Source organism: Juglans regia, chromosome 5 (genome assembly GCF_001411555.2).
Source record: "Juglans regia cultivar Chandler chromosome 5, Walnut 2.0, whole genome shotgun sequence".
Classification (NCBI taxonomy): domain Eukaryota; kingdom Viridiplantae; phylum Streptophyta; class Magnoliopsida; order Fagales; family Juglandaceae; genus Juglans; species Juglans regia.
The window spans coordinates 17,278,160-17,350,248 of record NC_049905.1 but is presented as its reverse complement, the minus strand read 5'-3'; the positions used below and the strand labels follow the sequence as shown (position 1 = coordinate 17,350,248).

Genomic DNA, 72,089 nt, shown 5'->3' with positions numbered 1-72,089 from the left:
AAGGGGGAGAAGAGCAAGAAAAAGAGATTCAAAAGAGTGGGAAGAAATTAAAAAACATATAGACTCAAAGCCAAAAAGAGACTTAGGGTTAAATAGACTTTCGTGACCTTTGAAGTTCCACATATAGCAAGAGAGCACGTGCTGCAGAGGGGAGAGTGGGCGAACACGTATCCTGCGTTGCGCGCGGCACGAAGCAATGTGGGAGAGAAACTGTCAAACGTTACCCAAGGAGAGTGAGCCAAATGGGCGCATTCCAAAGCAACATGGCCTGTCAAAGGCACGCCATCAAGACACCTCACGAATGAAGAAATTCCCACTAAACTTGTTTAGTAGGAATTGGCGGGGTAACTAAAATGGGGAATTTCCCCTCGAACCCACGAGTTGGCCTGCGCAAAATACCAAGGCCCTTTTCGGTCCAGGCCCTATCCTCCTACGACCCTAGGGTTAAAGAAGGAATTTGGCCCATGCGGTTTGCCAGCCATGGATTGGCACATCATGCGGGAAATCACATTGATAGGGATAGAGAAGATACGTCGACCATGACATCCCCCAGTGACATTCAACATTTAAGGATCTACGCCAGCAAAAGAATGGGAAGCATGGACAGCCCTCCATCCCCTGACTTCAAACATGAAAAGCGGCAGCTTCGATCATCCACTTTCAAGGCTTTGTCCAAGGAACTATGCTACATTAATGGAACCACCCAGATCCTACATCACATTAAAGGCCCCGACATGTGGTACAAAATGTTCTCCAAAGACCACGTATAAAAGCTGGCCCCCAAATACGAGAAACTCTCTCTTGATTACGTGATGCTCTAGCCATTACTATACACATGAAAATACTAACTTAGGCATCAGAGGTTCTCCACGCTTCCCAGAAGCCATTTTCTCTCTTGTGTTCGCAGTTGAAGACCCCGACTCGAGTTGTTAGGACCTTGTCTAAGCATACAAAACATGACGTTAACAACAACGTTAATGCTTTGGTCAATGGAATCTATTTTAGTACTATATATCATGACCATTTGTAAAATATCTTGTTATGAATGGATGAGTGAATGAAACAATAATAAACCTTCTACGAGGAAATGAAAGAATCCTAGTAGAATTCTTCCGACCATTTCTAGAGCGAGCAAAATTGGAAATGACAATCCACAGCTAAGAAAGTTAAGAATCCTCGCAAGACTTCTTGATCAACACGCGGGTGGCTTGATCTTGGTCACCCGCTAATTAATAAACTACTTACATAATATAATTTGATTTGGAAAAAGAATTTCAAAATTTGAATCTTACCAATCAAATCTTACCGTTTAAGAGATGTGGGTGGTGTTTTTCTACATACCGACTTGAGAATAGAATAACTCTTATTATTTATGATAATTATAGACCAAAGTTGTGCCAGAATGGAGTATTACTGAAGAAAACTCAAAGCACAAGCGATCTATTACTTACAAAATTGCACAAGGTCCTAAATCCAAATATCACATAGCATAAGAGGTGTCCAAGCAAAATTTCCTTGAAAGTATGAATCATAAGTATCTATAAGGGAAAACATTTCCAAACTATAGTGAGAATCATTTTTGTATTAAAGTTCATTACATTATGTTTATTAATTAGTTTCATCTAAAGTATGACCAATTAATTATTATGAAAACTTTCTGTAAAGCATGCATAATATGCATGTTAAGGAACATAGTAGAGAAATCGATCAAAGTTAATACTCATGACGGATCATTACGTAGTTCAAACATATTACACCACCATTTCAAAATAAAAGTGACCCAAAATTTGAGAAAAACTAAAATTTATTGAGGTTGAATTATATTAGAATATCTTGTAATTTGAGAGAAGGAACTAAGGGGATAAATTAGTATACATGAGACTTGAGAGGAAGAAATGATTGAGAAAGTGAAATAATATCTTAAGAAGGTTTAAACTGCAAAATTCCCATCATAATTATTAATATCATTAAAGAAAAACTACCAAATCTCCATGATCAAGATTCAATAATTTTAGGATCCAAATGAACAAAATGGAATATATGAGGACGTAAAATATATATATATATATATATATAAATCTATTATCAAGTCAGCGTGGATAATACACTTAATAAAGTGCTTGTATGACATAATTTGATTTAGAAAATAAATTTTAAAATCTAAATTTTACAAATCAAATCTTACCATTTAAATGATGTGAATAGTATCCTCTATTATATTGTAAATTCTAGGGCAAAAAAGGAAAATTAGTGAACCGGACCGAATTGGTATGTTCCATTCGGTGTAAAACCAATTCCAATTTTGCAAAACCGATTCAAAATTGGTCTAATTCCAATTTTGTTTTTTATAACATCGAATCGAACCGGTTCATATATGTATTACGTTTTGCATTGGTATCTGTATATATGTACGGATTTCCTTTAATATATTATTATTATTAGTATTATTAACTATTTAAAGATGCATTAATTCTTAGAGGGACCTAGAGAAACTGCATTCAATTGACTATTCCTATAACTTTTTATCGATAAAGAAAAAAGGGTACGTAAAAGATGTATAGTTAATTTGGAACAGACGTAAAAGATGTATAGTTAATTTGGAACAGACACCGCTCATATTGCTTGATATTTTAACGAATATCATTGGCTTTCCAAATACTGTGCATGTAGATGTATATCATGCACTGCTTAATTAGCTGGTTATTTGTACAAAGTTTTTCAACGTCTTCTTGCAGCTGTCTCCCTTTGGGCATTGAAGAAGAGTGCAGCCACAGGAAGGCCAAGTTCATTCTCTTCTGCAAACTTTCGAGTGTTGAAGAGGTCCCTTGGAGGTGGGACTGTGATCTTGACTGTCTCTCTGCGTTTCTGCTTGAATAGGAGGAACACAAACCTGTGGATCCCTATATTTGGCCTTGGCATTTCATAGTCCACCACCTCCCTTCCTGTTTATGAAATAAAACGCAAAAACAAATCATTTATTCATATTATATATAGTATTAATTATTAATTATTAATTATATGCTCTCTCTCTCCCTCTCTCTCTCTCTCTCACTAAAAAATGAGGAGATCAAATATTACCAAATGTTGCATTTGTTGTGCCTGGGATGTTCGTCACTATCCTGCAACATAATTAATCAAGTTAAAATAATAGTATTAAAATGCATGAAAAATCAAAGAATTCTGAAATCTTTGGTTGTGAAGATGGTTATGGTGGATATTTCCAAACTGACAAATTAAATAACACTTTTCCTAATAACTTAGCCTCGGATTCTTCTTTTCAAGCTAGGGGTCTTTTTCTTTTCATTAAAACCCAAAAAACAGCTAGCTAGAGTACTTTTGCTTTTCATATCTCTGGAGAGGAGGTGTAATTTGTAGGATAATACCAGTGTAAGTGCTCCCTCAGGTATGGATCGCTGGGACCAGGAACATCTGGGTCTGTCATGATCTGCATGCAGCCATAGAAAGGAAAACTCAATATCCATAGAACAGACAGATATCAGTGAGAAGAAGAAGGAAACATCCAAGTTAGGGTATATATCTATATATATATATATATATACACATATACACACATGTACGTACACAACCATACCAGCGTGAAAAATGATCTCAAATCACCTCCATCAACCTCAACCAAAGGTTTCATGGATACTGTCGAAGGAAAGAGCTCGTGCCCATTATATACTTGCTTGTTTCTGTTGTACGTTACAGTCATTCTCACACTTGGAGAGAAAGAGTCAACAACATCTCCGATAATCCCTCCTATTACAAGAGGATCTGACATATTTGCCATATCAATGAAAGAGAAGCTTGGGCCGGAAAGACAGATCAGAGAGAGTGGCCGTCAAGGGTTCTGTTCAGATGCGCGCAACATGAGTACTCGAGCTTTTTCTGTAAAAGTTTCTCGTGGGGCTTTGAAATGGAAACCTCATATTTATAATGGAAAGTCCAATGATCAAGTTGAGTAGAGTAGTTCAGAGAAGTCAAGGTAGCTAGCGTGGCTAGCTTAAAAAGACCTTTATAATTAGGCCAGATTGCTCTACGGCCGGCTACCGCTGGTTGCTACAGTTAATTATAGGATTTTTTTTTTATATATATATCTTTTAATATTTTTAAATATTTTTAAAAAAATAAAAAAAATTAAAATATTATTAAAAAATATATTCTAAATCACTAAATAAAAATAAAAAATAAAAAATTACAGCAATAGAATTGAGCGATAGAATAGAACGATGAAAATAATATTTTTCTTGTAATTAATTTGTTCAAGAATTAATTAATGGCCATCCTCTCATTTCTTGATCATTTAAATGATTGGTCGTTAACAAAAATTAATAAATATTTTTTACTAATTTAATATTGCATAAATAATGATGAAAAATGATAATTCAATTTATTTCAAGTATAAACATAGAGTATTTTCATCATTTTATTAATCAAATTATCGTGAAATGATTAAAATATCTCATATTTTGTAAGAAATTGATACTATTCATTTCAAATAAAACGGAGAATATCTTTTCCAATAAAAACGATAATGAGTCTCTTTTAATTTTTAAATTATGAAAATATATATATAATGTACATTGTGATTTATCACTAATTAAAAGTTTAAATACAATTAGTACTGGTTGATAATAGAAGTAGTACACAACAAGAAAAATGAATATTTATGACAGATTATTTACAACGATAATAATTATTTACGATAAAAATAAATTTATTTTGATAAAAAAATAATAATTTTTATCAAAAATAATTGACTATAATTAAATAGTTTTGGTATAATTATACGAAGGGGACATCTATAGTGCAGATAAATTAAATTATTGCTAATAATTTAAGAGTAAGTGATTAATTCAGAGATAGTTAAAAAGCTGAACAATTTTTTTAAAAGGTAAAAGCATAATGGGCAAAGCGTTTCAGCTAAAGTACTTGTTTGACAGATGTCCAGTCATCACAGTACTAAATAGGAGGGCACGAGTTTGAGATTGAAAATAATCAACATTTGTCAATCGAGGGTGACAGCCGATACCTGGGCCTGAAAATGTGACAAACTTTAAAGTAAAAATATAGTGCATCTCCATATATAATTTGAGCATGCATTCGATTACTAACATGATTTGGCCTTGAACTTTGAGCAATGAATCATTTATATAAATATATATATATATATATAATATGAGAAGTAGTATAGACGTCATGAATGGATTCCACAAAAATATATTAACAAATTGATATGATTTTATATGATACGATATATCTATTTTATAATAAAAATAACTTTATAATATATCAAATGATGTATCCGTATATCATGGCATATCAGTTTATAATATTAGTTTTGTGAAATTTTTTTGTGGCAAAAGTAATTGAGAAATATATTATTATTGGGTAAATGGCTATTTAAAAAAAAAAATTAATTAGTCACTAGCTAGGTTTTCTGATTATTTTTGTTTAAAATTATCTTATAAAAAGACTGCCACATATAAAAAAAAAAAAAAACAAGTTACAAATAAAACATAATAAAATATACAAAAATAAATTTAAGAAAAATTAAAAATCATATTATTAATTTTAGGGTAATTAGGATGGTTGGTGATACTCATCCCCTCAAAAGGATCCCTCCATCTGCATGCATGCTATCCATGGAAGTGGGAGCTAGGGTTTCTGATTTTCTCTTAACCTATATATATACAGTGAAGCCATGGGATGGAGGGAACCTAGCTAACAATTTTTCTCTTAAAAATAACTATAAACCCGTCTTAAATCACAATAAAATATATATATATATATATTCATTTAAGAGATATAATATTTACAGTTTTAAAATATATAAATCTCATATTTTTCTTTTAAAAAAATGATTAAGTCTGAGACTTACATGAAAAAAAATTAATAATAGGCTCTATTATTTTTAAAAAGTGTGCATGAATCTAAAATTATATCTAAAATTATTTTTAATTAATTAATATCCAATATTTTGTATATATAAAAAACCAAAGAATAATATGAATTCTTCAAGTATATTTTTATTTGAGTTTTACTAAACAACTTCCACCACACTCCACATTCTATATTTTTTAAAAATTTTTAAAATTTTAATATATTTTTTTAGTTTATTAATTTTAAATTATTTCAACTTTTTTATTTATTATTTATATAATAAATATTTGATAAAAGAAAAAATATAAAATAAAATAAAATATAAAATGTGGAGTATTTAAAAATTGTGAAGATTTTTTTTATTTATTTTGTACCCTGTGACCAATACCAGTCTCCCAATGTCATCCTGCACGAGGATTAATGCCTTGTGCAGTCGACACGTTTAACCAACTATATATGTGAAAGAGTGCCTGAGTTGTCATTTGGTATTTATTATTATTATTATTTTATTTTATAATTTTATATATATTTTTTAAAAATATATAATATTATTTAAAAATATTTTTTTAATAATTTAATAAATAAATAAAAATTTATATAAGATTGTGGGGGGAGAAGTATCATTATTCTATCCGAAAAGAGAGGAATTCAAAGGCAAAATATTAAAAGAATAAAGAAAAGATGGATTTGATGTACAGAATTGATTGGATACTGTGTCTCTCTCTCTCTCCAGGTACATTATGTGTCGTCGTTATATTGCTAAACTCAAAGTAGAAAGACTGACTTCTTCGAATCCAGCGGTAAAAGGGAAACCATAAAGCAACCATGCAGAACAAAAAGCTGAGAGAATTCGAGTCGAGGGATTTTCTCTCTCTCTCTCTATATTCTCTCTCGCATGTGATCGGTGTGCTGTTTGGGCCAGTGCTTGAAAATGATGAACATCGACGTGAGATTCCACTAACCAATGAGTTCTCATTTTCTGGAGATCTCTTTTTTTTCTTTTTACAAGAACAGACAGACAGGCAGAGGTGCATGTCCGTCACAGCTATGAGTCTATGGCATGCATTCCCAAGCTAAAAAAGACTCATGGGACGTTTATATTTCAGGTAAAGGTCGAATAAATTCCTGAGATAGATGACGATGGGGTACAATAGAAGCAGCTATCTAATACGTATATACCTAATTACCATTTCAGCACTACTGATCATGATCAAGTTATTGGCATTAGGAGTGATGTTTTGTAGAGAGGATGGGGTATTAATTTAGGAAACTCTTCCAAATTTGACTTATTTTACTTAAAAGCTATTTACTTTGGTCGTTTAAATTCTTGAATTAGAGGATCAGAGGCGAGAGAGATCAATGCATGCATGCATGGGTTTCTATATTTTGAACTGCCAAACTACATCCTTTTTCCCCCCAGCCCCAGGCCAGATTCCAGTGCTCTTAATGAACTAATATATGAGAAAGTAGCTTAATTGAATGCAAAAGCCAGAAAATAAATTATATTATATTGTTGTATTAAATGTACAAGAGAAGCTGTCTTTTTTCTGTTTTGAGTGTACAAGAGAAACTCATGTCCTTAATTAATACCAAATTGGCGCAAAATCTGCTAAGCTATTGACAAGTTTTTTCTTATTGCATTGACTGCAGAGAATCCATGATTTGAGCTGTCCTTCCATCTTATATAGCTTGATCTTCCAATAAAGGATATTTGAGACTGTTGCTATAGGTGTCAAATCGTGTTAACGGGTCGTATTTGTGTCGTATCAAGTTATGTATATTATACTATATAAGTTAATCCGAACACAGCCCATTAAGCTCATCATGTCAAAATCTCAAACCCTAATACGACCCATTAACATAATAGGTTGACACGATACGACCCGTTTTGACCTGTTAGTGAATACTACAAAATAGGTTAACACGACACAACTTGATCCGTTTATGCAAATGGGTTGAACAAATCCGAAATTAACCAATTTGATCTGATTAAGTTTAGCATAATTTTATATAAATGTTAAAATTACAATATCAATAAAAGATATAAAACTAACTACAAATCCAAAATTACAATCCAAATAATAAAAATATCGAAATTAAAATTCCAATAATTTTACTTTTAGGTATAAGGGTATAATTGTAACTTTAACTTTCTTAACGAGTCACGTTAAGCAATCGTGTCGAACGGGTTAGCTTGTTTTGACCCGAATCCGTTAAGACTAAATTCAAACCCGTTATTATCGTGTCGTGTTGGTGTTGGGTTAACAAGTCGTACCACATATTGCCACCCCTAACTGCTACTAGCTAGCCTTCCATTTTGTGTGATTCTTAAGTACTGATACCATGCAATGAGCTACTTAATTCTCAAATTTCTTGCTATCTGGAGGCTTTATATCAAGTGGGACACATGTGTTGAGGTTTTCAAGTACTGTATTTCAAGTGGCATGATATTAGGCTAACAATGGGCTTAGCATCCCCTTACATCCAAGCTAATGGAACAAACCCTTAGCTTGTCACGTAGAGTAAGAAATTGGCTGAAGTTAGTCCCTTGGTAAAGAGATCTAAAATTTATTCAAGAGTACGTAGGAAGATATCAAATGATAATGTCCTTCTAAGCTATCTTTTATTTTTATATTTATTGTCGAATGTGAAATTAAATATGTAGGTTTATTGAGTGTGGCTTATTATATATTCACGTGGAATCATAATCACAATTGAAATGAATGGCTTATGTTGATTTTGAGGGCATGGGTTTGAAACTTCAAATAGCACTTTATCTATATTTTGTGAAATAAATGATGTGTTAGGCTTGGGTTTGGGCAAAACAGATCTTGCCCATGGGACGAACAGGTACAATGCTTCATCCAAACAGTCCGAGCAAACACAATGCTTCATCCACACAGCCCGAGCAAGCACAATGCTTCATCCACACGACCCGGTCGAAAGAGGCACAACGCTTTAAAAATGATCTAAAAGTAGTGTTGGAGAGTTTCAAACCTACCAGGCATATATGCTTTTTGGTCCTTAAATGAAACGTTATATCCTTTAAACTAATAACTACCACTTGAAAAATCACAACTTATGGGTTCTAATCTTTTACAAAGTGTCACTTCATTCTCTATAGATGGAGGATGTAACTCATAAATTTTAACATTCTATTCTCCTATTATTTACAGTCACATACACAATTTTGTAAATTTTGTAGAGAAACTCTAAGGGAAAACTTTAGAATTGCTATATGCAATTGGTGACTAATTTGTTGTATCCTGGAGGTGAGTTGCTTGTAGCCCATTAGCAAGTTCTTTCGAGTGAGGATAATTATCACCTTAAAGATAGTGTACTACATGCATCAAAGTAGCATTTATTATTTTTATTACTGTATCCGCTCAACTTTCTTCAACATCTTTTCTTTGATGAGCATGCCATTGCAAAACTCTCTTAGAGGCAATCCAATGAGTTGTGGTTGGACTGTGCATAAATTGGCATGGTTGATCTATAGAGAATGCAATGTAAAGTTGAGTGATTGTACAATATTGTGAAGAGTCAACCAGCTGTCTATACTTAGAGGCATTTTCAAGAGGATCACCATAATGTTGAGATAGTTTTGTTCAGTAGGCCCACAAGATTAGTTTTTCACCAATAGGTATTTTTCATATGATCACCGTCAACAACATATTTATCTTGAGATAGGTGCAACCACTTGTTTGTGCAATGAACTTGAATGCCAAGGATGAGGTGGAGTGACCCGAGATTTTTCATAGTAAAAGTTTGCTGCAAACGAGCTATAAGTTGAGATATGGCACTTGAATTGTTCCCTATCACTATTATATCAACAACACAAATTAAAATCAAGATAGTAACATTGGTTTGATGAGAACATTGGATTATGTGAAGCTAAGATCGAGAAGAGTAGCAGCTAACTTGTTCAACCATGATCATAGAGCTTGGTTTAGTCCATAGATGGCCTTGGATAGTTTGCAAACATTATTGGGATGACCTTCGTCAATGAAGCCTAGTGGCTGTTCCATGAAGATTTCTTCTTCGAATGTGTCATGGAGAAAAGCATTGAAAACATCCAGTTGTTTAAGAGGCCAATAAAAGTGGAGTGCAATTGTCATTATGGTTCAACTAGTGGAAGCATTTATCATAGGGCTAAAGGTCTCGGTGTAATCAATCGCTCTTGTTTTTCAAAGCACTTGGCCTCCAATTTGGCCTTGAATTGATCAAAAGAGCCATGACATTGTTATTTAACATTGAAGAATTGATATTTTATGAGGAAGATGTGAACAAAGATTCTGGGTGTGGTTTGATTTTATGGTAGAAATTCTTCTTGCATAGCTTGGTGCCAGTGGGTCCTAAAAGAAGTTGATTGGTCTAGCTAGAACAACAAAGTATATGTCTATTACAGGATGTCTAGTGGAGTAAAATGGATCGGGATGTTGGGAAGAAAGTTGATGAAAACTTGAGTCTGATTGGTGTGACATACGGGGTTCATAAACAGGAGTAGATGATGAATAGAGCACCTTGACAGGATTAGAGACTTATGGTAGTGTTATTAGTACATGAGAGGTACAGTGTAAGGCCCAAACCTTTTTCCTTTTATAAACTCAATCCCACTTTGTTTATTTATATGTCCAATAAACCCTTTCACAACTACAGATAATACTAATGGTAACAAGAGTTGTTTATTACGTCATCTTGACATCAAGTGTCTTATTTCTTCACTTTTTTAATGATAACCCACGTTTGCATAATAGTTTTGAATAAAAAAGCTAATATCAGGATCCAATGAACCCTTTTTACAGTTACAGATAATACTATCGTAACAAAAGTTGTTTATTATGTTAAAATATAAAATTGCCTTTTACAGTTATAGATAATACTAATGGTAACAAAGGTTGTTTATTATATCATCTTGACATCAATAGCTCTAAACCCACTTTTCTCTTTTTCTCTCTCATTTCTTATGGGCGTAACCCACCCCCCACCCCCCCAAACCAACCTATCTCCATGTCATCCTTCCCTATTCATGCCACCCAGCTCCCCACCATTCCTACCACCACACGGTGCAGGTAAGCCTCACTCTCTCTCCATCCTTCACACACACACACACACACTCTCTCTCTCTCTCTCTCTCTCTCTCTAGTGGACGTCATTGGGTTGGTTATAATGTTGAGGTGACACATTAGCAAATTAGGCAAATATTAAAATAAATGGGGTAGCCTTTATTTATTGCGCAACACTTGAACAATGATTTAGACAAAATGAGGAAAGATCTTGAAAATTCAATGGACCATATCCTAGTGCACTTAGAGGAGGGTGAATAGGTAATTTAAAAGTTTCCATTTATTAATTCAAATTAACATTAAATAAAAAAAACAAAAGCATACATAAAAAATCAACACAATTTTTATAACGAAGTGGAAACTTATAATCCATGACCCCTGCAATGCTATACTTTACTTGAAGATGGCTTCATACCCAAGGTTGTATATATAAATTATACAATACATATAAGATCCATCTATATAGATATCATCATCTACATCCAGGAGGGTCATGTGCTTTAGAAAAAGCTTGTATAGTTTGGGGAAAGGTTTTCCACAATTCACTTGGGGTAAAGCAATTCTCTAATATCCTTATTTCTCAAGTGAGCTTTTAACTATGCTTGGAGGCGCTAAAAGGTAAGAGGCTGGGGTCTAGGTTGTAGTACAATAACCTATTATCCTACCTCTTATGATTAAGGCTTTATATGCCTTTTCTCCTCCTCACTTTGAAATTTTCTTGATGCCAAAAGCATAGGGTGACTCATTCTATTCCCTTTGAGGTCAGGTAGGTGAAGCGTATAACTTAGGAGGGCATTAGGTCTATCTTACAAGACACTTGAAGTAACGAAATCTAGCTTGCAACATCAAGAGTGACCCACTCGATCTCTATACGTCGAAAACTCCGAAAAAAACATTTGGCCAACTCGTCCATATCAATGGACTTACCAAAAAATAACATGAACATGAAATGATAAAGCTATATTTACAAGGAAAGAAAATTTCATAAAGTCTCAACCAATCTCCTTAAGGTTTTCTTCTAATAATACAATGAAAATAGATGTTGTGGCCTCTCTCTAACCCTTAAATTGTGCATAATAAAATGTAAATACCTAGAGTTTGTATAAGTCACTTAAAAAGTTCAATAAACTTAACTTGCTAATTGTACAAATTCTCGCTCGAACCAAAGGAGATGGATTAGATTTTTGCATGCATAATATTAACCTTATTGAGCCTAATGTTTGTCATATTGGCCAATTGGAAGAATGTTAAAATTTAATGTCTCACATGACATGACGTGTATGCCACTATTAGACTTCTAATAACGTAAGGTTTTCTAATCCTAATTTTTTTAGAACACAGTTAAACAAGAGAAGTGGTTTCCTACAAAAACTCCTTGAAGTGGAGTTGCAATTATAGAAGGAAATTGGTCCTCTCTCTAGCCATAAGTTTGTGTATTCTAAAGATCAAAGGGTTAAGTGAGAGAAAGTGTTTTCTAATCAAGTGTGGAGAACAATTACGACTATGGATTTTGGTATGTTCTTTATAAATATTTTGATATTGTGAGAATTATAATAGTCAAGATCTATAATAGCCTACCAAAATGGGTCAAAACAGAGTCAAAACGGTGTCGTTTGACTGTTTTGGTTACAAAACGCCACACTTAATTTAAAACGACGTTGTTTTTAGAGGTTAAAATAGCATCATTTTATGTGGTTTTAGCTTATTTCCCTTAACCCCCCCCCCCCCTCTACCTTCAGACTTCACGATCTTCATCTCTATCCCTGGCCACACGAACCATAGCTACTGCCGCATGAACCTTAGCCTTAGCCCGTGGTCAGCGTTCACGCACCCCGTCACCTCTCGCTTCTCTCTTCTCCCGTCATCTCTCTCTCTCTCTCTCTCTCTCTCTCTCTCTCTCTCTCTCTCTCTCTCTCTCTCTCTCTCTCTTCTGGGAGACGAAGTAAGCCCCTTTCTCTTCTCCTGTCACCTATCTATCTCTCTTCTCCCATCGCCTCTTAGCTCTCTCTATCTTTGTCTGTCTCTTTTGTTTTGATGTTTTATTTTCTCTGAATATTTTACAGGGTCTAGAGGCTAATGAAGCTACAAAGTCCCCTTGAAATTTTGATGCCTCTCTCTATCTCTCTCTCTCAATATCATGGAATCAGAGTAAGTTTTTTTGAATTTAGGCATTCTTTTTATTGATTTGATTTTGAAGTGCAAATGGGAAGTGGATTGATGGATTGATCTATTGGTTGTGAATTTGTGTAATATGGTTGTGAATCATTGGTTGTAAATCTATGTAATTTTGTGTAAAATCACATAGTGTGAATTTGTGTAATTCTAACCATCACCCACATCAACCCATGGCACTTAATGAATTGGTGGATATGGGTTTTGTTGAATCAATTATGTGTCGATCCTTTGATTGATTTCCAAAACTCTAAAGCCTCACACCCCCCAATGGTTGAATTGTCGTGAAGAATTGTTGATTCACATAGTTTATCTAGATCATTTCTAAAAGATCTACTCAAGACTACTATAATTGTCTTGCATTTCAAATCTACTAGAGAGGTGGTAGAATAATTTATATAAGCGGCATCTATGCTGTTTGTGATTGCTAAAAGGATGCGTCATTGATTTGGTATTTTTCATGTATCAATTTTTTGTAGAGTCCATGTTAGATTTGGGACAATAACTAGTACTACAGTAGAGGAGTTGAAGTTTTAATTAAACACTCACTCAGGCATAGTACAACTTTAGGGCCCTTCATTTGTATCTGGGCACGTGCATGTTTGCAGGCTGTGTCACCTCAGTTAAACTTTTCCTTGCCGCAATTTCTTTGATTTGATCAATGATTTCTTTTTTTTTTTTTTTAAGAAAATGTTAATATAACAATATCAATCAATCTTGAACTCTTTATTTTAGAAAACAATAATTGATATAAATGTGAATGAATAGAACACAAAATTACACAAATTATTTTTTGTGGAGATGTTTTGAACGATTAACTTGAACATGTGGGACTGTTTTAGTGATTTATAATAATAAAAAAAAAAGGCTCAATTTAAATTAGTATTTGTGTTTTTAGGCTGTCTTAACTGTACTATTTTATTTGTGTTGTGTTCTTGTTTTTAAATCATGAATTGTGAAGGCACAATCACTCTCACGTCCACCTCTACATCTTGTCCAGAAGGACCAGTACCACAATAACCTATCGAGACTCCTATAATCGAAGAGTCTAGTGCGCCCTTAGACTCTTCAGTAGGCACTACTCATACCTTCCGTTCTACCCCCTCCCTCCACTATGTAGTAGAAACCCCAAGAATATGTCTGAGGTATAAGATCACTTCACAAGAGTGTCTGATTGTGATCCCAAAAAACCTATAGCTACTTGTAACTATTGTGGGAGGCAATGGAAATGTCATCCCAAAAAGCAAGGCACTTCAGCCATGAGAGTACACATACACCTATGCCTTAAAAATTGTAAGAGTAAATTGGACAGATGTCAACAATTCTTGATCTCTTAGGCAAGAGTTAAAGGAGGGGAGGAGGAGAAGACATTAGGGATGACCAAGTATAATGAAAAAAAAAATAGGGTTGCCCTTGCTAGGATGATGATAATGGATGAGTTACCCTTTAGGGTTGTTGAGGACTAAGGGTTTCGAGACTACACTAAATCCTTTGATCCTAAATTTTCTATTTCTTCTCCATTTACGATAATGAGGGATTGTATGAGACTATTCTTGAGAGAGAATGATAGCTTGAAGAAAATATCTTTGTTGGTGGTCAAACAAAGAGTGTGTTTGACCACCAACACTTGGACTTCTATCCAAAACATTAATTACATATGTGTCACGGCTCACTTTAATAATTGTAGGTGGAAGTTGCATAATCAGATCATTTCATTTACTTGAATTAGCGATCACAGAGGGTAACAATTGGGAGGGAGTTGGATGAGTGCATGCTTGACTAGGGCATTGAAAAAATTCTTATAAGGTGGATAATCCTACCTCGAACGATTCCTCTATTGATTGGTTGAGAAGAAGGGAAAGAAGAAGCGAGGAGTGTGTTGTGGATCACAAGTTTATTCACATGAGGTGTACTGCACACATTTTAAACCTTGTTGTGAGTGAATGTTTGAAAGATGCTAATGAGTGATGACTAAATCATAAGGATCTAAAATTTGATTAAGTATGTGAAGTCTTCTCCCCGAAGACTTATCACTTTCAAGTTTTGTGTTGATAGGTTAAAAGTTTCATATTCTAGTTTCTTGTGTCTTAACATGCTTACTAGACGAAAGTTGACTTATCTTATATTGGACATGGCTGAGAAGTATAAAAAATGCTTCCAACTCCGGCATGATGAGGATCCCTACTCATGATTTTATTTTTCTGAAGATGGGATTTGTCTGAGGATGGGCTTGTGAAAAAAGGTCCAGGAGCTCCTGGGTCAGATGATTGGGAGACCATAAGAAATTTTACAAAGTTTCTTCATGTATTTTATAATATCATCTTGCATATTTTTTATACACTATATGTCACATCAAATCTCTATTTCCAAGAGCTTATTAATATTTATGCAAATTTGAATAGTTTTTGTTACAATAATAATCGAGACTTGAGTTCAATGACTTTTGGAATGAAAATAAAGTATGATAAATATTGGGGTAATCTTCAAAAGATAAGCTGGTTGTTTTTTATTGTTGCCATTCTTGATCCATGGTACAAATTGATTACTCAAGCATATTAATTCAACCAAACAATGGGCGGTGAGAGGGGTGAGGAATTTGTTGCATCAAAAGGAAAATGGAGTTTTTGTATGAACAGTAGGTTACGTTTGGTGGTGGGTGTGCAAATGGGTCTAAGTTAACTATATCTCACACTCATAATAAGGGTAGTACATCAATGGGGAGTAGCTGTATAATCAATCCCTTGGCCTTTTTGAGAAACTTCCATAAAGAGCGAAAATCAGCAACATTGATGGATTGTAAGTCGGAGCTAGAACAATATTTGTTAGAGGATGTTAAGGTTTCAACAGAGAGTTTTGACCTTTTAATTTAATGGAGGGTCAACTCCACCAAATATCCAATTCTTGCTCTAATGATAAGAGGTATCTTGGTCATTATGATCACCACCGTAGTATTGAGTTAGCATTTAGCACAGGAGGCTGTGTCCTAGATCCGTTTCAGAGTTTTTTGGCTCCTAGAACTGTAGAAGCTCTTGTGTGTGCACAAAACTGATTGAAGTCCACTCTTATATGCTTCAATCAAGATTATTCGGATGTAATTGATGATTCAGACATCTATAAGTTAGACTCAGGTAATGTATTTCTAGATTTTTTTTTAGATTTTGTTATGTATCTTGATTTTGTCATTTTGTGATACTAATTTCTTATACTTTAACATCTTAGATAGAATTAACCACCAATATGGTGAGTTTACTACATGAATATGATTGAGGTTTGAGGTGCCTTTGTGAAATTGCGTAACTGTTATTTGTTCAATTTTGTTTCATTACTTTTATAAATTTATGTAGACCTATTCTATTTCGTTACTAATGTTGCCGTTTGTTCTTCAGGCACAACTTAGAATGCCACTTAGAATTTGGATTTGGTTCATTTGTTGTTGTTGTTGTTGGGAATATTTAATTTTGTTACTGTTGGGTTTCTTTTGTTATTGGGTTTCTTTTATTGTTGGAATGAGAACTTAGAAAATGTTTATTGTTGTTGTTGGATGGAAATAACATTATGATATGTGATGGATGTGGATGATTTGGATGATGGGTTTGTTGGATCCTTTGGGAGGTTGGTTGTAACAAGAACAATTTTAGTGTTGGCTTGTATTAATTTTTGAGCGAATCATTTAGGTTTTATTTTTATGTTTTAGTTTTGGCTTGTAAGCTGCAACAAATTAGTAGCAATTAGTTGTAGTGTTATGTTTTGTTCTGGGATTATGTTGGAGCAGATGCTTAATGGGACTTGTAGTGGAGCAATCGGTGGATCCTGTAAATGAACAATATGACTTTCTTTTTATTTTTTTCTAATTTTTTGAAGCATGTTACTTGTTTTTATTTAGTTGGAGTTTTGGTTATGTTTTTAGTAAAATTCAATAAATTATTTAGTTTAGATTGTAATTTTGAAAAAATTGTAATTTGAAAGCCAACACAAAAATTCATTTTTAAAAAGTGGATCAAATATAAAGTTAAAAAAAGTCCAAAAAATGCCCAAATTCGACTCTGCTCCTATAAGTTGGAGTCAGAGTGAAAGATGCACATTTCAGAGTCGGAGTTGGAGGTCAAATTCGACCATCCACAAAGTCGGAGCCAGAGTCAGAGGGAGGGCATACCAACTCTGACTTGGTCGGTGCTCAGCCCTATTGACAATGTTTGGTTCACTCATTTTAACAAAAGTTTTTTCAAAATATTTTAAGACCATATAAGATAAAATTAATCCTTGTGGTTTTCCTCAAAATGAAATTGCTCCCCATATAATTTTTAGTTGAACACGTTACTCCTTGTGATTTTAAAATTGATCAAAAGTCCTTCGGTAAAAATAATTAGTTAATAAAAACCTTTAATTATATTAGTGTCACAAGACGTACACTTGGCACGCCGCGTATTAAAAATTAAAAGAAATAAATTCAATAATAATTAATTCCTTAATTATTATTTAAAAAAAAAAACACACACACAAACAATCAAACCCTCGGTCAAATTCACTTAACATTTCTCTAATAAAATTCAAACAAGAAATTAAAAAAACAAAGTGCAGAGAAAGGGTGGGGCCCCTTCCAGTCACCAGCTAAGCCTTGGTCGCTCATATTCATGGCACCACGGAGGTGACTCGCAGAGCCACTTCTACCTTGAACTGCGTCGGGTGGTTTTATCACACATACGTATCAACTTTTGACCGTTTAGATTGTAAGATCATCTCATTTATCTTTAATATTTAGATATTCTATAAATAAATACTTTTTAATTTTTAATTTTTTTTAATTAATCATTATTAATCTTTATAATTTTTCTAAACTTTTAAATAAAACATTAAAAATAATTCAATTTATTCAAATCTAAAAAAAATTATATTAAAAAATTATATTCTAACAATATTTTAATTTTATAATATTTTTATTCAATTTTTTTCTCTCATTTTTCAAAATTTCATAAAATATTATAATTCAAACTATTTCATTACTATTTACAAATTATTTCACTATTATTAATAAATTTCTTATACTATTATATCTCATCTCATCATCCAAACAAGACTTTAGATCTGGGGTCCCTGAACTTTAAAACCCCCAAGGGCCCAAAGTGCCATTTAGGACCTGTTTTAAAAAATTATCTTGATTCATCTCATTTCATTTAATTATTATAACTTTTTAAAATTTTCTAACAAAATATAATTAACAATTTAATTTTTTCAAATCTTAAAACAAAAATTATATTTTAATAATATTTTATTCAATTTTTAATTCTGATCTCAATCCACTGTCCAAACCTCTCCTTAGTGCATTTTTACCTTTTTTTTAATGTTTAAAAAAATTATCACCAGTGGATATGTATGTGTTTTTTTTTTAATTTAAAAACAAAATAAAAAGTACTATGGACGGTTTGGGGACACTTTTGGAGGGCAACTATCACCCTTATTTTTAGTTTTTTGGGTTTTTATTGGTAATTTCATATTTATTTTTACCTTTAACATATTTTTAAGTTTTAATTTTTTTAAAAATTAGTTTCTTTTTTTGAATAAGCATAATCAACCTTACTAGTTGTTTTCTAACATAGAAAGTTAACCAGTTTCATCAATCTTAGAATCATAAGGAGAAAAAAAGTTCAAATAGAAAACAAACCACATCCATTGATTTTATATTATTTTTTTAATAGCAAAATTTTAGTAAAAACATCTTTTAATCTAAAAATATCTTTCCATTTTAACTTTCCATTAAAAATTATTTTATTCTTAATTCGGTGTATAGAGCACACCATCATCTTCATATAAATGATAATATTTGATTTATAAAATTCAAAATTTAAAATCTATTTTTTAAATTAAATTATATCACATTAGCAGTGTGTGATAAGAAGCCTTGGAATAACAATACTCTTCCATTAATACAGATGCCTTAGAATAATAATATTCTTCCATTAATCACCTAGATTTTAATTAAAAGATAAAAAAAACATAAAACCTAAAATAAAGTTTTAAAAAACTAAAAACTAACTTTGAAAGACTATATTCTTATTGTGATACCCCGTATTTTTTTCTGTGTATTTTTTTTAGTGAAGGAATATTTTTAATTAATTTAAATATTATTTTTCTTGTTTTAAAATTTATCAGATTTTCTCGTTAGATTTATTTTATAATTTTTTTTAGTTGTAAAATTTACTTTGATGTGCTTTCTTGATATTAATTAGTGTTTGCATTTAAATTACACTTTGCTTTAATGAATAATTTTATTGTTAGACTTTAATTATTATTATTTTATTTATTTATTTTGTTTTCCCACGCACGACATTACCACATGCACGTCTTTCCCTTTTCAAACTTTAGAGTTTCTTATCACCCATTTAGATACGTTTTCATCTTAGACTTGGAAACTACTGTAACACCCCGGCCCTTTGAATATTTTTTTTTTCCCTTCTCTTTCTTTTCCCTCCTGCCTCCCCCAGCGATAAACTTCCCCAATTTTTTTTTTCTTCTTCCCTATTTTTCATGCAGCCACGACGTCAAGAACTTCGTCTTTCCGCATGCATTTTATTCTTCCGACGGTTTTTTTTTTCACTTTTAGTTCTTGCACTCCCGAAAATTCCTCCACCCAAATTTCCATTTTTTTTTCCCACGTCTAGGCAGTTTGAACTCCCTTTCCGTAGCTCTTTTCTTTTTTTTCATTTCTGTCCATCATTCAGGTCTCTCCCTCTCTACTTTTTATTGCCTTATACTTGCTGTGCATTTCTATATCAAATCTCACAAACTCTCTCTATCCATGTCTCTCTCGTTCACTGCAAACCTCCTTGCAGACACCGTAGCACGGGGCCATCACTCACTACTGCGACATCGCCAACCATCCTGCACGACCACCATCACGCCAACCTGTGACTTTCACAGATGCACCAGCGAGCCATTGCTCACCCTCTTAACCCCACGACCACCACGCTGTCACCGCGAGATGCCCCTGCAGATCACTAACCCCCACGGACTTGCACCACCCAGCCACTGCCTCGTACACACCATCACCATGCGAGCCTCCCACGTTCCCTCGGTTCCAGCCACCAGTTCACTGCTAGAGCTCTACATTGCCACCACCCTTCACCGTGAAACCCAAGCCACCATCGCACCCTAAGAGCCTCTGTTTCCACTTGCCAAAAACAGAGCATGCTTTCCTTCTAACTTTGCCTCCATGCAAGCCGCCTAGTCACTGGCCGTCCGTGCACCGTAGCCCAGCCGTGAACCCGCTAGTGGAGCCACCTCAGATCACGAAGCAAGATTTTATGGTTAGACTCCAGCCCCGTTGCACAGTCCGTAACTCCCTTTCCCTCTTTCTCTCTGGACATTCCATCTCTCTCTCTCTCTCTCTCTCTCTCACGTTCACGTTCTCTCTCTTTCAATGCCGTGCCACCGCGCCGTACACCATAGACCTAGCCAGCCACCACTTTTGTCATCCCTGGCCTTTTCTCTCGATGAGCCCTGACCGTATCGCACGGTTTTGTATTTCTCAAGTTTTTCGTTCGCATTTTCACAAGTATTTCCGTTTCTAGTTTTTGTTCCCTACCTAAGATTTGTTTAATTGTATAAATAAACCACTTTTAATACTTTATCGTATAGCATTTGTAAAGCATAGTAAAGAAATTATTTTAATATATTTATATTACTACATCTAGTGTATAAGTCAGTACGCTTTCTTGCCTTTTGATGTTTATCTTGATATTGAGTTTGATTTATTTGAGATGTTTCTTGTGGGTCATGTTTAGCGCAAAATTATAATTTCATATAGATAATATTTAAAGATCTAAAATTTTAGTTATATAGTAATAATTGTTATAACTATTTTCATCAGTAAATAATAAGATTTTATCTTTATTCTAAATGCTTTAAAATCGATTTAAGTATATTTTACTAAATGAGTGTTTTATTGTTTATATATATATTTATTTTTTTTTAATTTTAATATTTTATGAATTACTATTGCTTAAGAAATTTATGATTTTCCTACTAGATTATATGTTGGATGTATTAAATTATTGTTTTAATAATAGTTTATAGAGATATGAGTTTAAATATGATCAAGTTAACTTTCGGAAATAATTTAGGTTGTTTTGCCATATCTAATAAAATTATATTACAATAAGTTAAAGATTATTTTTAATGATAATATATTTATTAGATTTCTGATAACTATGCAGTTATCAAAGCCATTTCCATAGGATGAATTTAAGTAGATGGAGAGTTTTAGCGGTTCTTTTAGAAGTTTAGTAATGTTTAGTATTCTGTATAGGTGACGATTGGTATCCATTCGGCACGATTGTAGAAAGATTCAGAAAAGTTAAAAAGTACAGGTAAGCAGGGTTCATATATTAGTTTTGCATAAAAGAAATGAAATGAGATTGACTTTGAAAATATGCAAGTTTATTTTTGAAAAGAAATCTGAAAACGACCTCAGATGTTTGTTCTGCATATGCATAAATTCTATATAAGAGAAAGTATTTTTCTGTCATGACTGGTGTAGACATGAGCTAATTTTATGCATTCTGTTTCTGAACTATGTAAAAAGAGATAATATGAAAATCTAAAAGTTTTGCCATGAATAAATGAAGATGTTTTGGATTCTGTTTATTTCGAACATGTGAAATGATCTGAAGTTTTTCAGTATTTTGTTTTGAAATGATGTGTCATCTGAAAACCTTGGCATGAAGTTCTGATTCTGTATATGATTATGATCCGATTCCGATGATATCTGTTATATTTCTATTAAGACCCAGCCATGGGTATAATGGTGGTTTATAAACCTACCACGGGGGTGAAACATGGAATATGGCCCAGCCACGGGTATAATGGTGGTTTATAACCCTATCACGGGGGTGAAACATGGGATATGGCCCAGCCACGGGTATAATAGTGGTTTATAACCCTACCACGAGGGTGAAACATGGGATATGGCCCAGCCACGGGTATAATGGTGGTTTATAACCCTACCACGGGGGTGAAACATGGTATTGTCCCGATGTGATGTTAATAGATGATTTTAAATATAATGTTTTAGTTTGGATATGCAAAAGGATTTTCTTTTTGGGAACAAGTTTGTTTTTCTGAAAATTTCGCTCTGATGTTTTGTAACAAGTTTTGTTTATGCATTCTGAAAGAAAATATGTTGTTTCTGCATTCTGAAAGTAAATGTCTTGTTCTACATACTGAACTTTATAAATGCTCATGTTTACATGCTAGTATATACTCTCTGCTTACTGAGTTGTTGATAACTCACCCCTTATCTCCACAATATTTTTAGATATTATGATGGTTCAGCTGAGGATCAAGATTATGAGGCATTGGGTGAGATGATTTAAGTGTAGTGGTTCAAGCATAGGAAGATTTTTTATGAGTATTGTCGATTTTTATTAAGAAATTTTATTGTGTTATGATGACTTGGTATTTTGGAAAATTGGTTATATTGAGGAAAGTAGATTGAATCGAATTTTTTATATGATATTAGGAATTTGGAGTCTATTTTTATATTATTGAAAAGTGAGTTTAAGTGTTAGGAAGTAACTCTCCGACTCGTGCTGGACCGGGGCGTTACAACTACCCTCTGCCGTCGCTGCCACCAGCCGCAAGAACCACCCAGCCCCTCCTATTTTGACGCCAACCTCCAACTCCACACACGTAAAATTGACGCCCAGTAAATGACCATCACCAAGGCTTAACGCCTCACTGTGCGCCATCACCTCCTTCACGGCCTCAGCCGCAGCAACATGCCATTACTGTGAGAACGTCCCGCTCATATGTGGAGGTCAGCAATCGCAGGCAACCATTGCACCACATCTAGCCACCATTGTCGGCCCACCGCCCAACTCCACGCACCTCCGTTGACAACCAAAACTGTCTGCTTGGCCTTCTTATGCACCTCTGTTTTTACATCTTAAAAACAGAGCATTTCACATACCGCAACTCCTCCACGCCGGTTGCCTCGACCTCAAGCAACATCATTGCCCAGCCATCGAGCTCACCACTGTCGACCTCCGCCTAGCCCTTTTTGTCTGCCACCTCGGGCTCACGGTGAGCTTCTCTCTCTCTCTCTCTCTCTCATTAGATGGTCTCTCTCTCTAACCAGTGTGCTGCCGCCACCCCCACCTCCGTAAGCAACTGCCCAACTCGCCGCCTTCGTGCCCTCCATCGCGTATGTAGCTGCTGTGTTATTCAAAGAAATTAGTTTTTACGTAAGTGCATTTCATGCTTCTAAGCTATACTTTACACTAATTTTATTAATTACTCTTTTATCCTTTGAACTACAACTTATGCTAAGGTGTTTTAAAATTTGTATTATGTGTTAATAAATTATTTTTTTTAATGATTATAGAAAATCATTTAAGTATTTTAACATATTATTAAGTAAATATTTATTTTAAGAGTAAATAATATTGGTGTAATGTTATTTTTTACACTTTAGATATGATTTAGTCTATTAAAAAATAGTTATGGTTTATTTTAAAATATTTTAGGATAATTATATTATCTAGTATTAAACTTTATAGTTTGTTTTCAATAATAAATAGGTCAACTTTTAAATGTTTTAGTCAACGTTATTAAATCAATATTGATAATTTTAGAAAGCGATGTTTTATAATTTGAGGTTATGAGATTTTAGATTTTGAGGAATTAAATAGGTTATTTTAGAAGTTTAGGCTTATATATTGAAATATGTGATTAATTGAAAATTTACGAGAATTACGTGGTTATTTTATAGGTGACGCTTAATTATTGTTCGACATCTTTGAGAAAAATTCTGAAAAAGCTAAGAAGTCCAGGTAAGCGGGGTTTCTATGCTAGACTTTGTATAAAATAAAATGAACTGAGGTCCTTTTTGAAAAATGTGCATGTTTTGTTATGAAAAGAAATCTAAAAACAACTTCAGATATTTGTTCTGCATTACTCATGAGATTCTGTTTAAGAAGAAAGTATTTTCTGTCATGACTGGTGTAGACATGAGCTTATTTTTGACATTCTGTTATTAAATTAAGACAAATGAGTGAATATGAAAATTTGATAAGTTTCACCTGTGACGTGAAGATGTTCTGAATCTGTTTTGAAAAATGTGAAATGATCTGAATATCAGATACTCTGTTTTGATATGATGTGGCATCTGAAAAACCTTTGGCATGACTTTTTGATTCTGTTCTGACTCTGATATGGTGATTCTGATTTTGTTTTTGCTCTGATATGTGGCCCTGTCTTGGGATATAATAGTGACCTCTGGCCCTGTTACGAGAGATAATAGTGACCTCTGGCCCTGTCACGGGATACAATAGTGACCTCTGGCCCGCCACGGGATATAATAGTGGTTTTCTGTTCTGAGTGCAATTGCTTTGGTAACGTGGTGATTTATGTTTTGTTTGGCTTTTCGCAGGATGCACAACCCTACCATGGGGGTTAAACATAGTCTTTATTATGATATGATGCTCTAATATGATATGATAAGATGAAAATGTTCAGTCATGTTGTGTCAAATGAATATTTGAATATGAAAAGTTGGTTTCTGAATATGAAATATTTGAAAAGTCGCTCTGATTTTCTGATAATATGTATTTTTTTGAGATTTGCATATTGATACTGAAATGTTTTATTTATACATTTTGAATTCTGTGAAAATGCTCATGTTTACACACTAGTATATGTCATCTGCTTACTGAGTTGTTGATAACTCACTCCTTATCTCCATATCTCCATATACTTTTCAGATGATTTTGAATAGTCTAGGTAAGGATCAGGATTATCAAGCATCAGTGAGATGATTATTTAAGCATAGTGGTTTACTCATAGAAGATTTCTGAGAAGTGACGGATTTTATTAAAAGATTCTATAGTATTCTGATGACTTTATATTTTAAAGTCTATAAATATATTGATGAATTGTGAATTTTAAGTTATATGTAATAACTCTTTGATCTCTGTGGGACCGAAGCGTTACACTTATAACTTTTCAACTTCATTCGAAATATATTTAAGATTAAAAAAATCTATTTATAAACTTTATTTTTATACAGCCAACACATCATTAATGTGAAATCTTCTTACATTAATTATATTAAAATTTATTGATTTATTGATTTTTTTATAAATTATAATAAATATCACTATAAATGATTTGTTAATATACCGGCTCATATATAGCAAACTCTTTAAATTTTTATATGGAAAATGATATGCGTTGCCGTTAAATTTTTTTAATATTATAATATTAAAAAAATTATAATATTATTAAATAATATTTTCTTAATCATTAAATCAAATAAATGATGTATCATTAAGTCAAATTTTTACAATTATTTAAAAAATTTTTTTGAAGATTTTTTATTTTTTTTTCATATTACTTTTTTAACATTTTTAAATATTTTTTTTAAAAAAAATTCATAATATTATTAAATAATATTTTCTTAATTATTAAGTCAAAAATAATATTAAGAAAAAAAAAACCATCGGAAATACTTAACCGCAGCCCAAAACAGGTTCCCATTTCCCTTTTTATATTTACTTTAATAAAATCTAATAAAAACAAATATGTCAAATTGTTTTAAAATAAAAATTCCAACTCTTTCAAAATTTTTGATAACCGAACATACCCGATGTTCTCGTGCAGGACCCGAGAATGGGCATGAGTCTGGTGGCGGCGGACCCTTCGACGTCTCCCGGTTGAAAAAGAATGCCAACGGTCAAGACTCAAGACTCGCCTCGTGAGTTCAGCCCGGGAGTGCGCGATTTCCATTCCTTTGACACCAAACTATTGCCCGGCCTGCTCGGTGCTCAAGTTTGAAGAAAATTGTTGGTAACGTGTCTGATGTGTGTTCTTAGACCCTGTAGATCAGACATCTTTCTCTCCCCCCACCCATAACAGTAACTTAACCCTTTTATTTTTTTGATAAGTAAGAAGATATTTTATTGATATAAAGATAGGCATTGTCCAAATAGATAGGCTTCATGTGATTACTCTGATTTAGGAACTAGAAACTATTACAAGAAAATCATGAAAGCTAAGACCATTTAAATCTATAGCAATGACCCATATAAATAAAGTATTTCAGAAAAAGTTATTAAATTCTTCTAAGGAGCGGTCATGATCCTCAAAATGTCTATCATTTTTTCACTCCAGATGTGCTTATCAATTTTTTTTTTTTTTTTTCCACTCCAGATGCACCAAAATATACAAATGAGAGCCATTTTCCACATAGCTGCAATCTGTGGTGTCCCTGTGATCTCTCTCCATCTTGCTAGTAGTTCAACCACCCTTCCCGACATTACCTATGCTAATTCCACTTTGCTGAAAAAGTAATTCCATATGGCCCGAGCAAACTCACAATGTAGGAGTAAATGATTTACTGTTTCATCACTATTTCTGCACATACAACACTGGTCAATGATTATAGGCCCACGTTTTCTTAGATTATCAATGGTCATAATCTTCCCTAAGGCTGCTATCCAAACAAAGAACACAGCCTTAGTAGGTGTTTTACTCCTCCATATGTTCTTCTAAGGAAAATTATGCCTAGCTTGAGCTGTAAGTGTCTCATAAAAAGTGCATACCAAAAATTTTCCTTTGTTAGAAGGTCTCCATTCCATCTCATCCACCACTGTAACTGCAGGAGTAATGTTATATAGTTATACAGCAGGTTAAAGAATTCCACCATAACACCTACTTCCCAATCATGTGCCTCCCTAGTGAAGCTAACATTCCATTCCCGAGAACCATTAGTAATTGCCCGCAAGTCAGCCACCAAAGCATCTTGTTCCCATGCAATTATGAAAATAGTGGGATAAGCATCCTTAAGAGCTATATCTCCCACCCAAACCCTTTTATTTAAACTACCCCTAAAGCTGTTTGGTTTTAATGTGAATCAAACCTTGGAGTTTGATTGGTGACAGATGCTTTGATGCATGTAGTTTTTAGTCATATGTTCTCATGCAGGTCATAATTACAATGATGTTGCAGTATATTACATTAATGTGGTGTTTAGATATTGAGATGAGATGAGATGAGATGGAATCATCTCACTATCCAAACTAAGCTTTTTTTTTTCCTTTTTCACTCCCCTGCTCCACACGTAGGTCTAGTTTGGATAGCAAAAACCTAAATCTCATCTCCAAACATCACAAATATAAACACATTTCAATTTTAAATCTTCGACTTTTTCATCTAATCATTACCTAATCATTATAACTTTCTCAAACTTTAAAACAAAACATAAAAAATAATTTAACATTTTCAAATCTCAAAACAAAAATAATATTAAAAAATTATATTCTAACGATATTTTAATTTTATAATATTTTTATTCAACTTTTTTTCTCTCATTTCTCAAAATCCCATAAAACACTTAATTCAAACTATTCCACTATTATTCACAAACCATTTTACTACGATTGACAAACCATCTCATCCCATCTCACTGTCCAAACACGCCTTAGTTTTGTTTTTCCTTTTTCAGTCTCTCTATCCAACCCCCTTTCCTTTCCCAACCCGAGCCCCCCAGAAAGAGAGAATCGTTTGCCGGCTTCTTCACCTCCAGTTCCCCAACTCCGTAGTCTTGCCTACAGCCCTTTACCGCAAGGTATCTCTACCTCTTTCTCACTCACTCTCTCTCTGTGCAATGGTTTGACAGCAAAGGACATTGCATTGTTGAAATTAATGCTGTAAGAAGCAACCACTTGCCAAATAAAAATTCTCATGGATTTTCAAAGCCTGTCGTGATAGACAAGATGTTTAGTTCTTTCAGGTTCTGGCTTGTTGCTCTAGAGACACAAAATAACCCAACATAGGCTAGCAGAGACACTGTCCTAGTGTGCCCCCCTTCTCTCTCTCTCTGTCTGCATAACTCGAAACTTGAAGCGTTTCACTAATCCTTTACAGTAGCTTTGCCTGTCAAAAGTTTTTGCCTTTTGATATAAATTGTTTTCTTTGTAAACCCCTGGGGAAAAGGCATTGAGGATCCTAATAAACTTTTTCCTTTTTGGGTAAATCTTCTTTTCATTTTGTCAATGCCATTGATTGCTTTGCATGCCAACTCATGACTATGCCACTCTGGTGATACTTCTATCACTTTCTATAGTAATCACGTTTTGTAACCCAAAGTCTTGCTTGTTTTGTTTCCAGGCTGTGTTTGTAACACGAAGTCGAAAGCGAAGTTCGCCAGTTACCATTCTGTACTCAAAGATGGTGAGTTTGGGCTTATAATCTTTTTCCCTGTGGCTGTTAGGAAAAGCCATTGGGCTCTTGGTTGAGTGAGAGAAAAGAAAGATAAACCACTTCAACTGATTTGAAGATATCCCTTCTCTTCTCTTCTCTTCTCTTCTTTCTTTCTTTCTATCTTTTTTTATTTTATTTTTAAATTAGTTTTTAATTGTGTGTATAAACCAACAGAGGGTCAGGGTTTGTTCTGCGGTGTCATTAATGTAATATGGGATTGTTGGGTTCTTTTTGTTGTAATTACAGTCAGATATAAGGAAGTGGTTCATGAAATCCCATGTCAAGGGCAATGGTGGGGAATCGAAGCCTGCAAATCCTGCCCCAAGCAATTCGGAGACCCTGGTGGGTATACTTACATTTTTATATTCTGGCTGATAAAGCATATATGAGTGTGCATGGGTGTTAAACTTAATATCAGCTTTATTGGAAAAGGTAAAATGAGATATAATATTTTGTTTAGTGTGTGTGACTGCTTGATTGAGTAGACATCCAACAGCTTTATTGGTATCCCGGGTTTTGGGTAAAAATCTGAAAGATTGAGTAGACATCCAACGGCTTGATATATTGTTATGCATTTAGCTGAAAAAGAAAGGTATATCTATTTATGTGTGTAAACAATTGTTAAATAACGTATAATTAAGCTTGAAATTTTGCTTCCCATGGTCTAACATTTTGAAGAATATTATAACCCCAACATTTCGATGGCTAAGGTTTCTATCTGTGCAATGGTCCTTTTGTAACTTGCTGCTGTTTTGTTTGTTACATGGGGTGGACTAGTGCTCAGTTTGTTTGTTGAGGAAACAAAGGAAATGAGAGATCATTTTTTTGTTTGGTTCCTTTAACTGCCTTTTGTGTTTGATAAATGAGCAACTTTGCATAACTAAGCCTCAAGGTTTTATTAGTTTGTATTCAATGGAGGCTTTGTTTTTCCTTGGTGTCCAAAAAATGGAAGTTGTAATCATTAGAATTAGTTTTGGTTCTTTACTTTTCCTTTTCTTATGACAATTTGATTAGCAAAAGATTAGTCAATAGATTTTCATATCAACACTCCAAGGGAATCGTTCGGTATTGTTTAGAGGAAGCATTTTTGCGTTATTGTTTGCTATTAAGTAGCTGGGAATTAATCCCTAGGGGTTGGCTTTGGTCTTGGTGGTATGCTTCCTCCAAGTCTAAGGTTCGAATCTTTTGGGTGCAAATAATTTATAGGGGCCATCGAACTGGGGGAACTTCCCCTTGAATTACCTGAGGTGCACTTGCGGGAAGCTCTTTGTCGAGGGCTTGTGCACCCCTGGGATTAGTTGAGACTTTGTTCTCAGACACCCAGTGCCAATAAAAAAATATGTTAAGTAGCTGGGAATAGAAGGCACTGATTATGTATAGTTTGCTACATTTGAAGGCTGTTGGACAATTAAATTAATTTTTTTTAATTGGTAAATTTTTTTTTATTGATCATAAGAATAGGCAAAAACTCAAATATACGAGACATAAACAAGAGCATTGCCTAAGCGTGCTAGTCCAGTGATACAAGAAATTCATGGAAACTTATTTGATTGAAATCAATTACAATCAACCAATAGAGTAAAGTATTGAAAAACAATTTCCTAAGCTCTTCCATTGATCACTCTTGATCTTCATAGCTTCTATTGTCCCTTTCCCTCCAAATGCACCACCATAAGCATATTGGGACCACCTTCCATATTACTGCAATATGAGAATCACCCTGAAGACCTCTATCCAAGACACTAGGAGATCAATCACCATTTTTGGCATTACCCAAGTTAATCCCACCTGAGTGAAGAAATCATTCTATAAGGTCATTGCAATCTTGCAATGAAGTAATAAATGATCAGCGAACTCCTCACTCTTTTTGCACATGCAAACCCATCCATGACAATATACGTTTCCTTAAATATTCAAGTGTGAGTATCTTTCCTAAGGAAGCTATTCATACAAAGAAGAGTGCCTTTAAGGGGTGCCTTTGTCTTCCAAATACTCTTCTATTGGAATGGATTTGTATTATGTGTGTTCATTGTTGATAGGAGCGGACTGTGAACTTCCCTTTCTTGCAGTGAACTCCTAGGGGTTGGCTCAAGTGGTAAAGACCTTGGTCTTGGTAGTATGCTCCCTCTAGGGTCTAAGGGTCGAATCCTCTTGGGTACAAATAATCTCTAGGGGCCATCGGACTGGCGGATCTTTCCCTTGAATTACCTAGGGTGCACTTTTGAGAAAATCCTTGCCGAGGGCTTATGCACCCTTGGGATTAGTTGGGACACTGTTTTTGGACACGGTGCCAATAAAAAAAAAAAACTTTCCTTTCTTGGAGTGACGCCAGAAAATCTTGCCATCAACTTCCCCTCTCATGCGAGTCGAGTATATGTGGTCATAAAGCTTCGAAATTGCGTTGGCTTCCCAATCATGTGCATTTTTAAAGAAAGTGACATTTCATCAAGAAGCGCCATTTGATGCAACCAAGAGGTCCGCAATCAAGGATTCTTTCGTTCTTGCTGTACCTTAGACTTCTGGATAAGTTTCCTTGAGTGTCCTGTTGCCACACCATATGTCATGCCAAAATTTGATTTTGAATCTGTCACCCACCTCAAAGTGGGTATTTCTAAAGTATGTATCCTATCCTCTTCTTATGTGCTTTCAAAGCCCCACCCCATATGGCCCACTTACCTCATTTGAACATAGAAAAGTTTGCTTTTGTAATTTTTTTGAAAAAAATAGTAAATATCAGTTCAATGCACAGAATATGATGTAAACAATATTCTCAAGTATTAGTTGATATTGAAGATCATTTACGTACCTGCATGTACCTGCATTCACCAGCAGAGCCTTAACTTCATCCACTTTCTAGTCATTAACGTCCATTTTAAAAATGATATTCCATTCAACCTTCTTGTTATTACTGCAGTAAGAATCATAAATAGATTCATTATGATCCCTAGCAATTCTGAAAATGGTAGGAAAAACCAGCTTGAGAGCAATATCCCCACACCACGGATCATGCCAAAAGCGAATCCTCTTTTACCATCTCCCACCTTCAATCTGAAATTATTGGAGAAGGAATCCCATCCTTTTCTAATAAATTTCCACAAACTAACCCCATAAGCACCACTAGTTGCTTTAGTACACCAACCTCCCCACAAACTTCCATATTTCACTTCTATCACATTTTTCCACAGGGCTTTACGCTCCAAATGATATCACCAAAGCCATTATCCAAGTAAAGCTCTATTAAAAACCCTTAAATCTTTAATCCCCAAACCACCACGATCCAGTGGTTGACAAGCTTTCTTCCAACTAACCAACTGAAACTTCTTTTCCTCACCATTGCCTCCCCATAAGAAATTTCGAAATAAACTCCCAATCCTCTTTTCAACTCTTGCTGGAAGAGGAAAAAGAGAAAGGAAATAGGTGGGCAGGTTCGACAAAGTACTCTTTATAAGAGTTAGTCTTCCCCCCTTAGACAAGTAGATCCTCTTCCAACCCGCTAACCTCCTTTCAATTTTTTCAATCACCCCATCCCATATGTTAACAGTTTTAAAAGAGGCTCCCTAAGGAAGCCCAAGATACCTCAAAGGCAAAGAAGAGATTCTGCACCCCAGTAAATTAGCCAAGTCTGATAAATTCTGAACATCACCCACAGGAACAATTTTAGACTTCGAAAAATTAATTCTTAACCCCGAAGCAGCTTCGAAACACAGCAAAAGTGCTCTTAAAGCACGAAAATTATCTGAATCAGGCTTGCTAAAAGTCAAGGTTTCATCAGCAAATAACAAATGAGAGATTATTACTTGATTGTCATGTTGTGTAATACTCTAATAACTTGATTTAAGAGACTAAACGTATTGCCATCTTACTTTTTAAACCTTTTTTATTGTATTTTATGTTTTTTTGTTGGCATACATAGTTTTAAAAATGTGCAAATTATTTCAATCAGGCGCATGCTTATGCCTAGTGCCTAGACTCTAGACAGTGTTTGTGCTTCAGTCCATCTAGCTTTTTCACCAACATTGAACTAGATATGATTTTCTTCTATTCTTTCCCTTTCTTTACTTGTCTTGAAGGAGCTGTAGTAAGTTGATAACATATCTGCTTATTTACTTTAATCATGGTGAATGCAGGTACATGGAGGCCAAGAAAGTTCAGGCAGGAGGAGAACTAGCAAGTATTTTGCAACTGACAAACAAAAGCCAGAAGACGAAGAGGAAACAAAGGAACTTCCAGCAAAAAGAAAGACTCAAAAGGATAGCATTGAATCATTGAAACCCACGCCCTCTAAAAAAGCTCATAAAGTTGATAACGACAACGACGACGACTTTATCTTGCCTAGTTCAAGGAAGAATTTGGTTGATGCGACTCCTAGCAAGAAGCTGAAGAGTGGGTTGGGTAGGGGAATTTCTCAGAAAGGTGTGGATGTTGAAGAAAGTGATGAGGAAGATGATAAAGATACTGAAACTCAAAAGTCTGGTGGAAGGGGTCGTGGTAGAAGAGGTTCGTCAGCAGCACCGGCTGGTGGAAGAGGCAGAGGTGGTGGACGGGGTGGATTTATGAACTTTGGAGAAAGGAAAGATCCTCCTCATAAAGGAGAAAAGGTGAAAAAATCTTAAATTGTTTTTTATTAATTAATTCATACGATCGGACTAGTCTCAATGTTGGTACCAAAATCTTCCTTTGTGTATCAGGAAGTCCCTGAGGGTGCTCCCAATTGCTTAGCTGGTTTAACTTTTGTAATTAGTGGAACACTTGACAGGTATTTCTTTTCATCTTTATCATGATGTTCACATGCTAATCTTTTATGGAATTAAAAATTATAATTCTTTTGTATACTTTTTCTTCTCTTTGTGGATTAGATCACCTTTTGTTTAGTATGAAACCATCAGTCTTTAATGCATGAACGTTTTATCATGAGGATGAAATTTACTTTCTTGATGGCATTGCATGATTGGATGGGTGTCTTAGCCAGTGATCCATTTGCTTCCTTTTGTTTTCTTGATTCAACGGTCTTCATGAATTTGAATATGCAATTTTTTAAGGACCCTTGTAGAATTTTGTGTACCTGACTGCTACTTTCTTTATAAAATTTATATTTAAAAAGATCATATTTTGCTCCAAGATGTTAAAAATAACTGTTGCTTTTAAATTTCATAATTCTTTGGTGATTTATGTTTCTCTGTGACATTGACCAAGTTGTGGTGATCACTTATGTGTTTTGTAATTGTTATATTTTGGTGGCTTGAGATTGTATACTGAACTTTGACTGGGTTTACAGTCTGGAGCGTGAAGAAGCAGAAGATTTGATTAAAAGACATGGTGGTCGTGTCACTGGTTCCGTCAGCAAGAAAACAGTTATCTCATACTTTTATCTTGTATATGCTTGGATTGGCATAGCACTACCAGCTTGTGATAAATATCTTCTGGTTGCAGAATTATCTTTTATGTGATGAAGATATTGGGGGACGGAAGTCTGCTAAAGCCAAAGAGCTGGGGTTTGTAGTCTTAGATCCATACATGTAGATTTGCTTATGCATTCCTTCTTTTGTTATACTTCAACAGTTATTGACTTTTCAAATCCTTATACAGTACTGCAATGCTCATTGAGGATGGGTTGTTTGATATGATCCGTGCATCAAAACCTGCTAAAGCACCTGCACAAGAAGAACCAAAGAGACCAGTATATAAGGCCGCACCTGTACCAAGGAAAAGTCCACAGAAAACAGAAGCAAACAGTATGCCCCAAATAACCATCTGCTTTTGTTGTATTTTTGTAACAATAAAATTATTGTAGAATAAAAATCATTGTAACATTAGATGAATATCTCATTGTTGTGTTGTTGGGTTATCTCTGTTGGTGTGTTTTTCGTGTGTGTGCATGCATTTTTTTATATTTGGTTTTCTCAGAGAGTATGTACTGGTCTTGACCTTGGCCCTCGAACTTTATGTTTCATTCTGGATGACATTCGCCATCTGAAATTGTGAAATAGGTTGGAGGATTCTATGCCAGTGAAATTACTTATCTATCTAGTTGTGGCTCTGGGTCCAGGGTATTATTGATCAAAAGCCTTCATTTCTAGGGTTTATATTAACACACACACACACACAAACAAAACATCCATTACATTTTGTTTCATCATGCATAAAGCAACTCCTGTAAATTGACATTTGTAAGGGAAATGTGAAGGTGGCGTAGGCGTAGAGAGCTGACCATTATCTTAAGTTTATATGGTTTGTTACGTTTCAATTGGTTGAAGATTTTCCCTCCACAATACCTTTTTCCTATGTAATTTTGTCTTTGGAGGCTGGGTGTTGATGAGTTGCCTTACCTTCAGAGGCTTATCTCTTCAGTGAACTTAAGTTCTCACAATTACAAAAGTGAAAACTATCTTTACTGATAAAAAAAAAAAAAAGAAGTGAAAACTATCTTCTCTTTTTAGCAAAGACCATATCTGTCAGATCTGATAAATGGCTGTTTTGGTGTTTTAGAATGTATGCTTTTGTTTCTATTGAATCACAGGAAAATGTGACATCAGAATTCATTTCCGTGCTTCATTGGACTTTTTAATGCCATTGTTAAAGATCAGCTATATGTGAAGCAAATCGGTGTTCATTAACTGTGATATACTTATATTTTTTTTTCCCTATGGATTGTACTTGCTTGCAAGAGAGCCTGACCTTTACAATTTCGGAAGCAATGGATGCCACATTCACTTCTTACTGTTTGGACTTAACAATGTAATTGCATTATTCCTTGGTTTTCCTCTTGCATGTGTTGGAAATTTTGTTACTATAGAAGATAGCGTCAGCAATTCCGTGGAAATGAAAGCCAGCAGAGGATTGACCCCAGGGGCATCTCCGGCTAAGCGAAAAAATCAAAGTGTTGAGAAAAATACTTTGACATGGGCGGAAAAGTATAGGCCGAAGATCCCAAATGAGATTGTTGGAAACCAGTCACTGGTATTTGTCTCAGTTTCCATCTTTTTGCGATTGCATTTGGAATCAATCTACTTCTTCATGTATCTAACTCTTGGGAAGAATTATCGTAAGGATCTCCTATGTGATGATGTGCAGGTTAAGCAACTTCATGACTGGTTGGAACATTGGAAGGAGCAATTTCTTGATACTGGAACTAATAAAAAGGGCAAAAAGCAAAATGATTCTGGCACCAAAAAAGCTGTCCTCTTGAGTGGAACACCTGGCATTGGAAAAACAACTTCAGCAAAGTTGGTCAGTCAGATGCTCAGTTTCCAGGCAATAGAGGTGGCAGGATGTTATATGAAGTCAAATATTTCTAAAATGATCATTGGCTCATTGTGAAACAACAGTATGATCTTTCACCTGCCCTCACGTTCTTCCTCATGTCATCTAGGTAAATGCTAGTGACAGTCGTGGGAAGGCTGATGCCAAAATTGAAAAAGGAATTGGTGGAAGCAATGCAAATTCTATAAAGGAACTTGTCAGCAATGAGGCCCTGAGTGTTAACATGGATCGGTTGGTCAAAAATACCTATAATATCTCATAGAAGTTCCTAGAATTAAATTGGTTGAATTTTCTGCTGAAGTTAATCATTTAATTTCAGTTCAAAGCATCCAAAAACTGTACTGATTATGGATGAGGTTGATGGGATGTCTGCTGGAGATAGGGGTGGGATTGCTGACCTTATTGCTAGCATCAAAATTTCCAAAATTCCGATTATCTGCATTTGCAATGACCGCTACAGTCAGAAACTGAAAAGTCTTGTTAACTATTGTTTGCTTCTTAGCTTTCGGAAACCTACAAAACAACAGGTTTAGTATGCTGATTCTGTTATTGTTCTTACTTTCATACTTTTCTATTACTTGTGAAGTTTAGTTAGTATATTTATTATCTAGTCCTTTCATCTGGCATTCTGAATTGATATTCTCCAGTCATTAGTTTATCTGCTAATGTTTAGAAGACTAGGTTAGTCAGATAACCAAAATACACATTTCTAGGTTAGTCAGATAACCAAAATACACATTTTCAAGTTGTGTTTAGTTTAGATGGGCCTTTTTGGGTAAGTCTGTTGTCATGGACTCATGGTCTAATAGTTGTATTTACTGTTATATGCAGATATAATACTCTGATTTTGTGGGTCAATATGAAAAGAATAGGTGCAGAGACAAATTAAAAGCCAGGGCTTTTTTTTTTTGGGTGGGGGGACTCTTGAATCATGTTTATTTCTGGAATGTCCTGCGGGCTTTAATGCAGTTACATTTGTTATTGTTACATGAATAGCCCATTGATACCAAAATGTAATTTCAAATGACGTTTGGATTACTTCACTTTGAGTCACAAATGCTTTTTTAATTTAAAGTCGACAAAATGTTTGAGCTTCAAGGAGTATATTTCTTACTCTGACATTCTGTCATTATCATCATTATCATTAATGATGAAAATTTTAAAATTTGCTGGATTTTGCATCCTATCTGCAGCTGTGAAATCATGGATATTGAGAACCTCATTGGTGTCATATAAAAATAACAGATGAATATTCTCTTGGTCTCTCTAATTTGGTGGTATTTTAATTTGGTCCCTCTGTTACTCATCTTATCAATCAAATCCTTCATAATTTTGAATACTTTGATTGATTTCAATTTCTCACAACAGAGCAACTGGGATAGGACTTTATCATGCTTGCACATGTTTTATTATGTTGCACATTTATCTGTGGCATTAGTGTGCTAACTTGTCTGCCCTTAGTCATACATTTTCTCTACACATGGCCCCAAATGTTATCTTTCTTTTTCTTTTCTATTTATATTGGTGGTTAACTCTTCCCCATTCTAGATATGCTTCCTTCTTCCTTTTGTTCATATTCGTTTCCTTCTAATCTTTCCTGTGGGTCTGTGTTGGGCTGTTGAAATAAGGTTCACCATTTAGTTGGGTTTTCTTTCTTTATTTATTTTTTAGAATAAATTCAAGGTGGGCTTTGCGGATTAATCCTTGCAGTGAGTAGCTCCCCACAGCATTACAAACACTCCTGTTTGGCAGAACAAGGCACCTTTGCGGTCACTTTTTTTTTTTTTTTTAGTTTGGGCAGTTGTTTTTGGGAAGATCCTTACCTTGGATAATTCAAGGAAAAGAAATATCGTTGTGATGGATTGGTGTGTAGGACTGGAAAATCAATAGACAATCTATTGTTTTATTTTGAGGTGACTAGTGCTCTTTGGAATATTATTCTCTGTTTGTTCGGTTTAGATTGGGCTATGCCTTCCAGTGTGGTGAATCTCTTGGGCATGTTGGAAAGGGGAAGTTTACTTGTCCACAGAGCGAAGTGTCGTGGAAGATTATGCCAGGTTGTTGGTTATGATATCTATGGGGAGTGAGAAATGACCAGAGCTTTGAGGATAATTAAAGATTTCTTCCTTAAAACCCTTTGTCATTGGATGTGTGATCATATTCATTTTTCTTTTTCAAGTTTGAATTGATCTCCAAACAATGTAAAATTATGAGAATACCATTAAATGTGGAGAGAAAGGGAAAGATAAACACCAAAATAAACTTGTAACTTGGAGACAAAGTACTGTACTTGAAGAAAAAAGCAAAATAAAAAAGTAACTATAAAAATATGTCTTGATCCCCGGTTGAAAAAGACCTGTGCCTGCATCTACATTAGTGCATTTGATGCCTAAACAAGAAGAAATGCACGTATTATAAAAAAGAAAAACAAGAAGAAATGTAGAGAGAAGCTAAATAAGTAAACTGAGAAGAAAACATCCAACAAATAGGTATAACCCACCACCCAAAGGAAATCCACCTACAAGACAAAATTGTAGTGATCACCACTCAAGGACAATTTCTATGAAATACAGAGTAAAGAAACACCCTCAAAATAGCCTAGAGATTCAGAACAATGGAAAGAAGAAAACTCTTCAAAGAAAGCCAAAGGCTTAAAATTCTTGCTTATCAAACTTCAATTGAAAGTACACAAGGTTTTACATCAGCTAAATTTAAAGTGTATTCAAATAAAAATTACAAGAATACCAATTAAACCATGGAGAGAAAGAAACAGATAAAAATACCAAAATACTTGGTGAAACTTGGAGACAGTAAAATACTTGGTGAAAAAAGCCAATAAATATAACCCCCATTAACTCAACTAAATCCCCATGTTAGGCTGTATCTATGATTTTATTGTTTGTACTTTTAGGTAGATCTGGAGCTTTAGAAACTCGTTTTGCTCAATAGGTTTTGCAACCTAATGAAATATTCTGGTTTGCTTTTTTGATAGGTAAAAGTAAATTTTATTGAAAGAAGGATAGTAACAGAGTACACCAGAAGTATACAAACAGATCAAAATGTTCTGGTTTGTTTATTGAATAGATCTGTGTTATGATATGGTTTTGGAGCTAACTGATGTATATCAATTTTGTAGCTTATATGTAGCTTATTTTGTTTCATTTTCATCGATATCTGTTTTTCCAGTTACATTTTCTTGTGGACCGTGGCCATGGAAACCTCTGTTCCTAGGGATCTCCAGGGACACCTCAAGAAGTGTTGTTTACTTGTATTGCTGTTAATGTTAGTTTGGGTAACTCTTCAGAAAATAAAAATAGTTTGGACTGAGCTAGTGCAGTGACGTGTCAAGAAGCTGATCCTTGGATTCATTTATGAACGTGTAATATATCTGTGATATTATGGGAGGAAACGGGAGGGGAGTGTCTCCCCTTAATCCCGATACGGGTGAATAGTGTTTGGGGGAGGAGAGATGAGAAGAAATTTGTTGTAATAGAAGGCGAGAGACACCTTGAGTCATTGGAGGGGTTGTGAAATGATGACGGTGTAGATAGAGTGAGGGTGTTGCCAGATGACATACACAGGATTGATTCAAGCTCGAGCTGATCCACTCAAAAGCCTGGTCAGCCTCACGAGCGCATCAAGTTATATGGAAACTATGAAGGATGGCGCCACCAATAATCACCAGAAATAAAACCACCAACTTACTTGGAAATGCTTCACCTCAAACCCACCTTAATTTTGTGTGAATTTCATGAATGCAGCCTTTCCTGGTGATGATTTGGACACCTTTTCTTAGGATTTGAAGTTATTTTTCATCACTTTGCTTGATTTTGTAGGAAATTTAAGGAGAATTGAGTAAGGAGAATTGAGTAAGGAGATTTAGGGTACGTTTGGGTAGTGAGAATACTTGAGAAGTGTTGAGGATGTTTGTGAATAGTTATGAGTAGAGATTGGAGTGAGTTTGTGGGTCCCATTGAGAGTATTTTGAGTTGTTTGGATGTGTGAAGTATGTTGAGTTGTTAATTTTTGGAAATATAGTTGAAAAATGTGTGGGTCCCATAAATATTATAGTAATTTTATTTTTAGTAATAAATATTATAGTGATTTTATTATAGTGATTTTTTAATATTAATAAATATTGTAGTGATTTTATTTTATTTTTATATATAATAATGATAAATATTATAGTAATTTTATTTTTAATTTATAAATAATAGTGATAAATATTATAATGATTTTATTTTCATATATATAATAGTGATAAATATTATAGTAATGTTATTTTTATTTATATATTATAGTGATTTTATTTTTTATTTATATATTATAGTGATTTTATTTTTTATTTATATACTATATTGATTTTATTTTTTATTTATATATAATAGTGATTTTATTTTTTATTTATATATAATAGTAATTTTATTTTTTATTTATATATTATATTGATTTTATTTTTTTATTTATATATAATAGTGATAAATAGTGATTTTATTTTTTATTTATATATAATAGTGATAAATAGTGATTTTGTATTTTGTATTTATATATTATAGTGATTTTATTTTTTATTTATATATTATAGTGATTTTATTTTTTTATTTATATATAATAGTGATAAATAATGATTTTATTTTTTATTTATATATAATAGTGATTTTATTTTTTATTATAGTGATTTTATTTTATATTTATATATAATAGTGATAAATATTATAGTGATTTTATTTTATATTTATATATAATAGTGATAAATATTATAGTGATTTTATTTTTTATTTATGTTTAATAGCGATAAATATTATTGATTTTATTTTTTATTTTTATTTAATAGTGATAAATATTATAATGATTTTATTTTTATTTATATATAATAACAATAAATATTATAGAATGTTTGTAAATAGTTATGAGTAAAGATTGAAGTGGGTTTATGGGTTCCATTGAGAGTATTTTAAGTTATTCGACATGTAGAGTCTTTCTAATAGTACGAGAATACTTGGAAAGTGCTGAGGTATTTTCGTTATCCAAACGCAGCCTTAGAGTCTCTCTCTCTCTTCTCCAACTGAACCATAAGTTGTGAAATTGGAGAGCTCAATTAATTTCTTAAAAAATGCAATTGGGCTTGAAAATGATCGAATCTTGACCAATTCAAGGAAAATCAAACTAGGGGTTATGCTTTGAAATTACTTCTCTTTATATATTTATGGACAAAGTTTTCCTTTGAACTAACTTTGGAACAAAGTCCTCCCACATAGCCTATTATATTGTCATGTGTCCTTTGAGCATGTAAGGCACACGACTTTTTAATAGGATTAGTGGAGTTGGTGCACCATTAACTTCTTCTTTAAGATTTAAGATCCTTACTCTATGTTAATCTAACACCGTTGGAGGAAATATTTTGTTCTTTCTATATTTATTTATCTTTTTGAGGAATTAGCATATTAGTACCCCCACCTGCAGCACATGTGCACTCCATGTTGGTTGAATGGGACAAGTTTGGCCATGTGTCCAGATCTGGTGTAAGTAATGGCAGCCATGTAAGACACTCATTGATGCGATGTAGACAAATGAGTCTACCAGGCATATAAAAGTGTCATGTAGGAGAAAACCATGATCTTAGTTGCATTATCTGCAAAGGATTTGGTTGTAAATTTGAACAATCAAAGTAGTCGATCGAAAAAATCACTGTCATGGGGACCAAATTGAAACTAGTAGCAACAATAGTGACTAAAAATGTATTTATTGCTATCAAGAGTAATAACACATTTGTGGACTTGCTTCTCTCTTGGAGGAAGCAATAGTGGAAGCCTATCTGTGTCGCTTTCTTATAAGTTTCATCAATGTGAAATCAATTTTATACTTGATATTAGACACGCCTTGACTCTGCTGTATGTGTGCAGGTGTGCCTATATGCACATGATTGTTATACAAAATGAGCTATTTGCCGTTGTTGACTGTGTGATTTGTTTTACATTCTAAACCCATTACTGCAGATTAGGGATGGTGCTAATACCAAATTTGGTTTATGCAGATGGCAAAGAGGTTAATGCAAATTGCAAATGCAGAAGGCCTTCAAGTTAATGAAGTAAATACTCGATGTTCTGCTTTGTGACTTCTTATACTTTTTCTTTTTGTGCTTTATGTTCCTGAAAAAAAAATGTAGGGTAATTTCCACGTTCGTCCACAAACTACCACCATTTCTCATTTTGCAACCTAAACTACAAAAAGTTTCAGTTTGCACCCTAATCACTTAAGATATGACTGTATCTTACTGAAAAGGGCCACAAGGCACAATTGTAACTTTCTGATGTTAATGAATAAGATATGATTGTATCTTAACAAAAAATTGGTCACATGGCACAATCTTAACAGTCATTTAAAGTAGAGTGCAAAGAGAAACCTATTGGTAGTTTAGGGTTAAAAAAAAAAAGGTGGTAGTTTGTAAGTGAAAAGTGTAATGTCCTCAATGTTTTTTTATCAGTAGTTAATGCCCTCTTCATGTTAACCAATAGTTAATCCACTAATGTTCCCTATATATTATTTTAGGTTGCTGTTGAGGAACTTGCAGAAAGAGTTAATGGAGATATGCGAATGGCACTAAACCAGTTGCAGTACATGAGCCTCTCCATGTCGGTCATTAAATATGATGACATTAGGCAGCGTCTTCTTAGTAGTGCAAAGGATGAAGATATTTCACCATTCACCGCCGTTGACAAGTATGAAACTAATTATCCAAATTTACCTCAGAAATAAGCTCACTGGTCTAGTTCCTTTACATGCTATACAAAAGTTTTTATGAGAAATTTTTCTATGCTGCATCTAGTTTCTTGTTTGACTAAAAGTGCTATGTAATATTTTCAGACTAGCGGTAACCCCTAGGGGTTGGCTCAAGTGGTAAGGGCCTCGGTCTTGGGGGTATGCTCACCCCAAGTCTAAGGTTCAAACCCTTGAACAATTTCTAGGTGCTACGTCTCATCGTTGGAAAGCCAATAATTTATCTGATTTGTGTGATGTGAGTGTGTTACATGGGTCCAGAGTTTGGACAAGTTGCATTGCATGGTCCCTGGGATTCTTCGTCATAAAAAAATGTCTCCGATTCCTATAATTATCTTCTGCACTGTCATGCAAAACAAGTACGTCATGATTCCTATAATTATTCCCATTCTCTGTGGAATTGGTCCTCTTCATGAAAGTGGGCTTTTATCTATACTTGGGCTGCAGGCAGGGGATGCTTCTAGAATGATTATCCAACTCAATAAATTGATATTTGTGACTGAACTCGTTTATAATTAACCATTGATTAACCTATCAATGGTGAGCTTCTAGAATATGAACTTTTTGATGCTCCATTTTGATGTTTCTTTTGGCTGACTGCTTATCAAAAATAAAATTGTTGGTTGACTGGATGAAAAACAGAAAAGTGGCTTACATGGTTATGTTTCATCCTTCATCAAGTAAATTGTCACTTATGTGTACGTAATTGCTAATTTGTAGGCTTTATACGCCATCTTTTTTCAAGTTATGACGTTTACATTTCATCCTTTTCATGGGCTTGTAGGCTGTTTGGTTTTAATGCGGGGAAATTGAGGATGGATGAGCAGATGGACCTGAGCATGAGTGATCCTGATCTAGTCCCTCTTCTTATTCAGGTTCTTTTATTGCACTTTTGTTGGGTTTGAAATTACTCTGCTTCAAGGACAATCCATATTGAATGGTGAACAATTGGTTCATGCAGAATCCTCCAACTATGAAGTTAACTGATGTTTGCGTTTTGTATTTTTTTTTCATTATGTCGGGGAACCTCTCCAAGGCATAGCCCTTTGAATCCACTCCTGCAGAGTAAACCTTGGTCCCATGCACCGCACCCTTGGAAGTTTCCCTACATGAAACTAATTAAAGCACTGGCTTTTCAGGGTGTGGCCCCAAATGATTGTTTGCATCCATAAGGTGTTGAACCTTAGACCTTGAAGGGAGTGATACCCCAAGACCAAGACCCTCACCACTTGGGCCAACCCCTTGGGGTTATTTGCCTTTTGTAATTTGAAATTTATTACAGTAAAATTACCTATTAAAAAATAATTGCATTTTAAAATTCAAAATTCCTACTAAATCTCTTTTTCATAATTCTCTCTATATATATAGGAACCCCACCTCCCCAAAAAAAAAAAAAAAAAAATTTATAATTCCCATATGCTCTCCAAGTTTTCTAAAATTTCTATATATGTATATATATATATATATATATTTATATAAATGCCTTTCCATTTTTTTTTCCTATAGCCCCAAAATTTTGTATAATTTTTATATATCATCTATTTTGTATAATTTTTGATAGATAATCAAGCAATTTTATTCATAGAAGTAGGCAACACCTAAGTCAGGGAGTATACATGAGAATAAACCTAATTAGAGTTTACAATTGAAAGGAGAAGATCATGGACATTTAGTCCATTACAAAAACTAGCCCCAGCTCATAAGAACAAAGTTTTAAAAAAGAAAGCTTTAAGCTCATCCGTTGTTCTCTCACTATCTTCAAAGCTTCTATCATTTCTCTCCTGCCAAATGCACCAACACATGCATATAGGAACCATTTTCCAGATCGTGGCCACTTGTGAGTTGCCTTGGTGGCCTTTCTTGCAAGGAAATCCACCAGTCTAAAGGCATGACCCATAACAATCCAATTCTCGCGAAAAAATCATCCCACATGGTCCTGACCACCTCACAGTGTAAAAAAAATGATCTACTGATTCACCATTCTTATTACATATACAACACCAGTCCAACACCATTACCCAACTTTTCCTTAAATTATCTATGGTGAGGATCTTGTCCAGAGATGCTATCCATACGATCTGACCGTGAATTTATCCTTCTTGGAGGAGCTCCAGCTCATCTTATTTGTGGTGCCCTTTGTCATGCTTACAAAATACAATGCCTCATAGAACTCTGTGGTAGTCTCCATCTCCTAGTCTTGGGCTGCCCTTATGAATTCTACATTCCATTAAGGGGAGCCACTAGAAAAGACCAAGAGATCAACTATCGCTGCATCATTTTCTTGTGCGATCTCAAAAATGGCAGGGAAGGTGTCTTGGAGGCTTCGTTCACCCCACCATTTGCCATACCAAAATCTGATACGAGAGCCGTCATCCACCACAATATGTTTATGTCTTCGAAAGATCTCCTAGTGTCTCCTAATGTATTTCCACAAACCCCCCCACATGTGCCACGTACCTCATTCGAGCACCATCCTCCCCAAGCCTCCCCAAATTGTGAATCTATAACGAACTTCCATAGAGCCCCCCTTTCATTTTGTGACCTCCACAACCATTTACCCCAACAGGGCTTGGTTGAATTTCATCAAGTTATGAATCAGCAAACCACCTCCAAAAATTGGGGTGCATACAAGTGACTAATTAATCAAGTGAAATTTGAACTCATTCCTCAATCCACTCCACAAAAAGTCCCGTTGTAGCTTCTCTATACGGTTAGCAACCTTTGAGAGGAGCGAGAGCAAGGATAGAAAATAGGTGGGTAAGTTAGAAAGAGTGCTTTTAATCAGAGTGAGTCTGCCAAAATAAACCTCTTACAAGAAGCCAATCTACGCTCCATCTTTTCAACCATGCCATTCCAAAACCTCTTCGATGTAAAGGTAGCACTTAATGGTAAGCCAAAATACTTCAGGGGTAAAGATTATACCTTACATCCCAATAGAGAAGCTAAATTCTCCGGGTCAGGGACAACCCCCTTCGGCACCAATTTAGACTTTGGGAGATTAAGAGCTCGTTTGGGGAGTGAGATGAGATGAGAATTATGTGAATAGTAGTGGATAGTTTGGGTTGAGTATTTTTTGGATTTTGGGAAATGAGAGAAAAAGTTGAATAAAAAATATTTCAAAGTTAAAATATTGTTAGAATATAGTTTTATAACATTTTTTATGTTTAGGGATTTGAAAAAGTTGAATTATTTTTTTATTTTTTGTTTGAAAGTTTGTGAAAGTTGTAATAATTAGTTTGAAAAAGTTGTAATGATTAGTTTGAAAAAGTTGTAATGATTAGTTTGAAAATTTTGTATTTAAATTATATTTGGGAATAAGATAGGATGAGATGAGAATTTTGGGATAAAATCTATTTCCAAACAAGCCGTAACTCTTAAGCCCAAGACAACTTCAAAGCTATGAAGTAGAGCCCTCAAAGATTTGATATGCCCGACATTTGCTCCACAGGAGATAAAAGTATCGTTAGCAAAAAGCAGGTGAGAAATATCCATGGAATGATAATCTCCATTCCCTACTGAAAAACCATAGAGAAAGCCACCTTCCACAAGGCTCACAATCATCTTACTAAGAGCTTCCATGACGAATAAAAAAAAGTAAAGGAGAGAGCGGGTTTCCCTGTCTCAAACCACGGGAGAAGTCAAAGAAACACGCTGGAGAGCAATTCACCAAGATAGAGAATCAAACTGCAGAGATGTAAAACTCTACCAATTTCTGCCATTTCTCCCCAAAGCCATATCTCACAAGTAAATAAAGTAAGAACTTCTAGTTGACGTGATCATAGGCTTTCTCCATATCTAATTTGCAAAGTAACCTGGGTTCTCTAGATTTAATTCGTCCATCCAGAACTTCATTAGCAATTAAGACTGAATTTAGGATTTGTCTATCTTTGACAAAGGCGTTTTGCTGCTTCGAAATGACCAAGAAATGCTCGGTGTGCCCTTGTAATTCTTTTTATATATTTTTTAAGGTTATGTCCTGATTGGGTAAGAAACAACCAAGGTGGATATGGAAACTCCTCTAATAAATAGAACCAAAAGAAATAATTGGTTTACATGCAATTCTATCCTGCTTTCAAGTTCTCACCCTAACATGCTAGTTTACTCTTAAAATGACCCCTCTACTCCCTCCCTTTCCTGCTTTTCAAATCCATTTAACTGTCATATATGTCTAAGGTTCCTAGCCCCTTGTTTCTCTAACAATTTCTTCCCATTTATTTATACTTAGGGTTTTAATGTACCATTGGCATTAGTGTTGGTAAAAGCATGCTTACACACAGAGCGCCAAGGCTGCAATGCTTTTTGTCTAAGCATATTTACAAAACCGCACTTTTTAGAGCTCTTTGTGTGAGCTTAAAGCTTAGAAAAGTGCGCTTTTTAATTTTTATACAATTATAAAATATTAGTCCAAGACCCAAAAATGATCTAACCAAATATTCTTAAGTATTTAGTAAATATCGCCATATGTTCACATTTGTAATGTATATGCTTTGAACCCAATTGTTTTTTTTTTATACGTAAGAATTTTATTAATAGAAATCTAGGCAATGCCCAAGTACACAGGATGCATACAAGGGAAAAACCTGATTAAGAAATTTTGGGCTATGGCTTTCTAGATGAATTAATAAGTGATTGCTTATATTAGCATTGAAGTCAATTTTTACCATTTTTGGGCTTTTTCTGTCATGGGCTTTTTTGTATATTTTGATTCAACCATGTACTTTAATTTGATAATTGCTATCAACTGGCATAAATATGTATATTAAGTTGTTAATCTAGGTAATTAGTTGTTTACTTGATTCATGTTGCATAATAATCTAATAAAGTGAGCTAATAGGCTAAATATATTGCCATCTTGATTTTTACACATTTTTTTTATTGTGTTTTATGAAATTTTTGTTATTAGCCATCATTTTTAAAGATGTGTGCTTTACTTCAGTCAGGGGTGCGCTTGCACCTAGTTTCTAGACAGCAGTTGCGCTAAGTGCGCCAAGCGCTTTCACCCGTGCTGGATGTCGTCAATCTTCATTCATTTGGTTCATATTCTCCTTCGCAGGCTTATATATATATATATAAGCACATTTGTAATGTATATGCTTTGAACCCAATTGTTTTTTTTTTTTTTTTTTTTTTATACGTAAGAATTTTATTAATAGAAATCTAGGCAATGCCCAAGTACACAGGATGCATACAAGGGAAAAACCTGATTAAGAAATTTTGGGCTATGGCTTTCTAGATGAATTAATAAGTGATTGCTTATATTAGCATTGAAGTCAATTTTTACCATTTTTGGGCTTTTTCTGTCATGGGCTTTTTTGTATATTTTGATTCAACCATGTACTTTAATTTGATAATTGCTATCAACTGGCATAAATATGTATATTAAGTTGTTAATCTAGGTAATTAGTTGTTTACTTGATTCATGTTGCATAATAATCTAATAAAGTGAGCTAATAGGCTAAATATATTGCCATCTTGATTTTTACACATTTTTTTTATTGTGTTTTATGAAATTTTTGTTATTAGCCATCATTTTTAAAGATGTGTGCTTTACTTCAGTCAGGGGTGCGCTTGCACCTAGTTTCTAGACAGCAGTTGCGCTAAGTGCGCCAAGCGCTTTCACCCGTGCTGGATGTCGTCAATCTTCATTCATTTGGTTCATATTCTCCTTCGCAGGCTTATATATATAAGTATAAGCACACATATATATATATATATATATATAACAAATGTTTATGCATCCTCTTTATATGAATTGAATTTGTATTTTTTTCCCAAATTTATGTCTCTCTTCATCTTTTTTTTTTTTTTTTTCAGTTTATGATTATGTTTGTCCTTGTTCATCTGTCTGATGCTTAGACCTTATGAATGAAATGGGATGTAAAACCTCAACTACTCATTTTGTTTTGTTGTGACAGGAAAATTATATCAATTATAGGCCAAGTTCGGTTGGTAAGGATGGCAATGAAATCAAACGAATGAACTTGATTGCCCGTGCTGCTGAGTCTATTGGTGATGGGGATATAATCAATGTACAGATTCGACGATATCGACAATGGCAGCTGTCTCAAAGTGGTTCCCTTGCATCATCTATAATTCCGTACGTGCCCATAATTTGGCTCTTGCAATTACAAGGTTTTGATGCTTGGTCACCATTTTGCAATTTTTAATTGGTGTCAATTATTTATTTTTTCATTGTTATTCATGATCAGTGCCGCATTGTTGCATGGACCGAGGGAAACACTGGAATTGGTAAGCGACATCTATTTGAAGCGAGTAATATGATTGGTTCTGTAATATATATAGCATTGGTGTTGGTCATTGCTGTGTGCAAGGAACAACTTGAGTTTACTAGATTTCGTTGAGTTGCTTTTATGTGCGCTCGATCAGGATGAATGAAGTCCTGGTGCTTGCTGCTGATACTACACATAGGATCAGCATTTTGCTCTTAATTTTCTCCTTATACATACATTTTTTAGTGAACATGCCCTATTGGGGTTTTGAGTCTTTGGTCTTGCTTGATATCTCAAGATGGAATCATGTCTGCAGGGCGAGAGGAATTTCAACAGATTTGGGGGGTGGCTGGGAAAGAATTCAACAATGGGCAAAAACCGGAGGCTTTTAGAGGATTTGCACATTCATCTTCTTGCTTCTCGTGAATCTAGTTCGGGGAGGTGAATCCACATTCCATATTTCAGCTGCTGCTTATTATAATCTTGGTCCAGAAGTGTTTTCTGATACTTTCCTATAAAAGCACCTGCACCATACTTGCATCTTATTCTTGAGGCTTTCCTAGTATTTGTTATTTTATAAGAATGGGGACTGCCATAGCAATTAATTGCTGCCCCATCATTGTCTACAGAGCAAGGCTTTATGATGATGTACACAAGCACATGCATAGACATTTGGGTTTTTCAATGATTTTTTATCGGTAAACAAAATTTTAATGATAATAAGTAGGCAATAACCTATGTACAAGGGACATATACAAGAGCATCACCTATGCTTGATGATTTAGGAGACGTTTGGATTCGCAAGTCATCTCAGCTCATCTCAACTCATCTCAACTTATCTAACTACTATTCATTATTATTCAGCAACTTTAACTCACAAATCTCATTACTATTCACAACTCATCTCATTACTATTCACAATCCATCTCAACTCATCTCAGTTCATTTCAAGTCATCTTCGAATCCAAACGTCTCCTTAGTGATACAAGAAATTCATGTAAGTTCATACCACTAAAATCTATTACAAAGGTTCAATGGAATAAAGTATTAAAAAATAAAGTTTTAAGCTCATCCATTGACTGCTCAGAATCTTAATAGTTTCTATCATTCCTCTCCCTCCATATGCACCACCACAGGCATATCGGAATCATTTTCCAGATTGCTGCAATCTGTAAATTGCCCTAAAGGCCTCTTAAAGAAGCTAGAAGATTGATCATTCTTCTCGGCATCACCTAAGCTAGTCCCATTCTAGCAAAGATTTCATTCCACAAGGTTAGGGGTGAGCATCGACTTAGTCGAAGTCAGATTCCCCTAAATCTGACTCCGGCTCCGACTTTGTTAGAGTTCAAATTCGAACTCTGACTCTGACTCCAACTTGTGTAGGCTTTGATCTGATTCCGACTTGTTGGAGTGAAGTCGGATTTGGGCTTTTAGCTTTTGGCTTTTGTTTTAGCTTCATATTTAGCCCATTTTAAAAAAGAATATTTTGTGGGCTTTCAAATTTCAATTTTTCCAAAAAGTTCAAAACTAAAACTAAAACTAAATCATTTACTGCTAATTTACTTCTATATTAAATATCTAACTTATTTTTATACTAGACTTGTACTATAGTGTCTAATTACATGTTATCATACTATAATATTACATATTATTTTTAGTGTCTAATTACATGTTATTATACTTTAGTAAATTAGTATTCTATGTTATTAACTTATTATACTAGACTTATTAGTTATTTCTCTACAAGACTTATACTATAGCGTCTAATTATATGTTATTATACATTAGTTTTACATGTTATTATACTAATGTCTTATTTTTAACTTAATTATATACTAGACTTTCTAGTGTCTAATTACATGTTATTATACTTTAGTAAATTAGTATATGTGTTATTAACTTATACTAAATTTATTTAAATACTAGTGTCTAACTTATTTCTATACTTGATTATATATGGTAGTAATACTATGATGTTTACATATTTTAAACTATCAATAGTCTATTTATATTATAGCATAAGTATATTATTTTATAATAATTAGCTCATACTAGTATATTATTAAATTTAACTATATAAATTCTAGTTATATAACTATATAACTATACTATTATATATGATAAATATAAAGATAAATATATATTTTTATAACCTATGTATAATATCGAAGTTGAATTCAGAGTTGGAGTCAGAGTCAGGGGGCAAAGTCAGAGCATAAGTCTGAGTTGGATCGGATCGGAGTCGGTGTCAGTCCAGTGAAACCTTCGACTTTGATTGAAAAATTATAAAAAAAAAAATCCGACTCCAACTCCATTTTGTTGGAGCCAAAGCGGAGTTGGATTTTTATTTAGCCCTACACAAGGTAACGACAATCTCACAATGAGGTAGTAGATGACTAACATACTTGCCCCCCAAACTCTTTTTGCACATACAACACCAATCCATGGCGATGATCTGACGTTTCCTTGAGTTATCTAAGGTGAGGATCTTCCCCAAAGGAAGCCGTCCATATGAAGAATATTTCCTTTAGAGGATCCTTAGGCCCCGTTTGGTTGTTGGACTGTGGGACCTACAACCTTTTTCAAATCACTAAACTCATCTCAACTCAAAACCTCTTTACATGTGGGACCTACAACCTTTTTCAAATTCTCATAAATATATCTAAACTTAATTTGACATCCAAACACATCTTAAGTGGGCCCCGCAAAACTTACTCCACCATCTCAACTCACTACTATTCATAAAGAACTCAACTCATCTCAACTCAGCTCAACCTCCAAATGCAGCCTTAGTCTTTCACTCTTCCACTAGAATGGACTTGCATTATGTGTAGAAAGAGATTGGTAAAATAAGTCGATGGTGCACTTACCTTTCTTAGTAGGATGCCAAGAAATCTTGTCTTTAACTTCCCCCCCTCATTTGAATATAATACACTAGATGGTAGAACTCCAAGAAGTCGTCAGCTTCCCAATCTTGAGCATCTTTAGAGAATTTAATTTTCCATTGGAGTACACCATTGGATAGGTCTACAAGGTCCGCAATCGAGGCTTCTTGCATTCTCGCTATACTGAAGATTTCTAAGTAAACTTCCTTGAGCACCCAAACGCCACACCATATATCTTGCCAAAATTTAATTCTGGGCCCATTACCCACCTTAAAATGGGTATATCTAATATGTCTAAAATATATATCCCAACCTCTTCTTATAAACTTCCAAAGGCCTACCCCATAGGGCCACTTACCTCATTATGAATCGGAACACATTTGTTTCTTTGGTATACTGCTTAGTTAGTGAGGAGATGGATCGAGCAAAACAAACTTTGGAATTTTATACTTGTTTGAGGTTAGAATGGCTGTAAGATTCTGTTTTAGTTTTGATTAGTAAGAGAATAATATTAATAAGAGAACCAAAGCATACAGGAAAACATAAAGTTGAAATGGTGGTGAAATCCTGTAAACTATCAAATACAGTCGATGAGTTCTGCAAATTATGCGAAGCCAAATGCATTGGAGCACTACTATGTCCATAGAAATGAGAATTTACTTGTTCAAATCAATTACCTTTCTTTCAAACAAAAGTACAAATCAATTACCCATTTGACCCCAAGTTATGTTAAGCCAATGGACTAAAGGTCGTTAGCAATCATACAATGAAGTACCAAATTCCTGTTTTCTCAGTTCACATAAAGAAGTTGCCGTTGGTGTATTTTTCAGAGTGAATGCTAACCGTACAAAATATGTAGGCACTTTATAATGCTGTTTGGCTTCAATCTGAGGCACTCTCCATACAATTTGCTACTGCTCAAGCAGTTATTGTTCTATACAAAATTTCATATGCAAAATTTATTGTAGTGCTTTCTTCAACATGGAAGCTTAAATGTTACTCAAGTTATCTAGTTAATATCTAAAGTGTTCCATCTCCTGTTAGTTAGATTCAAACTTGAAGTAGATTCCATAGGGTTCAGAAATCACTTTCTTGTCTTAGTACGAGGATATCTAATTCATTTTACTTGACGTGTACTTTACTAACTGAAGACTACTCTCTCCAATCTCCCTTTGGTGTTGCTAATTGCCTGGAAAAGTTGTAGGGGACTTCCTTTGGGGTTTAGATTAGGAGAAGAGTTGAAAATTTCACATGGTAAGTTGAGCCAAAGTATGTTCCCCGATCCCCAAGGGTGGATTAGAAGTTTGGAACTTGATTTTATTTAATTGTGCACTCTTGGGGAAGTGGCTTTGGCACTATCAGAATGAGAAAGAGGCCTTGTGGAGAATGATTGTAGATGCTAAGTAGGGATGTTTGCGTGGTGGATGTTGTTCTATTGAGGTCAGGACCATATGTGATGGAATTATGGAATAATATAAGAAAAGGGTGGGAGAAGGTTTCTAATCATACTAAATTTGAAGTGCAAAATGGTGCTAGGAGCAAAATCTAGCATGATCAGTGGTGTGGTAGAAGGGCTCTCAAAGAAGCTTACCCGAAGGTCTATTGGGTGGCTTCAGTTAAGACTTAAGAACGATTCAGTGGCGGACCTTTTGGAGACAACTCTTTGTGGCAAGTATGTTGACCATCTTCGACTACATTGCCAGGGGGCTAGTACTTTGAAATGATTTTCTTCAGTCGGGTTGGTTTGGTTTGTGTCACTCGTGCAGAGTATTAGGTGTAGTCCACAAATCTCGCAGTGTGGAAAATTCCTACATGTCTCATATAGTGTATTTAAAGGGAAATGAATGATAGAAATTTTGAGGATGAGACAATAGAGGAGCTCAAGACTTTCTTTTTGAACACTCCTCTGGACTTTAATGGGCTTACTCTTACTGATTATCTTGTATCTCTCTCTTTCTATTTCAAGTTGGATGATTTTCTTGTACACATCTCATTCTAAGTGGAATGCACCTTTTAGCGTTTTTATATGAAATGATCATTACTTGTAAAAAAGTATTTAACATGAGAGAAGATTTATTGTATTTTTTTCTCCATGCCCGACCCTTTCTCTCTGTTTCAAAGTGAAATTTGTATTATTAGTCTTTGTGGTGGTTGTTTATGCTTGTAAATCTCGTTTTCTCCCATTGCTAGCTGTCTAATTGTCCCTTTGTGCTAAATGATACAGGGAAAACCTACGAGTAGAATACTTTACTCTTCTTCTTAAACAGTTGACTGAGCCACTGCGAGTGCTCCATAAGGTTGGAAGTACCATTTCTCTACTATATTTAATTTACAAAATGTTGGTGAAGTTAAAATGGAATATTTGTTGAGCCTACATCCATTCAATGTGAAATGATGACCAGGATGAAGCCGTTCAAAAGGTTGTTGAGTTTATGAATATTTACTCAATAACCCAGGAGGATTTCGATACTATTGTGGAGCTATCAAAATTTCGGGTACCCCTACCTGCTTTGCTTGCACCATGATTATCATAACTGCTATAACAGTATTATTTCATGATTATCTTTATGCATCAGGGACATCCAAATCCACTGGATGGTATACAGCCTGCTGTGAAAGCTGCTCTCACCAAGGCTTACAAAGAAGGAAGCAAGTCAAGAATGGTACGAGCTGCTGATTTAGTTATGCTTCCTGGAATGAGAAAGGCTCCTAAAAAGCGAATCGCAGCAATGCTAGAGCCATCTGATGATGGGTTTTCTGATGCCAATGTTGACACATTGGCAGAAAATGAAGAAGAAAACTCTTCGGATACAGAGGATTTAGGTAACCTTCCTCACTTAATGCAGGATTTGATTGATCTTCCCTCACATGGTCAATGCTTTTCATTCTTAGTATACAAATAAACAAGGGCAAACCCCCCCCCCCCCCTCCTCCTCCTCCTGCGCTGAAATATATATTACATCCCTTCAAATTAAAACGTGCCACATGCTTTGACAAAAAGAAAAGAGGGAAGTATGATTGGCAGCTCTTGGTGAAGAAAAAGAAAAGGAAAAGAGAAAAAAACAAATACAGCTAGATTTAAAGACAGATAAAATTGATACTTTCTTTTTCTTTTCGTTTTTGTGTTCCTTTTGGATTTCAAACACTACTTTAAGGTAAGCCGATAGAGTTCACTCTATATAGATATTCCCAATTAAAACGTGCCACATGCTTTGACAAAAAGAAAAGAGGAAAGTATGATTGGCAGCTCTTGGGTTCCAGGAAGAGAGAGAAAAGGAAAAAACAAATAAACCTAGATTTAAAGACCGGTAAAATTGATACTTTCTTTTTCTTTTCATTTTTATGTTTCTTTTGGATTACAAACACTACTTTGAGGTAAGTCAATAGAGTTCACTCTATACTTATCAGGAAAAAAAAAAACTTATTTTCAAGCACTAAAGTGTTGGAATAATCAAGATTCAACTTAATTCATCTCAACCACCCCCAACTAGAGGCAAAAAGGGGAAAAACTGATTGATGTTGCTCAATTTTTTATTCTAAGGGTCTCTGTCTGAGTTATTTATGTAGCGGTCTTCTCATCTTATAAACAACAGTAAGCTCTAGATCTTTGAGTAGCAGTCATTCTTATCTAGTGTGTTTATATTTCATTCTCCCTGCACACCCTCAAAAAGGGAAAAGAAAAGAAAGGAAACGAAAAGTAGTAAGGCATACAAAAGATGACAAACGTAAAATGATGAGGGGGAATATGCTTGAACTTGCATCCCTTACCTTCACTTTTCTGCTTGTGTAGTTTGCTATTTGTTTGGCTGGTTGAAAAAATCCCTAGTGGACGAGGGTTAAATACTGTCACATACAGTAGGGAAGATGGCCCAGTGTTGCTGAGCGTGCCCCCATAACCCAGCCCACCCGGCATAGTTGCTCAGCCCGCACTCTACTAGACAGGTGGGCTGATCAATACTTAAAATACATATATGTTGGCGGGGGATGGAGGGTATTCTACCTGCCCCGGTTTCACCTGCCCGCCCGCCCACCTAGGTATATAACTTAAAAACCCTCAAACTTCTCACTCCACATCATATTTTACTTCCAGCTGCCCCCCCCCCCCCCCCCCTTTTTTTTCTCTCCTGTTATTTTCTTCCTCCCCTGCCTCTTTCTCCTTTTCTCTTCATCTTCTTCGCCTCCTCCTACGCAGACCCACGGCACCCATGGCCAGGATTTGGCCGTGGGTAAGAGGGTTTTGCATTCTGTTCTTTTTACTATTATTTGTTACATATTTGGAGTTTGATCTATGATTTGGGGTTTGAATATGTAGGTTGTGGATCTGAAAATTTATGGGTTGGATCTTAGATTTAGGGTTTGGCTGGGCAAAGATAGGGGGTTTGATATGGAGTCGGGGGTGGGGTAGAAAATGACCACCCTGCCCAGGCGGGGCCGGGGGGCAGGTGCTACCTACCCATTTAGGGTGGGTAGCACCCCTAAAGATGGGAGGAGAAGATGCTTTGCTAAGGCTGGGGAAAACCTTGTCCCAAGTGAGATGCCTTTTAAGACCCTATAGGCCAATGTTGTTGAAAGTGCTAGGCACAAATAAGTGTGAACGCCGTCTAGAGCCTAGGCACAAAGCACAAGCACATGCTTGATTGAAGTAAAGTGCATAATTTTAAAGATGATGTTTAATAAAATAAAATGGAATAAAAAAGGTTTAAAAAGATGATAATATATTTAGCCTATTAACTAAATTTAGAGTATCATGCAACATGAAGGGATTTATTTAAATTTGAAGATTTGTTTTGTTTTCTTTAACAATTCTCCCATACTTGCACCTATTTGTTTTTTCCTAAAAAAAATTTGATATTCTCGTGGTGATTTGTTCCCCACTCTCACAGTAGTTTGCCGTCACCACAGGGTGGTCGGGGGCAGGAAGGGACGCTTTTCTCTCGTGCGTATTTTTGTTAATTTTAGCCTATGTTTTAAAATATTTCTTGACATTTTTTGTTCTTTTTCAATATTCTTTCATGTGGAATGCCACGTCAGCAGGATTACCGGTTTACTAACTGATTTTAATGAAGGGGCCAATTTGAAAAACCAAGGGAGCAATTTGATTTTGAGGCAAACCAGAAGGACTATTTTTCTATTTAAGCAAAACCAGATTTTCTAAAGGTAATTTGGTTATACACCCCCTCTACTATGGCCCGTCTTGTGAGCCATAGCATAGGGGGGTGTATGACCAAATTTACCTTTCCTAAATCTCTTATGGTTTACTAACTTTACATGGTTACTAACTTTACATGATAGCCATAATTAAATTATAGTAAATGGTTCAGTCAAAATGGACCAAAAAAGCTCAAGAATGATGGTTCAATCAAAGTATATACATCACATATGGCAGCATGTGTCTCCATGGTTCGTAAATCATCTTCAATATGAACTAAATACATAAGAATATTTATTTGTATCATTTTTTGGGTCTTGAACTAATGTTTATAGTTTTTTTTCTCAAATTGCAAAAGCGCACTTTAAGTGCACAAAAAGTGTGCTTTAAGTCCTCTAGTGTAACCATGCTTTGCTTTTGGTGCTTTGTGCTTTAACCATCATTGCTAGATGGTCTACTGAAACTTCCGTTTTGGTATAGATCTTAAGTATGAGCCCAGACTTGTGAGGTACCTTTTTAGCCAGTGTTGTTAAAGGTGCACATAAGCACAAAAGCCCCAAGGTCGAAGTGCATTTACAAAAGTGAGCTCTAAGCGTGCTTTTTGGGGCTTTTTGTGTGAACTTAAAGCGCAAAAAAGTGCACTTTTGTTATTTTTTAAAAGAAAATTTTAAAATATCATTTTAAGACCCAGAAAATGATGTAACAAATATTCTCGAAGTATTTAGTTGATATTGAAGGTTATTTATGTACCATGGTGCCACACATTGTCATTAGTGATGTATATGCTTTGAACTCGATATAATAGTCCAAGTTGGCTTTCTAGATGAATTGGTATTTAATTGCTTATGTTAGCATGGAAGTCAATGCCTACAATTCTTGAGCATTTTGGTAATGGAATTTTTGGTATATTTTGACTTAATTTAGCCATGTACTTTAATTTGATTATGGCTATCAAATAAGTTTTTTGTATGAGTGGCTATCAAGTATTATGTTGATAGCACTAGAGAATTATATAAAATGTTATGTTCAAGTAAAGCTTGGCCACCATGTGGGTGCATTCCATTTTTTTAAGTTTGATATTCTAAGATGATAAATTGTTTTTCTTTATATGAAAAATTTACTTATTATTATTATTTCTAGAAAATTAATTAAATTATTTAAAAAAAAAATTAAAAGTTGATATGTGACAATTTGTAAGGCTGCCACGTGTTTTTGATTAAATTTGATGGACGACAAAATTAACATGGGGTCCTCTTTCTAATTAACTCATACTATATGGGTTATTTCACAAAAAAGAAAAGTTACAATATCATAAACCCAAGTACCCTATAGCACAAGGTTGTTTGACTAAAATTCCATAAATTTTATTTAATTAGTTAATTACATGGTTTTCATATTGCAGAGTACTCTAATAAATTGAGTTAACAGGTTTAAATATATTATCATCTTGTTTTTAAAACCTTTGTTATTGCATTTTGTGGATTTTTTGTTACTATACTTTTAACTTTAAAAATCTGTGTCTTACTTCAATCAGGTGAGTGCTTGAGCTCTGCGCCTAGGCTCTAAATGGCACTTGCGCTTAAGTGCACTTAGCACAAATGTGAGTTCTTTGCAAACTGGTAGTCCATGCCTCAAGCTAACTTAAGGACCTGTTTGCTTTTGAACTCCTACAATTTCTTCTGTTCTTGGAGTTGCAAGAATTCGAAGAAAACTCATTTGAGGTGCTTGTTGTTTATTATTGCAAACAAGTGATGCCTTCAGGGCTCTTTTGGTTTTGGGTTCAAGAAACAGTTTTTAGCCCTTGGGAGTCAAAAGAACAAAAAAATAACTGAAGCCAGTTAAAATAATGCTGAGAATGATAACAGGAAGCCCTTTTCTGAAAAATTTTCCCAAAGCCAGCGAGCCACCCACATCATCTTATGGATGCTTTCAGTTTTCATTTTCTGATTTCTTTTTGAGAAGACTGAATGGAATGTTTAGCTAATTCTTATCAAATTCTGTAACGTTCCCTAGGAAGTTGTCAAGGCTGTTTCTTAATGTATAAGCAAACATATCATAAAACTACACAAAATTTTCCCGGATGCCGCCTGTCTTCTGGAATCATGGAACTTATTTTTCTCAGTTTTCGTTTTTTCAGTTCTTTGCTAGAAATATGAAAAAATCGCATTTGATCAAATTCTTGTCAAATTCCTTATTTATGTAGATTGAATTCTTCTAGGTTCCTTATTTATGAGAAGAGTTGAAGTTATCCCTTATCTATATTAATTTAGGAAGCTGTATTCTGGACATTTAAGAAAAGAGTAATGATGCAGTCGTGAAGTGCGCAAGTCCATGCAGTCGCTTTGAAAAAGAGTGGGGTTCACTATTAAAAAATTATTATTTTTTCATATGAGTCCCGTATTTATTCATTTTTTTCAAAGTGATTGCACGGTACTTGCACACTCACGACTGCAACTATCATTTCTCTTAAGAAAATGTGCCATATGTTTTTGTCTCATCTATTTATTTATGGAAATAATTCTTCCTGGTTCCTAGTATATTAACTGCTTGTTTGATCACGGAATAATGGTTAGCACTTTTATTTTCCTTTTGATTATGTCAGACAGTACTGCCAATGGTGAGAAGTTGCAGTTGGAACTTCAAAGTTTGAATTCCAAAGGTTGGTAATAGTACCCCACTTGCACTTGATGGTCTGGAGTATTCACCTAAATACTAATTTCATTTTGAATTATTCTGGATTGGTTTTCTTGAATGGATGAGAATTATTATTTAGTTATGCTGTCTGTGTGTTATGTCATACCGTAGGAGTGCAAGTAGAATTGGATCTGAAGGGCACAGGAAACTCAGGTGCTAAGAAAACACCAGTTGGCAGAAGAAAAGGTGGTTCCGGACCTACAGAGAAGAAAGGTGGGCGAGGTGCAGCAGGAGCTGGTGCCAAGAGAAAGAGATGAGAAAATAAAGAAATTTGAGGCTTGGATAAGTTTTAGCATTGTTCATAATCGATGTAGGTAGGTTTACCTCATTTTGCCGTAGTAATTTGAAAACGAATTGTAGATTTTCATGCTTTGCACTGTTTTTGTGGGTTCATGTGAGCGTTGGAAGGCATTACCTGCTATTACTTAATTATCAAAAAAAGCTATTTTTTTCATCGATATAAACACATGGAATAGTCTTTGTGAGTAAAACTGCGATTATGATTAATTACCCGTTCATTGGGCTTGATTAGAAGATCCTGTTCAGGGGAGAATTACCTTCCTCCTGGCTCGGATCATTTGTAGGTGGATTCCTTCTATTTGTGAATCGGCATGGATCACAATTCAGATGAGATGAGATGTTTTATTGAAAGTTAAATAAAATATTGTTATAATATAATTTTTTAATGTTATTTCTGTTTTGAGATTTGAAATAGTTAAATTGTTTATTATATTTTGTGTGAGAGTTTGGAAAAGTTGTAATGATTATATGAGATGAAATAGATTGATTTTGTGTAACCAAACCGTCGTTTCTTGTTATTGGAGGTGCATGGAGGAGGTGAAAGATGCAGTGTCACGGTCCTACCTGAAGGAAATCAAGGTAGAGGGTGGGTATGCTTTGCACATACGTTTGAGGGATTTCTGTAATCTACCATATCCTGTCCTAGTGAATGGAAACAGAGGTTTAGAATCATACATCGGAGGGTCACTCGAGATGAGAGGGGAGCAATCCCAAGTCAAAATGTTTTATGAAATTTTAAGAAATGAGAGAAAAAAAGTCAAATAAAAATATTATAAAGTTAAGATATTATTAGAATATTATTTTTTAATATTATTTTTATTTAGAGATTTAAAAAAGTTGAATTATTTTTTTGTTTTGTTTTGAAGTTTGAGAAAGTTGTAATGATTAGATAAAAAAAGTTAAAAATTTAAAATTGAAAGTGTTTATATTTATGGTGTATGGATATTGAGATGAGATGAGATGAGATGAAAACATCTCACTATCCAAACCAGGCCTTATTTTTTTCCCCTTTTCACTACCCCTGCTCTGCACGTAGGCCTTGTTTGGATTGCAAGAGCCTTCATTTTATCTCAATATCCAAACATCACAAGCATAAATACTTTTCAATTTTAAATCCTTAACTTTTTTTTATCTAATCATTATCTAATCATTACAACTTTCTCAAACTTCAAACAAAACACAAAATAATTCAAATCTTTCAAATTCTCAAACAAAAATTATATTAAAAAATTATATTATAACAATATTTTAATTTTATAATATTTTAATTTAATTTTTTATCTCTCATTTTTCAAAATCCCATAAAACACTTAGCTCAAACAATTTTACTATTATTCATAAATTATTTCACTACTATTCACAAATCATCGCATTTCATCTCACTATCCAACACGCCTTAGTTTTGTTTTTCCTCTTTTAGTCTGCAGCTCCAGACACCCTCCCCCAAAACCCCCTCACCCCCAATTCTTTTCCCAACCTGAGCCCTGAGATAGAGAATCGTTCATCGGCTTCTTTGCCGCTAGTTGCCCTGCGCTGCAGTCCTGCCAACAACTCTCTACTGCCAGGTATCCCTCTCTCTCTCTGCAATGATTTGATAGTAGAGGAAATTCCAGTGTTGAAATTGTTTGACAGTATAGGAAATTGCAATGTCAAGGAAATTTGGTAGCTTTGATGAAATTAATGTTGCAAGGAGCAACCGCTTGCCAAATAAAAATTCTCATGGATTGTCAAAGCTTGCCGTGATAGACAAGATGTTAGTTCTTTCAGGTTCTTGCTTGTTGCTCTAGAGATACAAAATAACCCAGCCAAAGGCTAGTAGAGACATTGTCCTAGTGTGCCCCCTTCTCTCTCTCTCTCTCTGTGTGTGCATAACTTGAGACCTAAAGCATTTCACTAATCCTTTACAGTAGCTTTTCCTGTCATGCTAATGTGGCATACCACATGAAAGAACCCAATCCGATGATAAACCCTCTATATTGTTTATTGGAGCAAGAGATACTAGGGGAACGACATTTTCCCCGGACACGCTCTCAACTGCAATCTCGACCCTAAACATTCCTCCTCACAAGGTACCAACGACAAACCCATAATTTCCTCCCCACCATCTCCTGTGCTCAAATCTCGAACCTTCTCAACAGTTATATTGTTGCTGTCACCATTGGAGGTTCCTCCACCTCCAACGTAGGTGTCGTCGTTCCATCAACGAGAACATTGCTTGTAGGTATGCACTCCCCGACGACCCTTTCTATGCCACTTTATCAAACCCTACTGCTCCTTCTGGAGGCATAGAACAGATAGGAGAAGCACTACCTTTTGTTATAACATCGTTATATTCTGAAGAGACTCGTCCGCTTCTTCCAAAGTATTTAAAACCATGGAAAGACCCTCGAACCCTAGAAAAAAATGCCAACCTCATTTGTAATTGGTGACTGAGGGCAGTCAGATGACAAATTGTCGATGACCTGAGTGACACCGATGTGAACAATGATGCCGGTGTTCGACGACCTTATCTGCGACAGTGTCGGGTGCCCTTGGTCGGTGAACTTAAGGCCTTCAAACTAGTAGGATCGACCCCCCACCCCCCCTCGTCTGTTTTCGACCCACCACCCAAACCCATGACTAGGTCTTAGCCTCTTATCTACTTTAATCACATACTCCATAACTCTCGTCAATTGAGCTCTAACAGCCCACAAAAGCCCTTCCACTTCTCCCACCCTCAAAAGCTCGATAGAGGCACCCATTCCACCATGCAACACGCGAGTGTGCTTACCCTCCACTTCTCCCAATTTTACCTAACAGTTTTTGTCTCCTACAAATACCTTACTCTTTTCTTTTGTCACAGAGTTATTATTGGTCGGAATACACATTACTGACCTCAACACCGAGGCGTACTGACCGAGAAAGGCCTTCCTACTGTCTTTCCATTAACGAACTCCACTCTGTTTGCATGCTCCAGAATAGGGTCTTTAGACCCAGAACACTTCGAATGGAATGCACAAAACCTTTCAATTGTCTAATTCCTCGTATTCTTCTGACTAGGGCGTAGTTATAGTAGATTCATATTCTGCAATTTGGAGATGAACCCAGTGCCATTTGCACCTTTAGAGATTACCAACAAACATTTCCTCCTTCCATTTCAGAATTCTAAGAGTTGCATAAAACTGCCCCTTGTATTAATAAGGTGTTGAATGATGAGAACTCAATTGCCCACCCTTAGCTTCCTAAAGAATCCATCATGACAGAGGAGTTCTAAGCAATCCTTTATCCCCTTTGCAACCCATGAAGCCGACTACCCATGTAGACACATGAACTTAGCCATCTTTTTGCTACGTTCAGAGATGGGAAAGCTATTTCCTCTCTCTTTTGTAAAAAAGACAGTTGTTTATTCCACTTTCAATCACCTCTCACCTTCCATCTGAGATGATTCCGCATCGCACATCATCATCCTCTGATCCCAAATCATAGGATCATCTCCCAAGATCATCTCATGTCATCATCTCAAGGAGAAAAAATGTTATACGGGAAGAAAATGCAAATCTGATGTAGCTTTGATACATATTAAACTTAAACTACACCATATCTGCGTCAACGAAATGAAAAGAATGGCTTCTTGGGAAAATCCCATCACCAGAGGGAGAACCAATGCCGGAGTGCTCTCAGAGGAGTCGTTGGAGCCCTTCGTTATGGTAGTGGCAGGGATCTGCAACTGTCTTACCTGACCAAGACTGCTGAAAGAAAGACAGTGGAAGCTTGAAGGGTTGAAGGCTAGCGCATGAGAGCAGAGAGAGAGAGGTGTCTAGGTTTGAGGTTGATTAAGCTTAAACTACACCGGATCTACGCCAACGAAACCAAAGGAATGGTTTCTTGAGAAAATCCAGGTCGCCGAAGGGAGGACCAACGCCGGAGTGCCCTCAGAGGAGCCCCCAGAGTCGGTCTTGTCTGTGGTAGTGGCGAGGATCTGCAACTATCTTACTTGACCAAGACCGCTGAAAGAACGGCGGTGGAAGCTTGAATTGTCGAAGGCTAGGGCACCAGAGAGAGAGGTCTAGGTTTGATGCTTATTAAGCCTTAACTACTCTAGACTTGTGCCGATGAAACCAAATGAAAGGTTTTCTGAGAAAATCTCGGACGCCCGATGCCAGAGTGCCTTTAGAGGAGTTGTTGGAACCCACCAGTCTTTTATGTGGTGATGGCGGAAATCTACAATTATCTTACCTGAGCAAGACCACCGAAAGCACAATGGTGGAAGCTTGAAGAGTCGATGGCTAGGGCACGCTGCTACTTATATTCTCATTAGCGAATGAGTTCTAATTACGATGAGGATATAGATTAGTCAAGGATTCAAATTAAGAATTTTTTTTCATAGCTTTCAATATGGACTCAGATATTGTATTGTTGTATTGTTGGAGAAGTATTCGTGTTTTAAATAGACTTTGTTGTAACCCATAGTTAGAACATGGTCCAAATTAAATTCGTGACATACGGTACTTTGTATAGGTAATGATCTTTGATGTGAAACTTTGGAATTAACATTACGAGATAAGTAGTTTGATCATAAATTAGGATTAATACATAGTTACATTATTATTACTAAAGTCAATTATTGATAGCCTCTTTTTATGTACCACATATGGCATGATTTATGCAAGCATATCATTCATCATAGTCCATGATTATGTTAAATTCTGCATCACGTTTAACTCAATAGTATAATTATGACGCATTATATATGTTATGCATCTCACGTTGCATAATACACGTAAGCTTCCTTATATTCAAGTGTAAGATAAGATAATATCAATTAATAATATGGTCATTTATATGCATGGTACCAATGCGATTTTATGAGTAAATGTGCAAGTCATGGACCTAAGCATTGTCCACCATAGTATGCTAGAATACTATTAGTGGCTCCCCTTATGGCCACAGGATATGAGGCCAGTGCACAATCTCGTACACATGGTTAAGTATATTGGCCAGTAAGATAAGTCAGATAAGTAAGATAAGTAAGATATTCAATACAAGTCATGCATGTCATAAGCATACGTATGAATGATCATGATTTTAAACTCAGCATGAAAAAGTTTATGAAAAATCTTATGTTTATTATGTTTACGTTATGATGAATTTCTTATTGAGTTTTTTACTCATTTTAGTTTTATTTCATATTGTTAGCTACCCAGGTGAGGATGATGAGTACGAGCAAGCGGACCAGACTTAAATGGAGCAGTTGACTTAGTTGCAAACTTCTTAGAATAAATTATTTTTATGACAGATATTTTATTCAGTTATTGAATTTCTCTATTATTTAGTATTATTGGAGACATATTTTATTAAATATTTATTTTATTAAAATATGAGATCTATTGTCGAACTATTTTATGAAAACACGTGATCTCGTTACCCTTAGGAAATTGGATGTTACAAATCTATGTGGTTTGTCTCACTTCTAATTTGTAAGATTTATGTGGCACATGAGAATTTGGACTTGAGTTATTTGGTTGTTTTGCTTCTTATACTGGGGCTTTAACTCCAGTTTGTGCAAATATTTATCAAGACTCACCAAGGAAGGGGAAAGTGTGTCATGCTGAAAGTCCTAATTACCACCCATGCAGAGGGTCACTTTCACTGTCACAAAATGAAACTTGAATCTTCTTGATACTTTCTGTTTTAATTACTCTCCCACCGACCCACGTGTAACTTCAAATCCATAATATTTATTAAAAAAGTTAAAAAATTATATTCATCATCTCTACATACCATATATTATATTTTTTATTTATTTATTTTTCTCTTATCAAATATATAATAGATGAATAATGAGTAGAAGAATTTAATAAATTTAAGAATAATAATAATAATAATAATAATAATAATAATAAGTGTGGTGTGTGGTGCGTGGTGCGTGAGAATGATGAGTAGAAAGCTAAAAAAAAGTTATGCCCACTAAACTCACTTCTTCAAATCCCAAAATTGTACCCAAATCATGCTAAATTATACCTAAAACAAATGCATCTTGAATTTCAGCTCTTTATTTTATCAAACCGGACGTCCCTCCCTCCTCCCATCATGCTTGGTTTTTTAAATTCTTATAAGTGCTTTGCGAATGTTATTTGTTAATTAAATATTACTTCCATAACATTATGCATCTCTCATTACTATTTTGTTTGCCTATTGACAGGACAGTTGAGCACTCCCAACTCTCTCTCTATATAAGTGTTTGTATTTACGCACGCATGAATATGTATAGCAATATGATTTACAGTTTCTTTCACCTCTTCATCCTCAAATATTTTTTTCAATGTTAGTGGAAGAATCGATTCCCTCCACTCCAGCAAGAAACTCCAGAGCTATAAAACAGAACCTCTTCTCTCTGCTAGAGTGCTGCAGTACCCTCAAAAAGCTCTGCCAAATCCATGCCCAAATAGTCATTAACGGTTTTACCCAGAAGAATTATATCCTTGTCAAGCTATTATCATTCTATGTTGCTTCTGGTTATCTCAAGCATGCCTTAAGAGTTTTTGAAGGTATTGAAAAGCCTAGTGCCACTGTTTGGAATCAGATGATCAGAGGGCATGCTCAGAGTCAAACTCCAAGAAAATCCATCGAGTTGTACAATAGAATGGTGGCAGCGGAGGCTGAGCCGGATGGGTTTACATATTCGTATCTTTTAAGTGCTTGCGCGAGAGCGGAGTTGTTGAGAGAAGGGGAGCAGGTGCATGGGAGGGTTTTGGCAAATGGGTATTGCTCAAATGTGTTTGTCCAGACGAATTTGGTTAATTTATATGCTATGAGTGGAGTTAATGATATCAGCCATTCACGGCGCGTGTTTGAGGAAATGAGTGATAGAAGTGTTGTGAGTTGGAATTCATTGCTTGCGGGGTATATCAGGTGTGGGGACATTGATGGGGCGTGGAGAATATTTGATGATATGCCTGATAGGAATGTTGTATCTTGGACAACCATAATTTCAGGATGTGCTCAGAATGGTAGGTATAAGCAAGCTTTGTCTTTGTTTAGTGAGATGAGGAGGGCTCATGTGGAAGTGGATCAGGTTGCATTGGTTGCAGTGTTATCAGCATGTGCCAAATTAGGAGATTTGAATTTGGGAAAGCAGATTCATTGGTACATTGAAGAGAGAATCAGTGCTAGGAACCAGACGTTGTCAGTGTCTTTAAACAATGCACTCATACACATGTATGCTAGCTGTGGTGTGATTGATGAAGCTTATAAAGTGTTCAACATAATGCCGTGTAAAAGCAATGTTTCTTGGACTAGCATCATCACGGGTTTAGCAAAGCAGGGATGTGGAGAAGAAGCTCTTGATGTCTTTTGCTCCATGCTAAGATTGGGAGCAAATCAAGTAAGACCTGATGAAGTAACCTTCATTGGGGTTCTGTGTGCCTGCAGCCATGCTGGACTTGTTAATGAAGGCCGCCGTCTCTTTGAGCATATGAATAAAACTTGGGGAATCAGCCCAAAAATTGAGCACTATGGGTGCATGGTGGATCTCCTAAGCCGTGCTGGTTTCCTAGATGAAGCATATAGGCTAGTTGAGAGTATGCCCATTAGGCCAAATGATGCAGTTTGGGGTGCTCTCCTTGGTGGTTGTAGAATTCACAAGAATGCTGGCCTTGCTTCCCATGTTGCACAGAAACTGGCAGTTGGACTAGACCCTGAGCAAGCTGCAGGGTATCTTGTACTCTTGTCAAATGTTTATGCAACCGGTAAAAGGTGGCAAGATGTTCTTGGTGTGAGACAGAAGATGGTTGAGATGGGTGTAAGAAAGCCTTCAGGCCGAAGTTGGGTCCAAATTAATGGAGTCGTGCATGATTTTGTTGCAGGTGACAGTGACCATAAGCATGCACCTTTAATATATGAGATGCTTGGTCAGATCACCAGACAAGCACGGCAGAAAGGCTACAAACTAGATTTAATTGAGAGATTTTTGGATGCTGAGGAATGAGGAAAATAATTCGTTTTGACCTCTTGCACAATCTACATTCTACATTATCTCTACATGCTAGAGTTTGGAAGTTTCCTGTATTCATATTTTTGAAGTCTACGGAGTTGCTCTCAAAATATTGCTTGATTTTCGTTTCAGACACTCAAAACCATTGAGTCATAGTAATTGAAGAACCCATCACTGGGAAAGGGCTTGATGCTTTTACTGCTGATCTCTCATCTTTAGATTCTTAGTTCTTGAAAGATGGGTCACATGAAGAGAGAAGCACAGCTGCCTTTAATTTTTTGTGTATGAAGGATGGTAAGTAATGCATTTATTATAAGTTAATAGATGAATCATTCTTTTAGTTTCGTTTTTTCTTTAAAGCAATCATTCTTTTAGTTCATGGGATTTACTCATTTGACATTTGTTTATCAATGCCTTGGGAAAAGCCATATGAAAGTTGACTTTATTTATAAATCAGTATCTTTTGCATCAAAACAACGACTCTCACAAGTAGGGTTGGACGGTGGGACCCGCATTTTGGCCCGCCCATCCAATCCTCCTGGCCTATAGGGGTAGAAATCCACGCATTGACCTGGGTGGGCGGGTGGATGCCGTAGAAAATAAGCATAAAGCGGGCAAATGGCGGGTTGGATTTTACCTGTCCTCATTTAGCTGCCTACCCGCTCGCCCACACTTCACTATAACAGAAAACAGTTCTTCTACGTACAACCGGCGGTGGAGAACTTCCGGGTAATCGGATGACGTGGCTAAAGCCACATCAGTCGATATATTAAAAAAAAAAAAAAAGGGTAAATGGATGAGCACATCTTTGTGGGAGAGAAAAGCAGAGGGAGAACGTTTGTTTCTGTCGTCTTTGTGGGAAGAGAAAAGCAGAGCTTTAGTTTCTATTGTCCTCTTCGTGGGAGGAGGGAGCAAACCGAGTGGGTCTTCATGGATTTCGAGTGGTCGTCTTCGTGGGAGGAGGGAGCAAATCGCGTGGGTCTTCGTGGGAGGAGAAAAAGCAGAAGCTTTTGGCATTCTTCGCAGGTCGTTGAAGTGGCTTCAGATCTGTGCTTGTCCTGTGCTACCAACGACACACTCGATTCCTGGTTCTATGCTGTTTATGGGTGCCAGAGAGGTCCTAAGATGGATTATAACATTTCTTGTGATTTTCTTACACACCTGTTGACCTTCTTATTGAAATCATCTCTCCTATCTCTCCATTCCTTCTGCAAATACAAAATGCAAACATGGATCTTAGAGCACAGGTCGACAAATTAACTACATATGTTGGGATATTCAAACGCTACACATTATTCTTTCACTAATCAATATAAAGAAAAAATTCAATAGTCAATGATCACTCACTGTTGCTTCAACGTTTGCAGGGAATTCGTCATTAGGACTGGAAAGCATTGATATTATACTCAAAACAATACTTTCAACCTGAAACAAAAAAAAAAAAAAAACATTTGTAAATGCAAGAAGAAGATGCAAAGAAGAAAATAAGAAAACGAAGCTACGAAGACGATGTGAAGACGACGCTGCAAAGATGAATGACTCTGTTTGAAAGATACGAAGAAGAAGCTGAGAAGAAGAATCTGCGAACCCTAAGCTGCGAAGACAAAGGACTCTGTTTGGGAGGGAGGCTTCGAAGGACTGTGTTCGTCTGTGGGAAGACGAAGGAAGGGAGGGCAACTTTGAGAGGGAGGACTTTGTGTTCGTTTGTCGTTTTGATGCATAATGAAACGCAGCATTTCCATTTTTCCATGTTGGCAGCCGACTCCCCAGCGGTTACGCTGGGCGTTTGTATTCAGCATTTTTCAAAAGAAAAATAACCCTATATTGTCATTCTTTTCCCATCTCCGTTCAGCCTCCCATTGCTCCTTCGCATTCCTCTTCCCTCATGCCTCCCCTTCCATCTCTTCTTCTCCTCCCACCTCCTCGTCTTCTTCTTTGCTTTTTTTTTTTTTTTTCCAGACTACTTCTCGACATAAAGGCATAGGTCTCTGCACAAAGCCTCTGCGGGTTTCAGCGTAAAGACCATAGTTTTCAATTCTGTTTCGTCCGAAATTTTCCGTTCCAGTGTAGTACCTGGTACACCATACCTCCTCATTCCGTTTTGTTCCAAATTTTGGTTCATCTCGGACATCCGGTCAAATTTTAGCCATTTCAAGCCCTATTCTATTCCGAACCATTTTAATGGTAGTTTTGTAATCTTTTTGAGTTTGGATTCAATTTTATAAATTTTAAATCTAAATAGTATTTAATTAATTCTAAAATCTAAAAGGTCTTTAAATATATCCTCTCATTCTCGCTCTTTTTTAATATCATTATTTTTAATAATTTCTTTGCTCTTTTATTTTTTTCATTATTATTATTATTATTATTATTATTATTATTATTTTGGTATCTCAACCTAAGTTTGTGATTTTTTTAATATTTTCTACTATTTTTAATATTTTCAATGTATACTCATTTTATAAATCGTCAATTATTCTATATATATATACACACACACACACATACATGATCCACACTCACATATCCATGTATTTAGTCTATTAGTTATCAGTTTATATACACATATAAATATATATATATATATATATATAAAGTTAATCCTGAAATGGTACACTGAAATGCACCGATTCTGAAATATTTTGCTCCATTACTTAAACCAGAATGATCACTAGGAAGGAATTTAAAATATTAGTAAAGAGCTCATGGTCTCAACACAGAGATCACATTAGTCTTTCTGCATTTGCCTATCGTTGGTTGGGTTTTTTATTTATTTATTGATTTAGAGTGTTGCAGTTGGTTGGACTTCTTTAATTTGCTATGGGTTTTTGCATAGATCTATTGATTTGTGTTAAATAATCTTGATTATGGTTAATCCAGACATATTATTGGCAAAAATAAGGTGAAATCCGCCTGTGTTAAACAAATACAGGCAGATAGTGACTCACTGATTGGGGTGAGGCCAAGGATGGGGGGACGATAGGACCACCCAGTTCATGCAGGGCCGAGGGTCGGGGAGGACTTCTACTAGCCCATATACGGCAGGCAAGAGCCCTACTCACAAGCAGTATGTTAACCAAAAATCTAAATTCGATAAGAATTTAAGTCTATTTTGATATCTAATTGTTTAATGAACTACGTACCCAATTACTAGTGGAGGTAGATAAAGAGAGGGCTCTGAGAAAACCTTTGCTAATGGTAAAAGCAAAATTCTCTTTTCATTAAAGTGTGAGGATCACGCTGAATCGAGGGAAAAGATCCCCTTCCGTTTGAAGAACACTAGCGACAAGGAGGCAGTCGGGCGAACAACGTGCAACAGATCAAGGAGTAAGGCGAGTAGCACAATGTAGAGAGCCTAGCAAATGCGGAACATCACAGAGCAACGAAGGATGGTTCGCCCTACACTAGACAAGCAAATGATGCTCTAACTTTTCCAGGACGAGCAACGGGCAAAGACAAGTTCGAAGCAAACATGGAAGCTCTCCAAGATAACACGGAGAAGCTTAAAGGGTGGCAAGTATCGTACCCAAAGGCTCATACTCCATAAAAGTTGTCACATATGGAGTGAGCTTACGAAAGAAAGATTACAGACCTGCAAGTCATATTGCCTAATCTTAGAAAGTATGGTCCAATGCCACATGGGATACTCTTACTAGGGGAAGGACTGTGGGATTGGACCCAAGGTAAGCAACAGGAACATGCACGCCTTGTCCCATCAGTCATTCGGTTTCTTTAAGTCCAAAGAGCAAATGGACGGTTGAGATCGAATGTCTCTCATCCACCTATATCAGAGTCAAAGAACGTCAAGACTGTGATTGACAGTCCCGCCGTATATAAAGGTATTGGATAGAAGTCAACATCTCACTTTTGATATTCGTAAAGTGTTTAATCTTTCTTCTAGTCAGAGTCATCAAGAAAGCAAGTGACCTCAGAGCATGAGACCGAAGGATTAGCACTAGCACAACCGTAGTATTAGAGATACTATTTAGGTAGATTAGCTCTTACGATCATACTGAAAATGTGGGGTAGATGTTTGTGAGTATTTTAGAAGTTCAAGGTTTGCATATTCATCTCACCTCTTTCTTACATGAAAAGTGCATTCTTTCTCCACTATGTTTATTGGTTATCTTTACGTTGTTATTTTTTAGATGATGAAATTTGAATTATGTGAATTGAGATGATGTGATTTCCAAGTGTCGAGTCTTATTGTGTGTCTAATAATCATAGATGGGTTGAGGAGGCCCCAAGCCATTCCTATGACACATTGCCACGAATTTCATATGGGTAAAGAAATTCCTCGTGATAATCAGGGTGGAACGTTTTCGTATTGGCCTCACTTAATAACACGGGTAGAGAGAGTCTCCAAATTGATCATACGTGGTGTCCTTTGTTATGTGTTGACTGGGTACAGCGATTCCCCGATTCAGATTGGTTGGTGGATTC

The 72,089-nt window shown here is 35.3% G+C and overlaps 3 protein-coding genes across 9 annotated transcripts; 2 read left to right on the top strand and 1 right to left on the bottom strand.

The window, feature by feature from the left end:
* Positions 1–2,618: 2,618 nt before the first annotated feature.
* On the bottom strand, positions 2,619–3,882 carry LOC108995407 (CEN-like protein 2). Its single transcript, XM_018970977.2, has 4 exons — positions 3,593–3,882; positions 3,384–3,445; positions 3,079–3,119; positions 2,619–2,942 (listed from the first exon to the last, which is right to left on the bottom strand). Exons 1-4 carry the CDS (start codon positions 3,791–3,793, stop codon positions 2,719–2,721), a joined length of 528 nt encoding a protein of 175 aa, XP_018826522.1. The 5' UTR covers positions 3,794–3,882; the 3' UTR covers positions 2,619–2,718.
* Positions 3,883–25,746: 21,864 nt separating this feature from the next.
* On the top strand, positions 25,747–64,925 carry LOC108995412 (replication factor C subunit 1-like). 7 transcript variants are annotated; one of them, XR_004801574.1, is made up of 26 exons: positions 25,747–25,978; positions 28,287–28,349; positions 28,626–28,721; positions 32,507–32,977; positions 33,068–33,135; positions 33,655–33,730; positions 33,810–33,871; positions 33,966–34,111; positions 35,173–35,336; positions 35,451–35,639; positions 35,749–35,870; positions 35,959–36,166; positions 41,674–41,727; positions 42,189–42,358; positions 43,201–43,291; positions 48,332–48,513; positions 48,626–48,665; positions 48,963–49,087; positions 53,756–53,828; positions 53,934–54,026; positions 54,108–54,354; positions 59,283–59,339; positions 59,486–59,688; positions 60,199–60,253; positions 61,095–61,239; positions 64,850–64,925. XR_004801574.1 is itself a non-coding variant. In XM_035690372.1 (23 exons), the coding sequence occupies exons 2-23, from the start codon at positions 28,347–28,349 to the stop codon at positions 59,629–59,631; spliced, it is 2,883 nt and encodes a 960-aa protein (XP_035546265.1). In that variant the 5' UTR covers positions 25,747–25,964; positions 28,287–28,346; the 3' UTR covers positions 59,632–59,834. The 7 variants fall into 7 exon arrangements, 3 of the variants coding, with proteins under 3 accessions (XP_035546265.1, XP_035546264.1, XP_035546266.1); XR_004801575.1 differs by lacking the exon at positions 61,095–61,239 and having other exon boundaries at positions 64,850–64,865; XR_004801576.1 differs by lacking the exons at positions 60,199–60,253; positions 61,095–61,239 and having other exon boundaries at positions 64,850–64,915.
* A 1,019-nt stretch (positions 64,926–65,944) lies between these two features.
* LOC108995400 (pentatricopeptide repeat-containing protein At5g66520-like) lies at positions 65,945–67,933 on the top strand. The gene has a single exon (XM_035690030.1). It carries the CDS (start codon positions 65,976–65,978, stop codon positions 67,638–67,640), a length of 1,665 nt encoding a protein of 554 aa, XP_035545923.1. The 5' UTR covers positions 65,945–65,975; the 3' UTR covers positions 67,641–67,933.
* The last annotated feature ends 4,156 nt before the right edge of the window (positions 67,934–72,089 follow it).

Bases quoted from the DNA above. Each gene is read 5' to 3' on its own strand.
- LOC108995407 (XM_018970977.2), bottom strand. From the start codon at position 3,793: ATGGCAAATATGTCAGATCCTCTTGTAATAGGAGGGATTATCGGAGAT. The intron at 3,446-3,592 runs GTATGGTTGTGT...GGCTGCATGCAG, and splicing joins TGAGATCATTTTTCACGCTG to ATCATGACAGACCCAGATGT. The intron at 3,120-3,383 runs GTATTATCCTAC...ATTATGTTGCAG, and splicing joins CTGAGGGAGCACTTACACTG to GATAGTGACGAACATCCCAG.
- LOC108995412 (XM_035690372.1), top strand. The intron at 33,136-33,654 runs GTATTTCTTTTC...CTGGGTTTACAG, and splicing joins ATTAGTGGAACACTTGACAG to TCTGGAGCGTGAAGAAGCAG. The intron at 33,872-33,965 runs GTTTGTAGTCTT...ATCCTTATACAG, and splicing joins GCTAAAGCCAAAGAGCTGGG to TACTGCAATGCTCATTGAGG.
- LOC108995400 (XM_035690030.1), top strand. From the start codon at position 65,976: ATGTTAGTGGAAGAATCGATTCCCTCCACTCCAGCAAGAAACTCCAGA.